Source organism: Athene noctua, chromosome 2, assembly GCF_965140245.1.
Source record: "Athene noctua chromosome 2, bAthNoc1.hap1.1, whole genome shotgun sequence".
In the NCBI taxonomy this organism is placed as follows: domain Eukaryota; kingdom Metazoa; phylum Chordata; class Aves; order Strigiformes; family Strigidae; genus Athene; species Athene noctua.
Window position 1 is genome coordinate 26,848,830 of NC_134038.1, and position 71,533 is coordinate 26,920,362.

A 71,533-nucleotide genomic window follows, 5' to 3' on the forward strand; every position below is an offset into this window, starting at 1 on the left:
TTATGCAGTTTAGAAAACGGTGCAGTCACTTGGAGGTTGACAGAGAAAAATAGGATTGTATATGTTAGAGGATTATTTAAAAAAAAAAACAAAACAACAAACAAACCAAACAGAATAATATTCCTACTTCTAAGACGATTCAAAAAAAGCATTCAGATATTTTATTCCAAAGAAACGTTTTGGCCAGCACGCAGTTAAGTGTATTTTGCAGGCAGAGAACATAAGACATTTACAGCACTTTATGCATTAATGAAACTTATGTCATCTTTCAAACATCATTAATTTCGATAACATTTGAGTGAAAAACTGAGTGAGGCAAATGGCATCTATTTTGGTTTTTTCCACTTTCCTGTTTTCATCTTGCACGAACCAAATGTGTTTATTTTACTGGCAATATTAAGACAATCATATGATTTTGAGTAAGTCTTTTGAGATTGTTTGCAAGTTTTTGCTCTTCTGCATGTCTGCTTCCTCCCAGCTGGGGGCTGGCTGTTGTATGGAAAGGCCAACCACGTCACGGAAAAGCCCTGTCTCTGATCAGATGGGCTTAATATAAACCAGGTTTGCTGAGAAAGAATTAAAGAGGCAGCCCCAAAGCAGGAGAGGATTTACTTCGGCAGAGCGGCTCCGAGTAGCGCAGCCCACTGAGAGAGAAGGCCAGCGCGAGCGGAGACCCGGCTGCCCGGAGGAGCCAGGCAGAAGTAAGGCAGCGTTGGTTCAGACACACTCTTTTACTGTCGGTGCTACACACCCAGACAGCTCAGTGCAGTGCGGGGTATCAACACCAGCTTGAACCTGGAAGGCAGTGTGTGATAGGGACCCATTTGTTAATGAAGGATGATAATTTGCTAGGGGCAAAATTGTAAAATGTTCATGTTTGTGATGGTTTAGGGAATAACTGTTTATTGCTGGTTGTGAGTTAGGCTCTGTTGTTTGAATAGGAGCTGGGTTTTCTCATCTGGTCTTTACAGCGGGGAAACTGAAAGGAGAAAAATGCATTTTAAAATTCAACTGCAGTAAATATTTCATTTGTGAAGCAGCCTTTGCTTGGTGCATGATTTCTAGTTTAGATATATTTCTTGCTGACAAAGTTACTGTGACTAGGACTTTGCAAACTATCTCATTTTGCCCCTAAGTACTGTGTGTGCGGTCATAAGTTCAGAGAAGCGTGTGATTTATCTGTATATTTCTCCTATGTCCCACTGTGCATTTATAAACAGAAGTTTTCAGAGAGTTTTGTGTGAAGAGGAATAGTGATTTGTACATGTTGCTTTGATGCTTTGCTGGATTTACTTTCATTTACCACCTACTATTTAGGTTTGAAAGTGGTTGGGTGTATTTTGCAGACAAGTATCCTATTTACTAATATGGAGAAGAGAACGGAGAAACATCAGAGATATGACAAAAAGCAAAATGTCTAAATAACTGTCACTTTTGGAACTGGAATGCATCGAAGTAACTTTCCTAAAAATGGTAGCTGTTAGCCCATGAGCATGACATCACTGTACTTTGCCTTCAAGCAAGGCAACATAGTTTGCTTTAAAGTGTAATTAAGAGCCATGCTCTAGATATGGAGAGTGAACCAGCTGATTATGCAGTAAATTAAGTAGTTGATTTAATATCTGTAAATTTATGAGTTTTTCTTTCAGCGCTACTTCCTGTAGTGGCTAGAACCTGTACCTCCTCAGAAAAGCTGTTGGACTTGACTGTGTCCTCCTTCTCACCAGGCAAAAATCCACTGTCTGAAGCAGAGTCATTCTTTGTTTACCCAGCTGTAGATGAGACCCAAATGCACCCCATCATAGCAAGACTTGCTTGCATGGCTTTTTTCTCATATCAGGGTTGTCTAAGGGTGCAGCAATTGCCTTACTGCTTTTCCAAAATGCCTTATTGCTTTTCCAAAGGTTTCAGCTCTTAACTGAGACAAGGTGAAACATACTGTACACCCAGCTGCACTGAGAGCTGGAGGCAACTGGGATTGGTGCCTCTGCGCCCAGTTAAGCACAGAGGGTGGGGAGCAGTACCTGTAGGTGCTGCCTGTGCCATTAGGCTGCCTCTCAGCAGGGAGGCAGCTCCCATGTAGGACAGCTCTGGTGAACACTGCCCCCTTCCTCCTTTTCCTGGGACACAGCAATGCCTCACTCTGTCCAGGGCTGGGCTGCACTTAGCAGAGCTGTGAGCTTGTAAAGGCTAAATAAAGATAGGATTTAACATATGAGGCCACCCTCATCCCTAGGAAAAAGCATCTGACTCACTAACTAGAAATATTTCTTTGTGTACCGGCAACTATGAAAGAGTGCAGAAAGTCTTGGGGTTTTTTTGTTGTATACTAGATCCCTATAGTAGAGCAGGATGTGCTGCCTTGAAGTTAATAAGAGAGCATTTAGTGGTTCTAAATATTTTGTGGGTAATGCTTGTGATTTCCCTATTTCTCACTAGGGGTAGAAAATGACCCTCAACAACGTTACCATGCGTCGCAGCCACAACAGCAGCCTGCAGCAGCAACAGCAGCGATGGAGCATCCCTGCTGATGGAAAGAATCTGCTGGTCCAGAAAGACTCCAACGAGTACAACCCACAGAAGCGATACACCATCAGTCCTGATGAATATTTTAGAAGGAGCTGGTCCTCGGAGTCATCCGACTCCGTCATCTCCTCTGAGTCTGGCAGCAACTGCTACCGGGTGGTGTTGATCGGGGAGCACAGCGTAGGCAAGTCCTCGCTGGCCAACATCTTTGCAGGGGTGCATGACAGCATCGACAGTGACTGTGAGGTGCTGGGAGGTAGGTTGTCATGTCCTGGGGTGTTTGTTTGCTTGCAATCAGGTCTGCCAGTAGTAATTGGCACAGAAAAACAGAGAGGCCATTTGACCAAAAATTGAGGTAACAAACATTTGGATCTGATCTTCAAAACTGATTCAACTCGTGCATTTCTCTTAAGAAAACAAGAAAGCAAAATGAGTAAGATAATCACCAACAATGATTGAAAGCCTCTGAAAGAGAACAATTCAGCTTCCCATGCTATTTCATTCTGAAATGCTTGTTGGAAGCTGCCTCATTCTTGCCTGTGATGATGCTACACAGGAGGCTGGTTCAGCTTTCATGCTGGTCCAATATTTGTGTCACCACTGTCTCCACAGGGCTACCTCCAGCTTTCTAGGGGGGAGAGAAAACAACTGAAAGTCCTCGTGGTCTATGAAAGTGAAATGCTTAGAAATAATATGTTAAGAAAAATAGAAAAGCCACTGCTGAGTCCTTCAGTCACCTCCAAAAAATTTGTCATCAGTCTTTCTGTATAAACACATTGCCTCAGCATAGGCTGTATGGAGTCTGAGTAAAATATGTCTCCTCCTTATTTCATGTTACTTGCACAGCATGTGTTCCCCCAGGGGAGAAACAGAGAAAGGTCCCTCAGCAGTGTAGGAAAATTACCATTGCCCAAACAGGGGGAAAAGGCACAAGCTGCAGGGTTTTCTTTGATGCTTCCCCCTTGCTGTCATCCTCCTCTTTGTTTAACATTGCAAAGTGTTCTTTAAGCCCAAAGATCAGATCATGCAGCAGATGAAGCTGTGGCACCAAGTCCTGTATGGCTCTATTGTATGCAAGATGTTGATTACTCCGTTGGTGCAATGGTGCCATTGCTAGTACAGAGTTTCTGGGCTTCTCTTCCAGCCTTCACTGGAGCACAGGCAGGACAGGTTTTTTGTGTCTTTAACTCTGCAGTTAGGAAAGGTTTTGCCCAGAATTTAATACAGCCCAGCATCAGGAAGGTCAGACCCACATTTTCATTGCTTGCTGTCACAGACTGGGGGCACAGATCCTTGTGGCTTTGGAGGACCTGAAGTTCCTTGTGGTACAGTCACTCTGAGTCAGTTATTCAGGTAGAGGCTTTGTCTTCAGCCTCCACCACCAATTTTTCCCATAATCCCGCCAGCTCCTCAGCATGGAGTATCGCTGATAAAATTTTTCCTAGGGATACAGAAGTGAACTAGAGTAGGATCCTTGGGCAAGCAGTCATAAAATTCAGCTGATTTGCTTTGCACACTCCTGTCAGGCAGTTTTCTTCTCCTCCATATGAAGCCGTGTGGTTTCCTCTTTCCTTCACACTCCCAGCAATATTGCCTGGAGTATAGCAGTGACAGGTTTTCAAAGCCAGCTCTGCTGAGGTATTGGAAAACTTGCTGTTGTTATACCTCTCCTTTTTTAGTGTAAGCTTTGAAATAAGCATGAGGTTAACCAATTGCTCACTTTCAGTGTGCTTTATACTCTGTGGAAGTTCCTTAGATTAGCCAAGATGCAAATCAGTGCTGAATATGACCGTTTGGGCATAATATTTTCGAGGAGTGTGATTACATATTTGTAGTCTCCCCATCTGTAACAGGGTGGAGAAGGAGTCCTCTGGTTTATACAGAGATTGTTCCTATGTAGATGCTTGGTCAATTGAAGAAACTAAACTTTAACTTGCAAACTGGAAACTTTATTGTAAGAGAGGATGGTTTCAGGGTAGCCAGCTTACAGAGGGAGTACAGCTGCTTTTATGGACAGGCTTTGCTACTGACTGTAAGACTGAGCTAACTCACAGACACAAATGTCATGTTATTGGGCCTGCAAGGGAAACAGCTCCTATTGATTAACTCTGTCTTTTTAATCTCACCATTTTAAGCTGTTGTCAAGCCTGTTTTATTTTATCTTAAATGTGTAATTGTTTTGGCTCATTCTTTTTCATAGATGTAGATTCCTGGCTTCAAGGAAAGGCTCTGATTACAGTTTAGGGGAAAGTTCACTCCATTAATGCCCAGCAGAAGTTTTATGAAGTAAGGGTTAAGACACAGAACTATCTACAAGAGTGGTTGGGACAGTCTTCTTAAACACTGCAGTGAGAGGGGTGGTATGCTCCGAGGCCCTAAGCCTAGCATTTTTCACTGACCAGCTGTGCAAGACTAGAGATGGGTCCAAATCCCTACTGCTGCTCCAAATGTTCCCAGGTTTGTTGAAAAGAAGGAAGATTAGTATTTGAGGCGGAAGCTAGACTGAGATTTCACAGCAGTGTTTGAATGATATTGAGTGGGAACAGCCACCCCAGATCTAAGCAGAACTTTGTCACATGGTGTTTATCGTCTAGGTATGAATTTTTGTGGCCTCAGTACAAAATAACAGAACTTCTGTGGTTTGTTGATTCTTTTGCTTTTTGACATCAAAGGTAATGTGGGAAACCGTGAAATGTGAGAGAACTACAGCGCACAGAAGTCTCAGTCTCTCTAAAACTCATCAACTCTTGTCTCACAAAACCCTGTCCTCATTGCTTGGTAGGCTGTTAACTGTATTGCTCTCAGCAGCAGTGACTGTTCACCCGTAAACTGTCCCTGCTAAAGTGAAAGCAAATATTTTCCATTACTCAGCCTCGCTGGACTCTGCTGCTCCCATGGGGCAAATGTTCAGCCTTTGGTTATTTCTTCCACTGGTTCTATTTTCTCTCTCCCACATAAGATAAAGAGAATATCAGCCAAAATAATGAACATTTCATTTCCTGATCTTTCAGCTTCCTTCATATATCATGGAAAGTGAGACAACCAGTAATGAACAGAGGGCAGGTTCAGTGCTGATGGAAATGAGGAAAGAACTGAATGTGAGCCAGCATAAAATTTGGCTCAATAACTTGAACTCTGAACAAATTATACATATTCAACTACTTGTTTTTTGTAATGTACACGATGCCACAAAATAATATATTACCAGCCTTTCTGCTTTCCTTTCCAGAAGACACATATGAAAGAACCCTGATGGTGGATGGAGAAAGTGCAACCATTATACTGCTCGACATGTGGGACAATAAGGTACTGTAATTTGTTCTAGTCAAATGCCAAAAAAAGGTGCATACGAATGACTTCTAATATCAAAAGTAGGTGTCTTTTGGGAATGAAAGTAGGTGTTTTCCATATGTCATCATCAGGGAAAATACAGGATTAACCCCACCCCCGCACCAAGCCAAGCATTCCTAACGGCTCTGCAGTGTGAGCCTGAGAAGCGCAAGCCTTTCTTATTTTTTTAATGATAAAACAAAACATTTGAACCATTTTCCAGACCATGCTCATTCCAGTCTAAAGCCAGCACAACAAATTATTTGGGACAAGATTTGCCCTCCTTTGTGGTGAAGTATTCATACCATCACCACATTGGAATTACTTTTAGTATAACTGTGATTCAAACTGTACCCATTACAGTTACAGCAGGAATGTATTTGGATTCTCTAATATTATACTTTTTAAAGTAAAATTTGCTCTGGACATAACAATGTCCGAACATTTCATTTGAACAGCGTGAGGGAGAATGGATTCGAGACCACTGCATGCAAGTGGGAGACGCATACTTGATTGTCTACTCCATCACAGACCGAGCAAGCTTTGAGAAGGCCTCTGAACTCAGAATACAGCTCCGCAGGGCACGCCAGAAAGAGGATATCCCTATTATTTTGGTTGGCAACAAAAGTGACCTTGTCAGGTGCCGTGAAGTTTCAGTGGCAGGTAAGGAAAATGATGAGGATAAAAATGGCATAAACATTAGGAGTCATCTAGTAGCTTTTGAACAAACTGCAGAGCTCTGGCTGAGGGTCTATACTGTCATCAGGATTGGGCAATGAAAGAGCAATAAAAAAATAGAAGATGGCAACAGAGGGCAGAGGACAGGGAGGGGTCATACCAGGCCTCCCCTGGTAACGCTGTTATGTGTCAGATAATCCCTTTCCTACATTTATTAAGCACCATTGTAAAAGCAGCTTGAATTTCTTCCCTTTCACCTCCTAGTGTAAGACCGTTGCAGTATGTGATTTCTCTGGTAGCTAGAAACCCTTTGGATTTCCAGTACATGTTACACATAACAAGTTTAGCCTCCTTTATTCTACTGCCAAAGATTATCTTTTTTTATAAAAAGTTCTCTGTCCTCCCTGATGAATTAAAATTCCCTCTCACCCTATGTTTTGGTAGTCTGTGCAGGGACTGTGCAGCCTTTCAGTAGAGGTGTCCTTGCTGCCTTGCTTTGGGATGCTAAACCAGCCCTCCTTCTGCTTCACACAGATGAATAACCGCTAAGCCCATGAATAGGAATGGAGAGACAGCTGGGAAAGCTGCTGCTGCCTCTCAAGGCCTGCAGTCATAAAATCTCTTCTTGGAGAGTCTTTTCTGAGGCTTAGGTGACACAACATAACGCACAGCAATGCATTAGATGATCTCATCTTGGCCCATCAGAAACTTATGTTCCTCTGCTCAGCATTTTCTTCTCTCTGCCTCTGTTCCACTCTTCTGGTTCCCAAGTGGGCTAAACTTTTATTTTCCTGGGGATGTGCACAGTTCCTTTGGTCCCTGTCACAGTTGTCCCAAGTGAAGAGTTTGAACTGAGGAGTTCATCAGGAGTCCAGGGATACCTATTTGCCTTCTCATTCCTCTCCGCCCCACTTGAAAAGTATTTTGAAAGATGGAAGGTGCATTCATGTCATTTTAGTCATCCTGGCGATGAGTCCACAGCAAGCCAGAAGGCAGGATAAATTGTCAGGTGCATGAAAGACAGCTGTCAGGTTCAGCTTAGGCTCACTTCAGCTTAGGCTCACATAAGTAAGGGTAATTTAGATGTACCTCTAAAGCCCTAGACATAGTTCTGCCTTTATTTTAGGGTTTTGTACATATGTCTGTTCACACCGAAGTTGCTACTGTCCCAAGACCCTGGTTTACACCATGACCCATGGAGGAGAACTAGGCCCTGCCTCCTGTGCTGTGTTGTGCTGTCACCACCCTTCAGTGCAACTGGAGGGAGTCTGCACATAAGATGATCAGGTGGTTTTGAATCATCGCTGACCTCTCAGCCTTCGGTGTCAGCACAAGTTGGTCAGCCCCAGCTCCCTTCACAGCCAACAGTCGGGGACTGGGCTTTTCCAGGAGAGGATTCACCCCCCCTCGCTCGGAAGGGATTGTGACACAGAGCAGATGAATCATGGGCTAGCAGGCAGCACTGGGTGATTAAAGACTTATCCATGCCTATATTAGGCTTGAGGAATTCCCCCGGTGGTGCTGGCTCCCCGCACATGGCAGCCTACGGCTGCTTTGCCTCCTCCCTGCCCGTGATGCCTCATGACATATCCGCCTTGCAATTTTGCAGAAGGACGAGCCTGCGCCGTTGTGTTTGACTGCAAGTTCATTGAGACCTCGGCAGCTGTGCAGCACAATGTGAAAGAGCTGTTTGAAGGCATCGTGCGGCAAGTCCGGCTCCGAAGGGACAGCAAGGAAAAGAATGAGAAGCGGTTGGCGTACCAGAAACGAAGAGAGAGCATCCCCAAGAAAGCCAGACGGTTTTGGGGCAAAATAGTTGCCAAGAACAACAAGAACATGGCCTTCAAACTCAAGTCCAAGTCTTGCCATGACCTATCAGTACTTTAAGAATGCTGGACTCTGCCGGAGCCTGTGGCATTTTGTGGACATTATCTGACTATGTCGTGGAACAATCAATCAATCTATATTAGATTGGGCTATCAAAGTGATTTAGGTTCACAGTTGTGATTGTGATGATATGTGCTGGCATAAGAACAGCACAGTGCATGGAAATCTCTCTTTTTTTGTTGGTAGTTTTAAAAGAAAAGTATAGACCAGAATGACCCAAAATTATGCTGGGAAGTGTTCTGGAATATACCTGTTGTTTCTCCTCTCACCTTTGGATAATAGTGTAAGAACCTTGAACCGTCATGGCTTGGGAAGTGAATACTACAATCTTTACTCTTTCTCCTTGTTATTTTTATTATTTCTTTTTTAAAACTGTATAAAGAATTGATGAACTGACTGGGGATTGGTCCTTTGCCAGTTGGCTGGTCAGGCTTGAGCACCACAGCTGAAAAATCTGCATTTTTGTAGAATAGCCACCAAGACACTTTTTTTTTTCTTTTATTCCAAGGATTGGTTTTAAGAGTTTACACATCTCTTACTTTGAAAATATTTAAAGGAAAAATCCTATAATCAAACAAATTTTCCTCTCATTTTCATATTATGGGACTGTTCAAAAATAGTAAAATTAAAATTAAAGTGCAAGTTGTATCAAAGTGCATCAAGTGCAGGATGCCAACCTTTGTAAATCACCTGAGCTTTTTAAGAAACCACATGGACTTCCTGTATCCAGCCTTGGCCTTTCTCTGTGCCGGAGCTGTGCTGTATTTATTATTGTGCAAAATAACAAGCATTTTAATGTTGAGGGGAATTGTATTTATTACCAACTTTCTTAAAAGAATAATGTTAATTTTATTACTGTTTTCTATCTAATATCTTTTTTTCAGATATGCAAGTTTTTACTTACATGCCTTGTAATAAAATAAATAAAATATATGACTGCTTTTGAGTCTCAGAGGGAAATCCCTAAGAACTTTTCAAGTTGAGAAAAGAGTCTGAATGCTGTGCAAGATTGCTACATGACAAGTACAGTGAGGATTCCTCGCATCTCTGAACACAGGCTACTTAGCAACCTAGAATCACAAAGCAAGAATTATCTGCAGCCCAAAGCTGAGTGCACACTATCCCTCATGTGCAAGTGTTATTTTGGTGACAAAGATAAAAGTAAATAATTTTTTTAAAAGGTATTTTGTCCTAAGCCTGAAAACAATTTAGAAATGTAGATGAGTACCGTTACCCCAATTTTGGAGAGGAAAAGAAGTGAAATACATTCAGGGGCAGAAAACAGGTAGCTGGCATGGTGTGCCCTAGTCCTCAATTACTGTTGGGCATAATTGTGTTCTTTTCATCCTGACTATGCTGGTTTTAGTGGGCACACCACAGAGTTCAAGGTAGATGTACAGTCATTACATTCTATCTGCAATTGACTCAGAAAAGCCAAATCTCCAGCCTGACAGCTCATCCTCCTTATGAAGACAACAAACATATGACACTAATAAGGTGAGAATTGGGTTCCCCATCTTAGACTGTGCAGCTTTCATGCACCAAATGCTATGGAAAGGAGTGAACTCACTGAGTGTTTCCCTAAAATTGCCTCTGCTGAGGGGGTGACTTTTAGCCATTGTCTAGGCATAAAATATGTTGCAGGATGACTCTCCACTTGTATGGTATTCAGATATCCCTGGAAGGGAATCCCTGATCTAGTATAACTGTTGGCAAGAACAGAAAACATTTTGAATAGAGCACAGACAAGATCCCTGTCACTGAATTTTGAATGAACACTTTTGAGTTGTCAGCATGCAACCCAGAGACCCAGACTAGTCTAGAGAATGATACTCTCTCCGATACCATTTTCAGAACTTTTAAACTCTCAGAACGTTTTCCCCATTCAAGAATGGAAACAAAATCACACAAATTAAACACCTTTTAAAGAATATTTTTAAGAACTAAAAGTACAGCTGAATGCAACCAGCCCATTTCCTGTCTGTTATGTATCTGTCAAGCTATGGACCCAATTCTAAGGCATGTTGATCATACAGCCTTTAGGGGTAAAAGCCATCCATGTTCACAGCATCACTGGATGCACAGACAGTATTATAAAAATTTGGAGTTGCCTAGTAAGTTTTCATGCCCTCATTTGTCTCCTACCCCTTCCCAGGATAGCAAAATTTCCTTCCAAACCCCATGATTTTTTAAAGAATAAACTCAGTGTGGTAGGCACATTGCCCAGAGCTGTCACAAGCTGCCACAAAGAGCCATGTGGTGTTCAGGCACAACATGCTGTATCACCACATTTTTCCCATGGCTGCTGGGAACAGACATCACTGCAAGTGTGTCTTCTGGAGCTGCTGCTGGACCAGCACTGGTCCCTCTGAATAGGACAGTAGTGCCTTTGGACCAAAACAATTTAAAGAGCTGCCTCCACCTTGCATGTCCCAGTCAACCTTCCACTGGCCCTCTTGGTCCACCCTGCAGGCGCCTGGCTTGTCTCAGATTTTCAGGTACACAATGGAGGAAGCTGTGCGGTGAAGAACCACCAGCAACAGCACCCCTTCCATGGAGCTGTTGCTTCAGTTTGCTCGTTGAGCCATGTTACTGCCCGGCTTCTGGATGTGGAGTGAGAGAATTGGTGCTGAACACTCACACTCTGCACATTTCAGGGCGATTCTTGCTTTGGACCCGGTCTAGCCTGGTCCTGTGGACTAGATGTCCACCTGGGACTACAATGCCTGTGTTACACTCCTGAAGGGCTCCATGAGTTTCACCTCTGAAAGGGACTCTGGTCGTCTGCTGTGATCTGCACGGCTCCAGTGAGCTGGGCACAGAGGAGGGGCTGGCGCTTTCTTCTACAGTTTATGAGATGACTCTGAGTCATGGTTTTAGCTGATTGTCTCCAGATTATCAAATACAGAAATGCTTACTATATATAACAGCTAATGTACCTGGAATGATTTATTAATACTAATTTAATCTGGAATGCTGACATTTCAAAACCTTAATATCCACAGTCCCTCTGTTCATCTCAGATGTGAGTGTCCAAAACTGTGGAACGGATCAATCAGTGATTCTAATCACTGCTCTGGCTATTTATTAAGTTAGGGCTACAATGACAGATCCTAATGCAGTAATTACAATGCCAGTCCCAAAGAGCTGGCAGTAGCTGTGGAATACGTGAGTCACAGCAGTGAGAGCACCAAGGCCAAAATGGCAGAACTCATGGGGTCCAAATAAAATAAATTAAATACAGAAAAAAAAAAAAAAAGTCTAAGAACACACAAAATGCCAATTATAGTGTAATAGCTGTTGTAAAAAACTTTTTTAAGGAAGATAGATCAGATCAGCAAGAGCAATTAGGGGGCATGTCCGGCTTTAATGAATTTAATCATGACAGATTAACTGCAAGAAGAAAGGTTTACTTATGCTTTGGGACAAAACTACACTAAGAAATTAGTCATTATAATGGCACTATGTGGATTTGTAGGATGTTATGTGCTTTTGGATTTGGGAGAATTCTTGATAAAATTTAGTTAAAAGAAAGATATTTTCAATAAAACCAATGGATCCACTGTGGATTTAACCCTTGCATGTACAAGCCTTTCAACATCAACCTCTTGGAAAGCTTTAAAGACCATGGACCAGAGTTATCTCTCTTGGACATTTTGGAGTTCAGATATAAATGGGAGAAAGGGCTCCTGACAACCCCAGTCCTAGTGATGATAATGTGATTTACAGGGGGCTGCAGCAGAGTAAGGAAACAGTTATTTCTGTGCAGTATTGCCTCTACAATCAGCTTCTCTCTTCTTTCTCTCTGGAAATGCTTTCTAGAGAAAGCTGTGACACCCAGAGAAGAGATGAGGCGCTAAGTAGTACTAATGGTGTTTTACTGGTGATATCCCTGGACTAATAAATTCTTGAATGTTCAAAAGTAAATTCTGCAACTCACTCCTTACAACATGTGTGAAGACTGTAGAGTTGAATGTATGGCATAAATCATTCCTGTGTCTGACCCACAAGCTCAGGAGGTAAAAGCCAGTGAGAGCTGTGAGGCTGGTCCTCTGACTCTTTTCTGAACTCACTGAAGAGCATTGATCAGTTAGGAGAGCAAATGCTGTGGGCTATGGTGGTGTTCAGCACACCACTAGTGTTTAACAGACGTGGCTTCCAGATGCACAAAATAATATTTAATGACAACTGTCCATCTCACCTGCAGTCCCCGTCAGTTCTGGTTCAGTGGGCTAGCGCAGGACTGACAGGGCAGGACAAAATATAGTTTGTTTGGTGCTTGTCCACTTGTAGGGCCCATGAGACGCTGAGCATGTGGCAGCACCCAAAGAACATGTGGAATCCTGTGTTTACATTATGCTAGATGTCACATTGCTGATCATACTCCACTAGGACTTTTAAACGTGTCAGACTCTGTAGGAGATTTATACAGTGACTTCTAGGTCTCTAAATGTAGTTAAAAAGAAGGAACAACACTGTCACTATGCTCCAAAAAGGCTGTGAAGAAGCCTTGCTCTTGCCGTTGCTTCCAGAAGAGACCATGTAATGTGCAAAGGTAGAGACCCAACATTGGGTAGGGACAGCTGCAGAAAATAGGGTGCATCCCAGCATCTGCCACAACCAGAGAATGTATGATGTAAGCATGCAGCCTGACAACCTCCCCACCTGTCCCTTCCTTGCGGTGCTCTCACCCCACAAATCTCCTACAGACATTGTGGCAAGCCCAACCACCTCTCTCAGTGACCAGCTCACGGAGAGGCATGCAATATTTCTGCATTTGTTCTCAGAGATACTGAAATTCAGTGTACTAATTACTTGTGATTTTAGCAGTTTTGCTGCAACAGGTTCCGTGCTGTCAGACAGCGAGGGCAAAGCACCCACGTGAGAGTCCACTAGTCCTGCATGGCTTGGTTTACAGCACCAGCATTGTCTTGTCACCTGATTAATAATTTGCTAAGAAAATGATCAATGTAAAATACTTCCTCCAAGTTTTGAAACTTATGCCCAAGTAATTTTAAAATAGAATTATTTTCTAAGTGGTGGTTGTTTCTAAGCAGATACTCTGCATGTGTGCACTCAGAAGCCTCCAGTTAGACATGGGTTACCCAGAGCAGAACTCTGATTGCTCTTTGGGCTGACAGGAGAAAGGGACGTGGGAATTCTCAATGAGAAAACTCAGACTGTCACATGGATACACTGAGCAATGTCTGACTTCAACTGCTGCTTCTGTACATACTGCATACAGGGACTAGTGTTTCTTCCCTGCTTGCATGCTCCCTTGGTGGGTATGGCCACCCCCAGGATGCCGCATCCCCCGCCGGACCTGACACTGCCCACCTGAGGGAAAGTGACCAGCGGGGGAGCCGGGGGAGCACTGGGCAGGCACTGGGCAGGCAGCACTCCCACACAGGGATTGGGTGGAGCATAGCAATTGCCCCACTGGAGGAAGGACCACCAGCTCTGTTGAGTTTTGCACCAGTTCTCCTCCGACTCAGCGTGGGTTACACTCAGTTGCTTAATGGCTTAACGTCCACTGAGCACAGAACGGACCTCAATAATTTTTACACAGCCAGGATACTATTTCTGTGTCTACCTGTGTCTTTCACTAGCAGGTGTGTATTTCTCCAATTCACAGCTTTGCTCTGAAGTTGCTCAGGATGTATTTCCTCTCTAAATATTTTTGAATCACTGAGTGATGCCTAGTAAGATGTTCTCAAGCTTTGCCCCTGTAGTATCATTTTAGTTGCTTTTTAACTATATTTTCAGTCTTCTGTGCTTTACGATTTTCCTCCTCCTCTTGTTGCAATCTTGTGGCATGAATGGCTGCATATGCTCCTCCTTGGTTTGTTCCATTCAGAATTAAGCCGCTGGGTCTCCCTTAGCAGCCATGGCAGGATTTTTGCCAGCAGTTGTGCTTGGTAGCCACCCAGCCCCACTAGGATATGTCTAAAATCCTTTGGCATGTATGCTCCCACTGGAGAAGCTCCCCTGGCATCTGTGCTGTGTCTGGGATGTTGTGCCCAGCTGATGAAACCCTGGAAATGGAGTGGCCCAGTGCAGCTGTATTGACACAGTCCATCAATAAATGCAAAAGTACCTCGGCAGGAGCATGCTGAGCTGCTCTCCATGTCCCAGGCACCTCTTAGGCTGTTGAGAGAGAAAGTGTGGAAAGGGCTTGCAGTAAATAAGCCTGCTGCTTAGACAGGTGATGGAATAAATATGCCCCTCTCGCATCCCAGATAAGTGCTCTACTCATACAGAAATCCATCGTTTGATTTTTTTCGCAAAGCAAATTGATATTCCTTGATTTACGGACTTCAGACTGCCCCTGGAGAATTATCAAAAAGGAATCTAAGGACTCGGTGAGAAGAAACGCCTTACCGCTTTGTACCAGTGGTGCTTCCAGCCCTGTGTTGTTTCTGAGAGGGAGAGGCAAAGCAGCAATAGGAGATGCTGTTTAGGGATATGGGACCTTATGAAGAGCAGTTTTTTGCTCACGTTCTCCACTAGTTTTGTAAACTGAAATTATCAGTCATTTTCCCCTCAGCCTTGTTCTGTCCACACTGAGATGTTACAAACCTTTCACTGTTTTCCCTAAGGTGGCTGCTCCAACCACTTGACTGAGTTTGTTGCCCTTTTCTGTTCCTTCTCTAACACTCTGCTATCTGAGAGGCAGAGGCACATACTAATTGAGATGTAGGTTTTAGAAAGTGATAAAACGTATTTTTTTCCCTGCTTTCAATACTATTCTTGATTATGTCCCACATTTGTTGGCATATTTGGCCGGCATTACACACTGTTTTCAGATCACAGTCAACGGTGACTGGTCACCTGCCATCTTTTTACCCACTCACTCAGTTTTATGAGATCCTTCATCACCCAAATTAGTTTTTATGTAAACTATGATCCATTTAAATGCATTGAACGTCTCTTTCATGTATTCTTTTGAAAACAACCAATTTGCAATGTACAGATCTTGCCCTAGTTAAGGATTTAAATACATATGTTTGGCTGCAGGATACAGCTCCTATATTCTGAGTGCAAAAGCTGGTCTTCATAAGGATTATTGGATCAAGGCCTTCCTGCAGAAAAAAATCTTATATGGAAGCATGAAAAGAGGTAAGAAGTTGGTAAAGGGCAGCTCTGTCACCCCTGCCAGTGTTTGGGATTGTATCGTGCAAGAAGCAAGAATATGGACACCTGCTAGTCCTTGTAGATGTTTGCTCAAGAAAGTAGTCCAGTGTACTCACATCAGTGGCATTTTGAGGACTAGACAGTGTCCTTTCTATTGAATCAAGAAAGAACCAAGTGCCAAAAAAGAATCTGCTGTGTTTTTTATGACTAAGAAGTTACATCATTCTCCCACATGAAAAGGAAATACATCACGGTTTCATCTGGTCCATCTGATACTTTCCTAGGTGTGCTCTTATCTCTGATGGGTGGGGCCTTGAAATGTCCTGTACTCTGGCACACACTGAAACAAGATATTGTGTTGAGACTAAATACAGACTTTTCTCTAAACTGCTCAGAGCTGGAGGCATGTTGGATGGAGAAAAATAAAATTTCTCTGCAAGAATAATTTCCATTTAGTTTGCACAGGCAACCTCTTCCATAACTTGCAGTCCAGATTACCAAAAGTCATTAAAAAGAGCTACAATCTATGAAATAACATGTAGATCCACTTATAGACTCACATTTGTTCTGAAACAGTAATTTCATGCATAGAATTTGCTTTAAAAGAGGCCTCTCTGAGCTTACAGCAAACTCGGGGTTAAGAATGACATCTTAATTTTATACCTGATCCTTTCCTTGACTTCAGATCACATTATAACCAGGCTACTTAACATGTATCTCAGTTTGTCCTCTGTGTACTGAGAGCAGTACTGCCTCCTTTTCTACCATATGTGGTTGGAAGATGTCATTTTGAATGCATGTGCAGGACTCAGTGCTGCCTGCTGTGTTTTGGGAGGCACGTTCCTCAGGAAGCAATAGGTTACCTGTCAGCCCCCATGTGCAGCACAGTCCATCTGCTCCCCAGGGACCTGAGTATGATAAGAAACATGGGCTCTGCCATGAGGAGGCTGAGGACTTACAGACCTGACAGCTGGGAGAGGTCCAGGCAAACTTTGCCTATGGTCCATCTCCACATCTGAAGACTACTACTTTAACAGTTCCTACTTGTAGTATTTCATCAGCATGGTGTCTAAGCACTTCTAATTATATAGAAGAGAGTAATGATCAGAGTGCTTCAGATCCACAAAAGGATTTAAATACTTGGCTCTGGAAGGCAGGATTTGCTACGAGTACCATAGGGACTGTGCAGAACATTTACATCCCTAGTGGATGGCACCAGATGCAAGGCCACTGAACTACAAGCCGCCAGTGACAGTTCTGCTTTCCCAGTGGTAACTTGGAGGGGAAAAATGCTTGCTCCTGGTCCTGCTGTGGGACTCAGAAGAGCTGTGTTACAACAGTCTAGACTGATGTATGCTACACATAGAGGAAACTTCCACAGAACTGTAGCCTCAGACACTGCACAGGCTCTGTCACTGTGCATTTACTGCAATGTTTCTGACGATCCTTGGCAACGTCTTTGACAAAGCTTGCTGAAATACAAGTAAAGCAACAAACTCTTCACTCTCTAATTAAAAGAGGAGTTTAATATGGTAGCAGGTCAGTGTATGCAAGATATATATAGTGTTAAGATTTCAACCTTCAACCACAAGATTAAAAGTTGCATGTCTTCAGAAACCACATTATCATCTGCATGCAATATGTATTTAAAGCAGTTACAGAAATATTAACCACATTTACAGAAACAGAAATCCATAGTCAGATGTTGACATGTATGTTAAAGCCTATCATAAATAACAGTCTGGCTAAAGAAAAAGAAGCTACTTTAAATCTAAATAAGAAAAAACTACAGTGTTTTTAATGTAAATGCCCACAGATCTGCAAGGATTTTAGCACTGCAGAAGCCTCCTTGCATAGCACCTCTGAAAAGCCCCTGAAAGACCATGTGCTGCTGTCCCCCTTCTCTGCCCACTGCGGTCCTGCCATCCTGGACTGTGTAAGCAGCACTAATGCTGCTCACTTCATAGGGCTTCTCTCTCCATTGTGATCTTTGCTATTTTGCAACAGGATTTGCATTAAAAAAAAAAAAAAAAAAAAAAAGCAAAACCCATGAAGCCAGAGGTGCTGCCCAGCTGCCTGGCCACCATCTAGCTGGTCTGACAACAGCCTCTTGTATCTAATGGCTCAGCTGAAGGCTGAGCCTTCCAGTCCATGGCTGACCTCTGCCAGTCCATATGTCCTCAGCAAACAAGGGAATATATAAGTAATGACTATAGACTCCTTGCCAAACTGGCAACCAAGCAACGACCTTAAGTGGCATACAAGAAGTAAGAGTTTCTGTCTGGAAAGAAAAATGAAGGAGTGAGATAGTGACCTGTTGACCGAATTCTCCTAAGCCAATATAATTAAGGCCCTTGAGAACACTGTGTTTTCTTTGTTTTTGCCTTTTTCTTGCCTTCCTCTTGTAAGTCTTCCCTTTCAAAGTGCATGTAGATGAGAGCTGGATATGGTTTGGAACCATAACAGTCAGCCAGAAAGGTTCCTTTCTGCCTGTAAGGCTACTGAGGCAATGGCAGGAGTGAGAGAAATTATTATTTGCATCAGTAGCAACACACAGGGCCAGCAGCATCCCACTTGGAAGTGGTGAGACAGCAGCAGCCCATGAAGGGGAGAGCAGGCCTGCTCTGTGCCAGATGCCCACTTAGGTCGGCTGGGGGCGACGGCTGTGCCCTGGTTGTCACCACTGGGGCTGGTCCCACACATTACTCCTGGAAGCCTTTCTGGGGGCACACAGGATCATCAGAGCTCTTCAGAACTAAATTGTTTCTTATAAAATAATATATACATCCAGAAACTTACTTCTGCCTCTTAAATAACTTCACTCTTCCAACAAAAAGTCAGCTGCATGCTTTGTAGCATTGGCCAAGATAACTTCCCTCACAACTGATTGAACTCCAGCTTTCAACAATCAATAGAAACCACCATAAAAGCAAGTCTTAATTGCAGTAGTAATCTGCATCTTGTATAGTTCCTTACACAATAATCACTGTTGTCTAAATATAGAAGCAAAAGTCACCTACAGAAATCCCCAATGGAATGAAAACATATTTCTGGGAGACCTCTGATAAAATCTTTGATTTTTTTTTTTTTTTTTAAATTGGGAGAAAATTAGTAAGAAAAATTTAGAACAGTACTACAGATATGTGGAATTGTGCTAAAGATACAAAGTGATAAGCATATAAGAGATAAAGAACTAATGATTACAAATAAACTAAGAACACATGAATTTATATGTTATATGAATAAAATCTTTCTTATTTATAATACACAATGGTATGCTATTTAAACAGAACTTATTTAACATTTATGTAACATTCCTTTCCATGTGTCCTTTGCAGCATTTCTACTATGTCAAATACTTGTACTTACTCAACAAACTGTTTTCCTTCCTGCAAGTAACCTAGAAATAAATATCTATATAAAAATATACACACATAACTTCCATAGTAGCTAGATATTAAAAGCAAAGAAAACAAACCTAAACCCATCAAGAATGACAATCATTCTTAAAGTGTAGCAGGAAGTCTGCATATGTGGCATATTTAAAACTGTATTCAATAAGCAGCCAAAAAAGAAGAACAAAAACAAAATAAGGAAAATGAATTTGCTTCTGTTGTGCTCACAAAATTTAATTTAGTAAAAATGTGCAGTGACATGAAGTGACCAATTATAACAACAATTAATACTTTGTAGGAATTAACTGTAAAAATCCCATTGTAGTCAAACTATATTTACACAATTCCAGCTTTTATTTTCACCTGAAATGCTATACCATTGTCAAAAGGTGCTACTTCTCTCACATCTGCTTTTAAAAATAAACAGAATACCAAATACAATAATAATATTCTTGTGTTCCCTTATTCCTTTTTGAGTTAAGGTATTACTGGAAGCAAAAGGGCTTTTACTGAGAGTTAATAAAATAACCTGATTTGCATTTTTTAAAGAAAACATAATTCAATTGTTAGTAAAAAAAGACCTTTAAAGTAGAACTATCCTTTAAGAGACAGTTAATAAAAATGTCAATGTCTAACAAAGGTGGCCTTTCCACCAAAGGGGGAGATGATTCCTCCTTTGCTGCCTGCTACACTGGAAATAGCTGACTTCAGAGTAGAGCAGAGGGAAGACATCCAAATGTTTTGGTCAGTGTGGTGTGAAGAGCTGCAAGGTGCTGTAAATGAAGTTGACTTAAACAGAAGATGTCAGAGTTTGCACTTAAAACAGCTGAGGCTTGACAGGAACACCCTCCCTCCAGTGCAGCTGGCTGGGGTGAGGAGGGTGTGCACCAGCACCCACCTGGGAATGACTGGGTGTGCAGGCTGGTGAAAGGCTGCCCCCCCTAAACCACTGCTGTAAGAGCAAAAAGGATGGATGCACCTCCTGACCAGCTTTTCTCAGTTTCTAAATATGAGAACTAAAACCAACCAAACAAAAGTATTAGACACTTTTGCACAAGTAATACAGCACAGTAACTTTTAAAAGATGCAAATAGATTAAATAATGCAAATAAGATAAATTCAGACAAAACCTATCAAAGGCAGAAATCTAAATGTTGAACTAAAAGTTAAAGTGTTTCCAGAATAAATAGGAATGTAGCTTAACATGTTTTGCACAACAAAGAACAAAAAAACCCCTCTCAGTTTTCTTAAAAAACCCCAACCAGCTACCACAGAGAGCAGCACTTCATCCTCATCCCATCTCTCCTCTCTGTGATCTTGTTACAGTTGACTGCATGAACGTCAAGGGTATTGGACATGTGTTGCTTCTCTTCCTACATCAGCTGCTTATTGTGCTGTTTAATGTTCCAGCAAAAGTAATTAATAAAAATTTACTACTGGCACTACTGTTTCACAAACATAACTCAAAGTCTAGACTGATAACAAACTCTTTATGCTTTAGATTAGTTAAATATAGGAGCTAAATATCTCTGTAGTTCCAAACAGCACACTAACTAATTTGAAAAATACATATAAAGTTCAGATAAAGTTGTATTTTGTTTTCTGAGCACGCTGTGTTGAAACAATCTTATTTTTTGTTGGATAGCTTTTACAATATAATGAATATGTGAGAAGTTTCCTTTTGTTCAAAAAAAGTCTAATCTTCACAACTATAAAGAAACATTATGAGTCACACAGCAAAAGGTGAGTAAAAAGACTTTAATTCATGCTATTGTTAATTCGTATTAAGACCTTTTTAAGTCTATCATGGTATTTTGGAATGCTTTTAGAATTCCTGGAATTGGCAGCAGCACTACCTTTGTGGAAAGGAGATTTATTTTTTTTTTTACAGAGATCTTGCAGAATTGGATTAATCCAAGCCTGCAAAATACTTGGCACTCCTATAATGCATTATCTAAATGTATCATTAACCGGTAATTGATGTAATTTATTCAACATCCCATGAACTGCTGGGTACACTCAGCACTTACAGAAGACCTATTAAACCCAAGAAGTTCAGGCAAATTGTTCTTCAGTGGGCTGGTTTTTATTTTATAGATGTGTTACTGAAGCATGCTGGTCTCCCTTTGGACTGGGAGGAGAATCCATTCTGCAGCAGTGAACGTGCTGGGTGCTGGGACGCTTGTTTGCTCAGCCCTGCCCTGCTGTACCTGTGCTGGGGATATGGGCTGGGAAGTAGCTACAGAAAGGAAATGCAAACCTGAAAGCGGAGTAGAGGCACTGCTCTGACCTGAGCCCAGCCGACTGCAACACCTTGCTGGAGTCTGCAGTAAAAAAGAAACTGCTTTGCACTTCTGTTTCTTAGTGAAACCTTTAACCTTGTGTTTGGGCTCCTCAGGGAGAAGTCTGTCCTGTGTTCCTGTTGTCTTTGACCATGAAACCCCCTAAATGCACAGCATTTAGTTTCAGCTTTGCTGGTCCTTGGTCCCCGTGGTCTATGACGGATGTTGGCACCAGCAGCCCAGGCCAGCACCCCTGCACCTCTGCTCACAGACACTGAGATGTTGAAAGCACTGGTTCATCCTCTGGCTGAATGCAAAATTCAGAGGTAGCGCTGAACTGATGAATTTATCCTACTGACTGCCCTTTTAACTTGAAAGGTAGTGAGACAAATGCAAGTTTGAGACTTTAAGATGGGAGATGAGGAAGGGCATTAATTCATGCAGTTTCCATTAATGTCAAGCAAACAGAGGTGTATGTTCAGGGAGGCATTTCCATATAAGTCACAAATGAGGCAGGGAAAGAGCTAAAATGGTTGCACTGCAATCTTTGGAAGTACAGAAGCGAACATGAAGTACATACACTGATAGCCCAATACCACAGCTATTTAGTCACAGAAATATTCCCTTGAGGTCCTAGCTTCTGTATGGTGTGCCAATGAAAGCTGGTTATCCACCGCTGGCGGAAGTTAAAATTATACGGTATTTCTGGCATTTTCTATTCTAAGCACAGGAATTAGTACTTTAAATAATGTTCATTGTAGGTGGCTGCAACTCAAAATATGCAGAGTCCTCTCTTGCAGACCATAGACCTTATCCTCTAATGGCTCATCTGTGTCACTAGGCCTTGATCACCAAAGTAGGTATAGAAATAAATTAATTATTTATGTTTGGCTTGGCTTCTAATGCATATAAAATTCCTTGCAATAGATTAAGGTCAGTCTCAGCACTGATTCAGGTTTATGATGTGAGCCATGTGATTTGACTCTGAAATGATAGCCAGATCCCTAGAAGGCTCGAGTCCACTTCTAGGACTTCTCTGGGAGTTCATAATACTTTCAGTGGAAGACATGGCTGCAACCAGACCTCATGGTCCTGCTGAGATAAGACGTAATAGAGCTGATTTGTGACAATTTTTCCAGCAGGAATTACATTTATGGCCATCTGGCAGTTCCTCTGAAAAGAAGGTGTGCTAAAAGGAACACCGAATTTGACATGTAGATACAAAGTACCTTTGGTGCTAATCAAAATCAATGCAAATATTCAGTACCTTGCTACATATTCCTATTGTCAAAAGCTTTAAGGAAACCAGTTCAATGTTGGAAACACATATATTATTTAGGGATACATATTCTGGGAACTCAACTATCAGTAAGAATTCCTGATGAGCTGAAGTTTGCTGCTCTTCTTACTATTACAGTTGCTGGAACAAATATTTGTGAGAGGTACTGTGCTCAAGAAAGCCACTTGGTATCTTATCAGGCTGTAAAAGTTCCACCCTATGATGTAAGGCAGTGTCAGTCAGAATACCATCTACGTGGGGAAAAGAAGCGCTAAAATCAAGAGGAAAATGAACCAGGATTGCCTGATCCCTTCTTAGGGAAAGAGTGTGGTTTAATACATCCCAGCAGAACGAGCTGGTTATAAACTATAAAGATGAAGTAGTTTTGTCTTGACTGGTTAAGCTCTCAGTTTCTTAGGTTTATATTAGCATGGCAACAATAAATTCCACCATTTAGAACACTCATCATACTAGAGATGAGGGTGCTGGACAGATGTCCTGTTGCTGCTTTAACACAGCCAGGGCAAAGGGAGAGTCAGGAAATCCTGAGTGGCAGAAACTCGTTTTGTATTGAAAGCTGGGCAGGTGGAATGGAGAGAGTAAAATGGCATCAGCTTCCAATCACTTGTGCTGGTTTTTGAAAGATGGTTTCATTCAAAGGCTGGTTTTCCAGGTTCCCAGGTGAACAGTGGAACACGGGACTGACTAGGCACTGCAGATATTTGTGACCAATGAATTTTTGCTTGGCTTTACTTTGTAAGTCAGTAACTATATACATAATGCATATATGCATGTACACCTTATGCAGATTATAGAATTATAGAATCATAGAATCATAGAATGGATTGGATTGGAAGGCACCTTAAAGACCACTTAGTTCCACCCCCCTGCCATGGGCAGGGACACCTTCCACTAGTCCGGGTTGCTCAAAGCCCCGTCCAGCCTGGCCTGGAACACTGCCAGGGAGGGGGCAGCCACAGCTTCCCTGGGCAACCTGTGCCAGTGTCTCACCACCCTCACAGTGAAGAATTTCTTCCTTATGTCTAATCTCAATCTACCCTCTTTCAATTTGAAGCCATTATCCCTCATCCTATGCCTACAGTCCCTGTTAAAAGTCCCTCCCCATCTTTCCTGTAGCCCCCTTTAAGTACTGGAAGGCCGCTATAAGGTCTCCCCAGAGTCTTCTCTTCTCCAGGCTGAACAACCCCAACTCTCTCAGCCTGTCCTCACAGGGGAAGTGCTCCAGTCCCCTGATCATCTTTGTGGCCTCCTCTGGACCCGCTTGAGCAGGTCCATGTCATTCTGATGTTGGAGGTCCCAGAGATGGACACAGTACTCCAGGTGGTGTCTCACAAGAGTGGAGTAGAGGGGAGAATCATCTCCCTTGACCTGCTGGCCACACTTCTATTGATGCAGCCCAGGATATGGTTTGCTCTCTGGGCTGTGAGTGCACATTGCTGGCTCATAGTCAGTTTTCCATCCACTAATACTCCCAAGTCCTTCTCTACAGGGCTGCTCTCAATCCACTCATTACCCAGCCTGTATTTGTGCTTGGAATACTGACTATTGTAATATTTTTTAATGAAGAGGTTGAGAATAAGATATAAAAAAAAGCTTAAACAATGCCAGGCTTTTTTCTCAAGCACTTGGAGTAAAGTCCAACCCCAGTGCTCCAAGACCTTATTCTTGACTCACCTAAAAGGGACAGTGAAACATCTCAGGAGGACAAATCCAGGAGGTGAAGAGGTGAACTAGTGAGCTGCACAGTGCTGGGGACCAGAGAAGGCTAAGCCCAGGGCTTGATGTGAGCACCTGCCCCAGCCCTGGGGCTTGGATGTCTGTAGGAAAATTTTTGTCCCTACACCTGGGACCCTGAACCCCACATTCCCACCAGGGTCCATTGGGATTGCGTGGATGTGATTTCTGATGAGCAGAGAAGAGAAATGAAGAGCACCTGAATCTTGTTTCAGTTTGAAGGGGAAATCTTGACATCTGGGCTTTGCCCCCAGGCTTATTTCTGATTTTTAGCCAGAGACTGCTATATGTAACAGTCCAGGCAGCAGAAGCTGTGATGATAGTGATAAACAAAGCCCTAGAGACTAATTCGTTTTATCATGCCTATTTCGATGTCCTACAGGTGGGCACATACATCCAGATGATTGAGTGCTCTAAGAGCATCTGTTTCATGGGTCCTAAGGCCATCTGCATTTACATATGTGTGTGAATAAAGAAAAAATAATGTCAGCCTGCCAGCTTGATGGTGGTTTCATGTCATAATACTATCATGCTTTCTAAACAGACTATAGCTGAGAAAAAAGAATTGGGTTTCCTATTTTGTTTTGACACAGTGTTATACATTGTGCAAATTGTGGACATGTCTTTATATGTATTGAGTAATGAATGAAAGAGGTAAAAAAAATTACTTCTCAGTTATGCCACCATAAAATGTCAAAAGAATTATCTAGAGAACACCAGCATGCTGAAAGAAAGTGAATTTCTCCGTGTTTCAGTACAGAGCTCAACTTTTAATCTCCTTTGGAGGTCTTGCAATAAGTAGTGTAAACACAAGTAATCTCTAGAATATGCATTGTTTATTCCAAAAGAGCCATTTGGTTCCATTATGTCATTGCTTGCAAGAAGAAAAAGGGAAACTGAAGTCTATCATCTTGACCTGGGCAATTTTAATAGCCCAGGAGTTTAACAGCATTAGCTCAGCACCTAACAGGGACCAGGACTTGACAGCAGCAAATGGGGGCACTTCCCAACAGGCCTTTTCTGTCAGTGATGAAGAAGGCAAGCCTGTATGGTCTCTTGTGGGCCTGGGGAGGTGGAGACCATGGCTGAGAGCACTACGTGTCTGGGGCAACCTCTGCAGGGATGGGGCTGACCAGGGCCTTCAAGGAGATCCTCTGGGAACAGGACTGGGGACATGCTGCTACCTCAGAGCCATGTGTGATGCTGATTCAGGTTCCTCCTCCTGCTTTGAGGGTGGCCACACATACCTACTAATGAAACCACCTTGGGATATCTCTGCACAAGTCCTGGTGGTGATTTATCTGGCAACATCAGTGTCAATGCAAGCCAGGTACCATGTGGGTGAAGGGCTGCTGGGGGAAGTGGCTAGGCTGAGACACAGTGGTGACTAGAAGAATTGCATCAATATAATGGGCATGGACTCTCTAAGGACAGACAAAGATGCTGGAGACATAGAGCAGCAACAGCAGGGAAGAAACATGCCCCTCAGTGGGGTGGAAATGCTCTGTGAGCTTCCCTGAGGAAGGACAGAGCCAATGTCTGCCAGCAGATGGGCAATGCACAATGACAGCTCCAAGGAAGACAGCAAGTAGAGAGTGTCTCTGCTTCTGAGCTGGTGTGGAGAAAACTTTTAGGTACCTCACCTGAGCTCATGGTGGTCTGTTACCTGCTTCCCCAGACAGGATAACTGATCCAACTGAGAATTAAGGTTACCAGGTCAAAACTGAGTATCAAGTTCTGGAAACAGGGGTGATTCATGTAAGATTTTCATCATTCAAGGCACAGGCATGCATGGCCCAGTCAGAAAGCCACATATCCTGGGTAGAACAGGGTTGCACAAGTGGTGTAGCTTCATTCACTCTGTCCATCAAGTACCATGAACTGTTGGATACATCTGCTTACCCTTTTTGCAGGGAACTTGCTGAACAGTCAGTGTCAGTGGTTTGTTCCTATCCCAACACATGCTTGCACAGTTCACTTTCCCTTATGCCTTTTACTATGGTGCCTCTTGTTTTGGAAGATTGTTCACAAAAATGTGTTCATCTGATCTTCCTGGTTTGTGCTTTTGTACAAGTTCCTCTCCCCAACACCACATCTTACACCATTGTATAAACATAAATTATCTCAATGTGAACAGGGGTAGAAAGGGCAAGACTATCAGAGTGAGAGATGTAAAAGGAAGGTCTGAAGAACATCTTAAATGCAAGTAATATGGGTCTCTGTAACACTTATGTTCTCAGGATTATGAGAGCTGCAGAGATTTGACTGAATAATTTGAGACTAGACTGTTTGTATCTTCAGAAAGAATTGTCAGGAAAAAAGTGAAGTGTTGATGGGGATTAATATATTTATTCTGAAGTGCAGAGCACAGGAGATAGGGGTGTTGTAAGTGACTGGTAATTATACAATGATGAGAATCCACAGTCCTTGCAAAGGGAGAGAGGGAAAAGGAAAAAAAAAATACAATGGACTTGAAAAAAGCAGATTTCTATAAAATAAGAATATCAATAAGAATTTCATAGTAAACAAACCAAAGAAAAGCATTAGCAGGAATGACCAAGTCTCTATAAATGGAATGAATGGCATAATATGTCCCAGTGCAGAAGTAGTATGGTTAGTTGTAAGGACAGTAAGAATATACTACTTTTTAAATCAGAGCTCTTCAGTGTCCTCAAACACCCAAGGAAGAACAAAGAGAGTCCTAAGTAGGTTACACCTCTAAAAGTGAGTATATAGCATAGGCAAATACAGACAAAATCAAAATTATGGCAGTTCAGCTGCCAGTGCAATGAAGATAACATGAAAATACTTCATAAGTGCATCAATAAGGGTTGCATTTTTTGAGAAATACTGTTTGTAGGAGCCTGTGTTCAGCAGCGTTTGGGAAGTCTCACTGAGAGAATCTGAGGGCACAGCTCATCAGCAAAGGTGGGGAGTGACTGAGCAGCATCAAGGGAACAACAATATGAATGAGCAGATGTCTGAAAGTACCATAGTGATTACCCATGGAGACTAGGAGTGGCTATTATTTGCATTTTTTACAATCAGGGAGGTTGCAGGTGTAGCTGATTCTGCCTCAGGAGAAATAAAGGAACTAGATGACAAGAAACTTGAGTTTCATTTAAGAATTATTTTTCTGTGCTTCTTTTTCCTCCACTGGTTCATGTGATGATGCTGTGAAATTATCATGCCCTAAGAGATCCATAAAAGTATTTTCTAAACAAACAGACAGGGAAAGAAACTGTGGTCAGGCAGGTCCCGTTAGTTTTGGAAGTGGGAGAAGTACAGGGAGAGACATCAGGTGAATCGAAACAAAGAGTAAAAGTAAAAAGACAAAAAATCCCAATGGAAAGGCAGTGAGGGAGGAAATACAAAGCTGATAAATGGGAAGAGTGAAAAGGATGTGACTAATAAGAAGAGTTGTTTCTGGAAAAACCGAGTCATTGAACAATGATTCACACCATAAACACCTGGATGTTTGCCTTTTTCCATCAGATTTACCCAGAGAAACAGCTGGCTCAAGGAACCAGTCTCACTGCTGAGTTTCTTGTGATTTTATCTGTGGCACCATGTTATGACTGTTGTAAAGCCTTAAGTGCTTCTGGACTTTGTAATGTATTTGACATAGGAGACTTTTTTTTTTTTTTTTTTTTTTTCTGTGTGGTTACAACCTGTAAGTAGTTGCTCTGCAGCTGGGAAATTATTTCAGCCAGAGAGAGATACTGGGGGTGAGCAGGCTCACCTCTTCCAGTGACTTTAAGAAGTACAGGCATTCAATCAAGCATATTATGTACCTTAAATTTGTATTTCAAGTACCTTACTGCACTGCCTAATGATTGGACTTCCAAGCAGAGACATTAGCATTTGAAAGACAAACGCCTGGCTTGTTTATGTGGCTCTGATTTCTGACATCACAGCTTGAGTTATTCTGCACTTGTCACGTAAAGAAGGGCTAAAAATGACATTAGGAATTTGTTTGTGTGCATTTGTTACTGCAGCATGAATTCTTACTGTTTTGAAATTTATACTTCATGCTGAAAGCACAGCTCATTCATATCTAACAAGTACACAATTAATCTGCATGTAAGTCATTTAAAGTCAACATATTTCCAAGAAAGTTCAATTCCCTCCCCCTTATTATATTTACTTAGAAATCATTAACAATGAGCTCTAATGCTTTAATGGAAACTGTTGGTTTTGAACTGTGTTCTAAAGATAACTCACTGCTAGCAGACAGTTTTGAGAAAGTCTGAATCATTCTGAGTGCATGAGCAAATGGAGAACAGTTGTGTTTGAAAGCGTGCTGAAAGTCTCGAGGTTTTCTCCTGGAGAAACAACCACTGATTTCGAGGGAAAAGTGTGATCTGAAACACAAAGAGAAAGCTCACCTTTCCCAGAACTGTAGCCTTCCAGCTGCAATTGATTCTAAACACTTATTTCTTTGGATGCATAATTCAGAAAATATTTAATGTGTTACACAAATAATTTAACGATGTTCAAGAGCAATTTAACATACTGAGGTAATTGAAAGCAGAATTTAGAACCTGGATGAAAAGTAACATTTAATGAGAGATTAAAATAAGCCTGTTCAAAACTTCTGAAATAAGCATGATACTAAAAAGCGAATTAGCAGAAAGCATAACATTTTAAGGATGATTTTTAAAAAACTTATGTTTTTCCCAAATATAATTAATTTATTATTTATTTCACCATAGTCCTTTACAGTCCATTTGATTTCAGTTCCCCTTACTTCAGGTGCTATAGTGCAGAGAGTAGCAGGGGCTGGTTCCCTTGAAGGGCTGAAAATCTGAACAGACATGAAAGATAACACAGGAGGGAAAGGAATGATTACATCCATTGTGAGATAAATATCTGGAAAGGGGCAAATAAAGTGATTTGCCCAAAGTTACCCAAAGTACATTTGTTGCAGATCTCAGACAGAATTTGAATGAAGTCGATGACTGAGGAATTATTCTCATAACCAGGCTGAATCCTCCCCTTGCACAGATCTGCTGTGAAATTATGTCCAAATTCTTGTCTTCTGAACATTAATTATCCCTGTGATTAAGCAAGTAGCAAACGTGATCTCCACCCGAGGCCCATGCTTTCTCCTTTCCATCTCCTCAACTACACGAAGGATAGCTTTCCCCCTGCAGCTCCAATCCATGCCCTGCACGTTCATTTCTTGCAGCCCCACTGAAAAAGCTGAATTCAGAAAGAAAATCCCAAAGGACATAAACATATTGAAGGCTGTAAATTATCTCTGAGCTACATTGCTTCCTTACATGGCTGCTGTTTCATACCACACCTAGTCATTAAGAATCAATAATTCTCCATGCTGTTAATGTTTGAGCTGCTGAACCTCTAGGGTGAGTCTTAGAAGCTATAAACTGTGTGGAGAAGCACAGACGACACTACCAACCTGTGGAAAGGTGATTCCCACAGCTGAAAGAAAGAAGCATTTTTAGAGAAAAATAAGCTTTTCATGTTACAGGTAAGGAATGATCTAATTGTCATTTCATGGAAAGATTTTAAAAGCTGAAGCAAGAGTTTTACTGAAGACTTTTCTGGCAGTGTTAGGAACTGAGCTGCCCTTGTAAAATAGATGACTGCTGTGCTAAGGCTTAGTCTGTTTTGTATTTGATTTGGATCAATTTCCTCTGTTTTCTCTTTACTGAATTTGAGCATCTGAAATCAATCATTTAAAGAAAATCAACATTATTTTTTTTTCACGGAACAAAATACTTGTGATAGTTACTGATCTTTAACCTTTGGGAATTTTCTTTGTTCTCTGAATGCTTGTTATTGAAACTTTCTGGGATATTTGTACGATGGTTATTATAGAGATTTCTGCTCAGGCAGGGGAACCATAAGGAATTATTAGGGATATAGCACTGAGATGAAACCAAGAAATGAAGGGGAAAATATGGCTCCAGGTCTCAGCCAGATCTCAGGCTAGGCTGATACTATTCTAATCCTGAAACTGTCTATTATTGAAATTTTTTTACGAGTTTATATACATTGAAACTCTGTTCTGAGTTACAGAGACGTATGTATTTTAGGACTTTGATCCTTGGCAGTGTGATGCTTCATGAGACTTGGTAGCAGCTTCCAGCCAAAAATCAATGGTCAAGGGCTGATCAATTCACTCATCCTCGCCTTGCAACTGGCACCACAAATGGCACATTATGGAATTATATTTATATTCAAAGAGAAGGGAACAGCAAAGGCTGTTATCATGCAGGCCCATAACATACAAAATGGCTGTATTTCCACTGCTGCGTTTCATAGTTGGATCTGAACAGAGAAACCTGGCCAAGACACAGCGCAGCTGGGCAGCCACATGAAGGAGTACATTTTCCAGCATTTTCTTCCTCCGTTAGTGTTAGACATGTCCCCTTCTTAAGCTTTCTCCTCTCTATAGTAGGTCTTGCTCCCTCTCTTTTCCCTGAATCCCGTGGTATCCCCAGACCACCCCACACCCTTTTTCTCATGTCTTGTTGGCCTCTGCCAGGACTTTAAGCTTCCTGGTGTCCCCCCCTGCCACTGGCTGGCTGAGGGGCATGTACAGCTGTACCTTCCCCAGAGGGGCGGATGAAACCATGCAAGCAGCTGCTGGGCACACACTTCAGCCTTACCCTAAGCGAGGGCATGCCTTTGGGTCCTCTCTCCCACCTGCCACACCAATTTAATAAGGAATTAGGTTTTTTCAAGTTCCCACTCTGCTATTAAGTGTGTCTGAGACTGGCTGATGTATTCAGAAGACACCAGGAGGAGAGGAGTGGAGAGGCTGTTGGATGGACAGAACTGAATGAATTTCTGTTGATTATCTAACTAAAATATCAGCAACAGTCTTGGTTCAAAGTGTCTTCCCAGGAGATTCAAAATGTCTTCTCCTCTGTCCTGCCTGTGCCAGGCCCCAGCACCTCTGGCTGCAGGCAGAGCAGTGAGGGACCTGGTCAGCAGGCATCACTGCCAGGCAGCTACATGGAGTTCACCTTCAGCCCTCGTTTCCCAACAAATTTAATGATTTTGCTGATTACTTCTAGTTTCAAATGAGTGTCATTTTATTGTCTTCCAGCACCCATGCAGCTAGATCCAACCCAAGGAAAGATCCCAATAATTTCAAAGATTGTAATTCTGAATGCAATAAGACCCTGTTCAGAATGGGATTTACAAGATAAGGTCCTGTGGCACATCCTAAAATGAGCGCTGGAAAGAACAGCAATGTGGGCAGCAGTTTCTATAGTTACAGGTCCCCTTTTTGGTCAGCTACTGAGGAAAGAGAAGGAGGGTGGAAAAAAGGTATGATGGAAAGCCCAAGCAGGAAGGCATCTGGAGGGAACTGTGACTCCACACTGTCTCCTTCTCCTTCGGAGCCTCCATGGGACTGAGCCGTGGTGGCTGAAGGATACCTGTAGGTGTGAGCCACGTAATATGGAGCACCACTGAAGAGGGCAGCACTGTACACCTGATTCACTTTCTCCAGAAATGGCCTCGTCCTTTTTATTAAAATATAGAAGTAGTGAGAAAGCAGGATTTCATTTTTGAGGAACCTATGTAGTTTCCAGGAGGATGTAACACAAGCCTTGGCAGCATGTTCTCACCATTTTTTTGAAATTCGAGGCAGGCAGTGTTCTTTGGAGTTGGAAATTTCATCTCCAGTAACTATGTTGTTTTAAGGGGTGCAGACACCTCAGCTTTCTCTGCCTCTGCAAGCTACACTGAACAGGGTTTTTTTTGTAGCTGGAAGACAGAGGCCTCAGGACAGTCCCTGCAAGACCTTCATCTTCTTGTGGTTCTAGTGTTTCCTGTGAACCTGTTGTTGCTTTCAGTAAAGCAGAAATGAAAATGGGGCTTGCATGACATAGAATCATTGCAACGGTGAGGTTGCATGGCTTGAAGTTTTGCTCCAGTTTCAACCTCTGACAGCTATTTGAGGCTCTCACAACATGTGGCACCTCCTGCACCACTGGGGACAGACCTGATGGGCAAGACCTTCCTGGCCAGCTCAGGAACACCAGTGATCTCGCCTCCCACGGGCAGAGCTGTGCCTGGTCCTCCAGAGCTCACTCCTTGGCTGCTCTCTTCCTACAGCTTCAGGAAAGCTTATCTGTCACCTTTATTCACAAATAGATTGGGACAATGCTATGGGGTTAAAGTGAGTATCACCTCTTCTTTGCAGCAGCTGAAGCAAAGTGTATTCCAGTATGTTTAAGCTGTGTGGACTTCAATTTCTTCTCGTCATTCACTCGGTGAGTTACAGATTTTTCCTGTGTTTATCTGGGACCAAATGGCAAAGGTTGCCAGTGAGCCTCTGACCTCAAACCCATGGGGTGTCCTGGTCTGCAGGTCGGACTGGCAGCCTGTGCCAGCAGAGTGGCTGTAATTCTGGGTGTGGGACTATGGCCCTGCCATGTGTGTGACCCCATGGCCAAAAGTCAAGAAGACATGTCAATCATTAGGAAAAAAACTTTAAAAAGCCCAAAAGACCTAAAAACCTATTTTACGTCTTGTTCTTCCTCCTCAGATATTACTTTTTCAAATAAGTGGATTTTGTGCTAGGAAAGATTTAAAAATATTGTAACAAATCACCAAACAGTGAAGACATCTGCATCGTGTTTTGTATTATAATCCATACATGTGATGAAATCTTAAATGCGTTCTAAGACATATAATGGCACATAGTTTAAACTGTGCATATTAATTATTTATCATTGTTATCCTGTCTATGTGAATCCTTTTTCAGAGGATTTTCTGGAACTGATATATATTAATTATGCTATTTATGGGCCTCATCTATTAAATTAAATAGATTTACTGACATTTATAAAGTCTATAGTGGTGGCTTTTACTTTACAATTGAAATTATCCAAATAGATTTAAAAATGAGTCAAATTCAAGTCCATTAAAAAATGCTTCAGAACATGGAGACCCTGAGGGATGAGGCTGATGTGCAGTAGTGAGCACCTCCTTTTCCCCTCCTATTTCAAAAGCTGCTGCCCGTGGCACTGCCAATCCTCAAACGTTACAGCTATCTTCAAAAGGGAATGCCAGCCGGATACAGGCCAAGGAGAAAACCCTGTTTCCCTTTCAGGCCCCTGAGCAGTGATTCATGCTGCAGACATACGTTTGGAAATATTTATGATCCACATAAAGTAATTTTAATTGACAGGAAGAGATATCTCTTACTCGCTTCCCAGACTGCACTTTGAACCCATTGGGTTTTATAGCATCAGCCTTTGTTCCTCCACGGCAAGGAACATGACCAAGCAAATCCCTTCCACAAAATGGCCCTGGGAAAAACCTCCAGGAGCCAGGTTGTGCCCACCAGTGTGACACAAGAACAGCTGTGGCAGGTCAGATCCAGGGTCCTGCTATCTTGTCCCTGGCAAAATCCATCAGTCACCATTTAAGAAAAATATTAAAGGGTAGCTATAAAGTATTTTTTCCTGGTATGCGTACCTATTACATGGCTTTTCTTTATATTTTCCAGTGTCACCAGTGTTCACTAGCACCCCTCCCTCTCTTTCCCCAGCTCTCACAATTTTCTATTTTTCCTGTTTACAAAAAGAGTCACAAACCCTTGTAGGCAAGGAAGGCAGCATCCCTGGCTATTATTAAGCAGAATCTGCCGTTACTCAGACACCACTTGTGACACACACAGAGAGCAGTGCTTTAGGGTAAATTGCGCTGAACTTAGCTATGTTTTTGTCATAGGAAGAATTAAGTTTTCCCTTGGTAATATGTAGACTGTGCTTTTCTGTGAGAGGCCAAATAGCTGTCCCAGCAGCAACAGGACCAAATCCAGGGGAAAAGTCATGCAGTAGAGAACATGCACTCCTGGAGCCTGACTCCACAAAGTGATAGACAGGGTGGCAATGGCACTCCAAATCCATAAAGCCAAATAAAGTATTTTTTATTCTGAAAGAAAGGGAGTTTTACCTGTGTAACCAAATGATGGAGCCCTAATTCTGGCAGGCAGCTCCTCAGTGTTGACAAGACCATGGTGACAAGGAGAGGAGAGTAAGCATTCAGGGGAGTTTGGTCTTGCCTTTAGAGAAACAGGTAGATTATTTTAACTGTAGGCTGAATTCTCTTGTATGAAAGGACTGCTCTTGGAAGCTGATTTTTGCTTTGTTTTTTTTCTTTGTTTGAAAGCAAGAACAGCCCCAAGCTATTAGGAAAGGAGTGTGTGCAGAAGTTTTGGGGCACTAGGGAGGGGTTAGTTATAAAACTCATGTAAAAATAATAAAAAAAATTGCCAGAAAAAACATTGTGTGAAGACATTGCCAGCCATTAGGAAGAAAACATAGGCTGAGACAGATTTACGTGGCATTTTTGCCATAACGTATAAGCTAAAGATCAGCCGGACATGCTTGCTCTGGCTGTGGTTTGCACTCACATGCAACTGATGTGAACGCACAATGCTCAAGTGGCTTGCCCAGATGGCTGTGGTGCTGAGTGTGGTGTGGTAGGGGACCTGGGGAGGTCCACCTTTTCCCCTTACAATAAAGGTTTTGATTTATTGAGGAAATTGCAAGGGGTGCAGCCTCAATTCCTCCCCATTCCCAGGTGTGGCGTTGGGGCTCCTGATGTGCTTGTGGCCACAGGACTATGAGTCTCCTGGATGGAATGTGACTGGTATTGCCGGGACGCAGAAGTGATCCAGAAATGCTTTTGTGAATTTCCTCTCGCTCTCAGTCTACATTCAGCTCTTCGGTGCTTCTGTTTGCTCTTTAAAGTAGATCAAATCTCATTTATTTATGTAGTGGTTAGAAAAGGGCAGGACCCAAATGTTTGTTTCCAAATTAACTAATAAATAACACTGCTTTTTAAAATGGATCTGCACTAAAGAACTCAGAGATATTCAGGGCAAACCAGCAAGAATCTCCTCATTATACTACAATAAGATAACTTGCAAGAGGCTCGATGATGGAGAGCTGCTGCTTGTTTGTGGTGACAGCAGACATCTCTCAGCTGCTTTCCTCCATCCCTTTCTCTATCTCTCACAGGCTATGTGCCAGAATTTGGGGGACCTGCATGTAACTGGGCCTCTGAAGGACATGAATTTCTCTATTCCAGAAGGAGGGGGAGTGCGCTTCATTTACCAGGTATCCACTTTGGTCAAAAACCCCGTAGTTAGCACACCCTGACCTCACGGGCTGCGTGGTCATTCTGTGCTATCATCTGGTCCCCTGAGAGGATCTGAAATTAACTTTGACTTCCTCTATCTGGGAATTCAAGAGTCTACATGCAAAAAGCAGAAGACAACCCCTTCTCTCAAACACATTTTAAGAGAATACCCTCAGACAGGGTTTAACAATGTCAGCACTCCTAGAGAATGGGTTTCCATGTTTGTGTCATCATTTTCCTTCAGCTCTGAGGTTTTCTTCCCAAAGCTGTAACCACAGAAGGACAGATCCAGCTCCCAGGCAAATGGAGGATGTGTGTCATTTTTTTCCATTCTCGTGCTCAGACAAAGCCCTGTCCTAAGCAGACATTTGCTTTGGAAAGAAACCACAGTTGGGATTTCCTGCAGCATTCAGGAAACAATGTGAAAACTTCTCTGTTGAGGATCAGAAAAGAGCAGTTTTGTTTGAGCAGACTCTTGGAATATCATTCCTCCAGCCAAACACACTGTTGGCAGTAGATTTTAAAAGACACAAAAGCATGAAATTATTTTGATTATGGTGAAAATACTGAAAAAGGATGATTTTCCCTCTGATTTTTTCCCCATTCTAGTTCACATCCGAGCCACCTGCTGTGAGTTTCAGAGCGACTGGCGAAAAAGATGGAATAATTGACATTGTGCCGAGGACAGGAATTCTGTTTCTCAATGGGTCTCTGGACTGGGAGACCAAAGCAGTGCACAGGCTGCAGGTAAAACTGAATGAAAAATAGAAATGGAGGATTATTCACATTCACCCTTTTGTGGTAAACCTGAAATTAATGGAAAACTGTTGAACTTTCAAATTCTTTATTTTTGTCTATCTTTACAGACAGCTTTTTCCTTTTTAATATTGAGCTTTGCTGAAAGACACATGGGTTTATAGTTCTGAAAGACTTTGCACAGGAAAATGCTCCTTAGCACAGGAAGATTATGTTGAGAAAACAAAAATTACCCTGTTGCCAACACCAGTCTCCCAATATGAGGAGGACACTTGACCAGAAGTGAAATCTGGCCCCATGAATGAGATTTGCTTGATATCCCTGAAGACTGATAGTATGAATTCCATGGTTGGAATGGGAAAATAAACTATTGTAATCTATTTAGGAAGATTATAATCTATTTAGTAATAAATGGTGTAAGTAAATGACATTTAGACACAGAGGCACAGATCTAACCTCTGTGAGGTAGCAGCAGAAAACTGTTTGGCAGATGTTGGAGGCTATTAGAGGAAAAAACATTGTATGCTTGTCCTGTTATTCTCCTCTTTTCATAGGGATTTCATCATAAACACTGTTGAGAATGGGACAGCGAGTAGGCGATCTTTTGGTCTCAGTATAGCCTTGCGCTCTTATTCTGTGTCAAAAATGGTATTGTCTTTTTCTGAGGCACTAGCAACTGAGAAGAAGATGTTACGTTCTCAGCTCTAAAGCACCCTTGGATTGAAATTAGAGAGGACAGTTTTCTAGCCCCAGAAGTTATTAACCCTAAACATGGGAATCCTTTGCAGACAAGAAGAAGTGACATAGGTGAAAAATGATACTTGGTTAGGCATAAAAAATCATGATTTGATCTATTATGTGCAAACAAAATAAAGTCTGACAGACATATAGTTGCTGCTTTAAAGGCAAAGAAGGTCAAAAAATAAGAAACCAAATTGGAAAAAAAATGTAATTAGAACAGGAATTGTTTTCTTTAAAACACTTAGATCAGCCTATTTTTCTGGTTGATATTTACAATAGCACACTTGAGTCTGCTATATCATATTGGGTTTTCTCCTTATTCTTTAGGAAAGTATCTATTTCTGTTTAAAGAAAAGCATGAAATCTAAGCTGTGCAAGAATAGATGTAGTCTGCTGAGACTAAAAGTGAGAAATTGCCCTCTGAAAAGTGTCATCAGTAGCAGGAGTAGGTTGTTTTGTTTTCTTGGCATTATATACTCTGGTGAATTACTGTCAGTGAGCTGCTGTGATAAATTTGTCTTTGATGGAGCCACCCAATGATGGCTTTCACCAGGTTTGAGTCACAGTAAGAATGACTTAGCATTTGACATCCTGATGTTCATTTATCTCTTCTATCTACATGAAAATATTTCTTTGCTTTTCCTTCTTTTCCCAAATTGAGGTGGAAAGTCTGGATGAAAAGGGAAACACAGTGAAAGGTCCATACACTGTTACAATATATGTGGAGGATATCAATGACAACCCACCAGAATTTGACCAGATAAAGTACACTGGAGTAGTGAGGCAGAACTCTCGTCCAGGTAATCATCATAATAATTAAATATCATAGTTAATAGGAAGCTAGGCATATTAGATAAACAGGAAGATAAAGTGAGTGCTATACTTCAACAAGCTGAAAAAAAGATCAGTTTTCCTTCCCACAGGACTATACAAAATAAGGATGTGAGCCTGTATAATATAATGAAAGAGCAAAGAGATGACCAATATGTGGTGTAAAGAGATGAGTGTAATCAGAAATATTTCATAGTACTTATTGCTTTACAAGTGTCATTTAACAAGCAAATATTGCTGCTCTCTCCATTGCACTGAAAAAAATCCCTATGCTAGAAGGAGGTTAAAGTTTAAATGTTCCCAAAGACTATACAGAAATACAATGCTAAGAATAGGTAATTCTTTGCACATCAGTGAAATAAAATGTCAGTGTAGATATGGAGTATGCATTTACTGTGACTGATGCTTCCTAGAACATGGACTGGACCTTAGTATTTAGGAGAGAGTCTTTGATTATGGATTACAGTGATCCAGTCCAGAAATCAGGAAAGTATTGAAGAGCAGTTCGAGACCTATATTTTGGAAATTAATCAAAGGGCTCAACTAGATATTATCACTGCGACTATGAACTCAGGGATAAACTTTCACTAAAGAACATGCCTATACAGTTCCATGAGGTCAGAAAACCATTCTGCGATATTTTACTATGTTCTTCAACTTCATCCAAGTCAAAAAGATTTTAAAAGTTGTGTTGGTGATCAAAAGGCAAAAATTCGCTTATGTTACCAGGCATTTCCATTTTTTTTTTTTCACTCTATGATTGTTCCTTTCATTATAACTGTGTCACAGCTGTAGGGCATTTTTCTCAAGGTGCTTTGCGTTGAACTGTTTTGCATAAGGACTGCAAAGTGATCTTAAAGAGAGATACCGATGAGTTACATTCTGGGTGCAGGCACTCTTGGGTGGTAGATAAATCTCTGATTTAGCTCTGTCACTTTCTTCATCAACTGGTCTTCACACCTATTGTGGTCCTACTAAGCAGGTGGAGGAGGTGCCTGTGGGGTGGTACCCAGGCAATGTAACCTCCACAGACAGGCATGGCTTACCATGAGAAATGCACTGTGAAACAATGGCAGGTCCCCATAAGGTGCTTTCCTGGCTTGAGAGCTCTGCTCAGATGGACTATGTGTTGAGGTTTCAGTCTCTTCTTACCACTGTTTCTTCTCTAATCTGAACAGGCAAGCCCTTCATGTACATCCACGCCACTGACCGCGATGATCCTACAACTCCCCATGCACAGCTGACATACAGCATTCTCCATCATTTTCCCAACCCTTATAAAGAAATGCTTTTCCAGATTGACAATGTAACTGGAGCAATCTCACCAAGTAAGATGGGTATGTAAAAAGACTCTTGTTTGCAAAAAGCAAGCATGAGTTCCTAGGTGTACATCGGAACCAAACAGCAACACAGCTTTGATGTTATATTTTGAATAAATGTAGTCAGTGGGACATACTCCACTGAGGCCCTGGTTTTGGGGAACTTTGTGTCCAGTGAATTCAAGGGAAGTTAGCAGAAATGGAGACTGAGATCTAAAAGTACATTGAGAAGAGAGGTAGATCCTCTGGCCCTTGTGAATACGCTGAGTCATATCTTCGAGTTAATTCTCTTCCTTGAAATCTAGAAACCCAAAAGCAGTAACAAGAAAAATGCAGAGAAAACTCAACTGTCCACAGGATCCCAAATAAACTCCAATGATTTAACAACCCTGTTTCTTCTGCTGGACTGAGCAAGTGTCTAACTGAAGTGAGGGCTGTTCAGTGATGCATCTGCACAGCATGAGGCCACAGCACAGAGGTCTCATATGATTATGTCCACATGATGCTGTGATATATCGTTAAGAGAAGCCAGAGGAAACAGATTGCTGAGATTTGGCACAGAGGCCCGTCTAAGGAGTGAGCCTGGAGCAGATGAAGAAGTATAGTGCATGTAGGAGGCAACGGGGAGATGAACTTTCACAGCCTCTGCTTCATTTCACTTGACTCTTTGCTCTGTCTCTAGGCTCTTATTACTTAGATCCTCAAAAGCAGGACACCTTCACGCTTGTCGTCACCGTGAGGGATATGGCAGGGATGACAGCGAATGCTTTCACCAGCAGTGCCGATGTGATCATCACTGTGAAGGAGAGCCTGTGGAAAGCTCCTCCCACCATCCGTATCCAAGAAAACTCAACCCAGGTCTACCCTGTCAACATCAGCCAGGTATGCCCTTGGCCACAAGCTCTGCACCTCTCCTTGGTGCCACAGAGTCATTTTCTCTCAGCTAACTGTGAAGGTGTCCCCGCTGCATTCAACACCAGGATCTTCAGAAGGACTTTGGCACCTCCCAGTTGTTTTTTATATGGTATCCTTTAGAAATGATCTTTAGTGCAGGTCTCATTAACTTATTGTTAGTATGAAAGTTAATGGTTTGAAAGTGATAGAGATATAACTAATACAAACATGAGAGTGGCTGGACTTTGCCCTTCTGTTCGGAGAGGCTAATTTAGCACCACCTCTGTGTGAGATTATCTCATAGAGGAAACATTTGGAGAATATTGTTACAGTGTAATGACTGGAAGAAATAAAGGTGCTTTACAAGGCTATTTCACAAAACCTAAAGAGAAAGCTCTTGAGACACCCCAAGGGAGCTCCCAGACATATATGGCCATTGGGTGCCTCTGCAGAGGTACCGCTCTTTCTGCCTCTATGGGTTCCTTTTAGCACTTCCAGCCTTATTTAACCCCGCGTGCCCTCCAGGCTTTGAGCAAACCAAGAGCTAACGTGTTGAAGCTTATTTTGAGGTTGGCTTCTTCCATCTGCAGAAAAGCCTGGCAGGAGACCAGCTCCACTGCAGCCCTGGTGGGGACAGTCCCCCCACACTCAGGGGCATCTGCAGTTTTGTGTAACGCAGCACACCTGCTATATCAAAAGTACTAGGAAGGACTGAAACGCTCTCCTTCAGCATCCTGGATTCCCACAGTATTCCTCTTTTCACAGTTCAAACACAAAATATTTTGCCAATAGCTGCAGACTGATAGCAATATATATATATCAGTAAATATTAACTAACAGGCCAGCAGCCTTTCAGAAATGTTTGACTTTGAAAAATGCCTTGGCACTCACCCCCCCAATGCTGTCATCCCTTCAGCATGGCAGGATTCCTTAGATCCTGTTTGCAAGAGTAACTGGCTCAGTGCTATTCCCACTGGCTTCAGTGAAAGCTGGAGGAAGTCCAGAGTGAAAACAGGTGGAAGAAAAACTAACACGCAGTGGTGGTCCTGTTCCGGGGTCACGTGGAAATAAATATCACGTGGCAGCCAATGACATGTGGATTCTTCTTAGGGGAAAATGAAATGCAGTTGCTGCTATATATTGTCAAACATGAACAATAATACTGACTTCATTAATTTGGCAGTCTGTTTGCTGCATTTCTTTTTAAATCTGAAGCACCTCACTAAAGAGCCTTCATCACAGACTTTGATGCATGTAAAGAGCATACACACACATCCATGTAGATATGTACTGAATATTTGTTTTGTCATTCCACATCGCTGAATTAGATAAACCAAAACAATAAGCAGGAATAGACAATGTAAGGAGATGGAATAAATTAGTGTCAAGACATTCAAATACATATAAAACTTTCTTATGTATCACCGTTTAGCTCCATATCCCAAAAGTCTCTCATAAAAAGGTGTTTTAGCACATCTGAACAGCTGGAGAAACTGAAGTGGAATGACTTCACCACAACAATTCAGAGAGCAGAGGTGGATTATCAGTCTGATTTTCTGCAGTTCATTTCAAGAGCCTGCCAAACTGTTAATTTTCTGGTTTATGAAGCTAAAAAGAATGCAATCTTTTGTTTGTGCTCCAGTAACAATCCCTGTTAAATCTCAGTCTACCCTTCTGACTTCCTATCCTGACCTATTTTTGTGTTTTTAGGTGCACTCAAATGAGCCAGATGTAATTTATGACATTTTTGAAAAAGAAAAGCAGTCCAGGCTCCCATTTTCTATTGACCAGAGTGGGGTTATTTATGTGACCGAACCATTGGACAGGGAAAAAAAAGATACTGTAAGTAAACACATAAAACATCACTGATGGGAGAGACCACAGCAGGAAGCTGATTATTGGTGTGGGAGTAAATACAAGAAACTTCACTAAAAAGGACAGAGGGGAAAAAAAAGATTTGTTTCTTGCCATTTCAGTTTGGAAATGGTAGATATGAAAGCACATTCATCTACTACACTGTAAACAGCCTTCAGTTTGGTACCTTACAACCTTTCTCCACAGGTCTGGCAGTAGCAGTCACTGCCCACAGCATATGTACTATGTGCAACATGGACCAGCCATGGCTGGATTGTAGGTGCATGAGCAAGATGTGGACAATGGCATTTGTGGAGGATAGGAGATATGGATGTTTCAGATCTACTCCAGATCCCAGGGGCCTCAAGCATCTCTCCACAGCAAAAGCGGAATTTAACTTGCAGTTGCAACCATAAAGTTACCCTGAAGTTCCCCATGTGGGAGTCTTTTAGACAGAAAACCCTCTGGCCACTCTTGTTCTTGGAGGAAATTCGGGCACAGAATAAGCCAGAGATCAGATATGCTGGAGGAAGCCTAACTCTGTATGTGGCAGATGAATTTGCAAAGGGACAAAAATTAGACATTCCTGGTTTTTCTTGAATTTGTGCAAGAGCAATTTCATGGAGCAGTGAAGTATTAAGGACTTTTAAATTCTGTTGAGAACTCAGACCTTAGACACTAAGGGGTGATGGAAGAGTTCTGAATTAAACAGCGTGAAAATACTGAATAAACATATGAGAGGTTATTTCATTTGTCTGGAACACTCACATAATTACATATTTAAATGCAAAATATTTTCACAGTGGTCATTCAACACAACTAATCTCAATATTCTTATTGCAGTATGCTTTCTTCGTGGTCACAAAAGATAACACAGGAGAACTGGTGGACAAGCCTTTGCACATTCATGTTATCGTGGAAGACATTAATGACAATCCGCCTGTGTGCCAGCAAGCCCTCACTGTAATTGAAGTACAAGAAAATGAAGGTGCAGGTAAGAATACAGCTTCTACCAATGTATACACATCATTCTAATCCTGTTACTGTTTACAGCTGGATGCAAATAAAGCTATAAATTCTAATCACAAAGAGTAAAATGTAGCTCTTCTAGAGAAATGTTTTCCTGTGCAAATAGCCCTGTTGTTTTCAATAATTCATGTGGAAAGGATTTCAGTAACCTGAGAAGGAGAGCCCCAAGACCCCTACTTAAAAAAACACTGCTCCATTTAAAATATAAAATTGCATTTTTCCCACAACCACAGTTTTGGACAACTGCTTAAAATGTAGAGAGACCCCTTTTATTACTGATACAAGAAATACTGCTCTAAAAGTGGCATGAGACATTTTTGCTCATAACATAATGGCTTTGACTTCAATGGCCCATTGCTGAAATCTGTCCCTAAGTCTTCACATCAGTTATTTGGTTTCAAGGCTGAAGTGTATGCTGTTACAGTCACTTCTTCTGATCAAAACATGTAGCCCAGTCCTCGCAGACGACCTAAAGCCCAAAATAGCTAAAGAAAAATCTCTCAGAAGTCAAATGATAGTGTCCACTGCAGTGTTTTCCATGCAGTTGTATTTTTATTACCCCTCTACTCTTTGCATTGGTATCACTGTTGTTAGTGTGTACCTCTGTGGAGGAATAGGATCGCTGCATTACCTGACTGACTCTGCTCTCTCCTCTGCCACAGGTAGTAATATTGGCACCCTGATTGCTACAGACATGGATGAGGAGAACACCCTCAACTCTCGTCTGCGGTTCAAAATCGAAAGTCAGGTTCCACCTGTTCCTGCAAGTAATCTGTTCTTTATTCAGCAAGACACTGGGATTTTGCAGTTAACTAGCCGTTCATTAAACAAGCGTATTGCATCCAACTATTCCCTGAAGGTGCTGGTGTCAGATGGAGGTATGTAAATGCCTGCTGCTATAAATCAGTGTAATTTTGTTCACGGTGGCATCCCCTGTGTTCAGTATCCAAGGAATAAGAGGAGACCTGAACAGGCAGCAGCACCGAGAGCTAGCTTGCTCTGGTGTGGTACTGCCTTGTTTTTGAGCTGCAGGGAGGTTATTCATGATTCATAATGCAAGTATGGAAGGAAACCAGCTCTAGGGCAAAGTGTGGATAAGTTGGTAAGCTTGTTAACAAGTACTCCAGTAAGAGATTTCCTTCCATAGGAGAAAAAAAATGAAGATCTCATGATTGTGGCTTTCCTCCGAAATCTTTCAAAGGGACTCCCTGAAAAAACCCAAGAAATTAAACACAGCTGCTTAGAGAGTCCAGATAATGTATTTTAAAAGATTAAGAGCTGAAATTAATCTTCAGAAAGAATCTTGTCCATTATGTAACTTCCCAGGAGTCCTTTGTGGTTCATTGAATGGAAGGGAAATCAGATTCCATACTAAAGCTTAAAGCTTTGTGCTGGAGCCCTTATAGTCAGGCAAAACTTTTGAATGGAGAAAGTAGCATCTAGAGAAAGAAGTGTGACATGTCTGTAAATGAAATAGCATCACTTAGCAGATTATATGAAAACCTTACAGAGGCAGAAGCTGGTGATTTGTTTTGGATGCTTATTTGAATTCCATCTAAATAGTTCTGTTTAGAATATTCCTTAAATTTCATCTCATGAAGCATGTCCATAAAACACTAAAATCCAGCTGAATACCACATGACCAGACACAGTAGGCTTTTAAAATCACAAACTCCCAATGTTACGGGTGCCCCTGCTCAGGTAGCATTTAGATTTACACAGATCTGAGGTTTAAGAAGTCTGATTGTAACAAAAATGATGGCCCACCAAGAGGACAAGGTAGCATAACAACCTGGGACTTACTTTTTGACATTCTGAAACAGGATGGGACAATGCTGAAGAAAGTAGGAAGGTGATTAGTAGGATAGAGAGTGAGGTTGACAGTGGCTAAGAGATATTGGAGATCAAGTGTTTCTTACAACAGCAAGATTTTGCTTGGATTAGGCAATTTGGCAGTGCTCAGTTTTACTCACGGTGAACCCTTTTGGAGGAAAGTTATTTTTGACAGAAAGGTTGCTGTGACGTTTGTTCTCTTTCAATGCAGTATTCCAAACAATCTGTGATGTGCAAGTACATGTCATCGACATCAATGATCAGATTCCCATCTTTGAAAAATCAGATGTGAGTATTTTTAACACCGTTTTTGATGTCCCAATAACTTTTGACAAATATGTTCAATGTCTATAGAATGTCAGTGGGAAACTAACCATTTCCAGAACAAGTAACAGAGCAATCCATTAGTGAAAATAAAGGCAAGGTATTCTGCAAAGCCTGCATATAAGCTCTATCTAGACAGTGAACAGTGGGACTGACTCATAGTTAATTCTGGAATATAAGGTAATTTCCTCAGTGGAAGACTTTGTGTACAGAAAGAAACTATTCTATTAAAGCAGTTTATTACAGAAATGTAAGTTCTGGAGGGAAAGGGGCTTAAAAATTAATTAAAATAGCTAAATGGAAAAAAGTTAACATCTCCCAAGTTCCCTTCCAAACACAATATTAATGTATTCAGAAAAGCCAGAAGGTAAATGGAAACCGAAAGCCCTATTTGCTTTACCCAGAAATAGTGGTCCAGTAATCCATGCCCAAACACATACCTGCTGGCCCTTGGTTCCAGAAAGGGTGTCAGGCTCTTGCCTCTTCCTCTGGTGGAGGTTCTGACATCTGGCAGAGACCTGTAGAGCTTCTGTGACTTCTGCCTGCCGGCCCAAGCCTCCCTGCAGACACTGCAGTGGGTGGAATGTCTACATTTAGGTGTCTAAGCTTCCACTATACTTGTAGGCAATGTGGGCTGTGGGCTCAGGAAATCTGTGTGGCCCATCAAGTGTAGGTGTCCTCTTGGGGAAGCTATGTTGGGTTCTGGGCTTTGCTGACTGCATTGCCCAGCTCTTGGTTGATGATAACGGGAGCTTAGACACATGCAGACTAGATGCTTACATTGCAGACTGTTGACATTCTCACCTCAGGGTCTTGGTCCAAGACCTGATCTTGAGATGAGTCTGCTGGGTCAGGGCACACATCAAAGAGTAAATGGAGCTGGGCTGTTAATGTGGCAATGGCCTGTGGTGCATGAAGCAATGAAATATTTAACAGTCAGTGGCTAGGGTGCTCACTGGGTGCAAAGGAGCTGTATTGTCCCTATTGCTGTGAGCATTGCATGAGCATGGAGTTGTTTCAACAGAGGAGGTAAAGGTTTGGGACTGTTGCTATACTCACAGCTTACTTGCTGACAGAGATCTCATCACCTTTGATAAATGTATAGCTTAAAATAGGGATATAGCAACTCTGCAGAGGCTCTAGTGCCCATCTTGCAGCTCTGGATTCCCCTGGGCAGTGAGGTAGCTCACCTGTACTGCTGCAAGGCACTTCACTAATGCTTTTGTAGATCTCTCTAACCTGGTTATATCTCTGCTGTGAAGTACACCCACTACTTCCCTTCCTCACACAGATGCTGTGGGTTAAAATACATCTGTGCTTGTGGATCACAAGGTTATTGTAGCCCTCAAGTTTTTATCTGCAGATGGTGCTTGGTGTGTCATGTTTCAATGGTCTCTCTCCCCAGTACCACAATGTGACTGTTGCAGAAAGTCTGCCGGTAGGAACAGTGATATTAGAAATTCAAGCTACTGATGGAGATGAACCTGGCACAGGGAGCTCCTACATCACTTACCAAATGAAGGAAGGAGATCCGAACAACACATTCATCATAGTCACAGATTCTGAAACAAACCGAGGGTTCGTCAAGATTAACAAGGTGAACAGATGGGTTTATTCTTCTCCTTTATATATATATATATATGTCGTAAACAGTAACTGCCCTGGTGATTTGCAGAAGGGGGGGTTGGCTGGTGGTGGGGTGAGGACACCCTCAACATGATGCAGTCTGCAGGAAGCCCCGCTATCGGGCTGAGGGGCTGTGCCTGTGCAGTGCTCAGGCACACCTATCCTCCTGCCTTTGCTGTCCCCTACACACCCACCACCACCAGCAGCTCACTCTGCTGGCTCTGTTGCTGGACCCTTCTCCAGTAGAGCAGGCTCTGGCTGATGAAGTAGGTCTTTATGCCTCATAAAGAAAAAAAACCCTGTATTATTTTAGTGATTTTGCAACAGTGTTTCTGGAAAAAGAGAAAGCCAACTAAATGCTTCCACGGTCTGTGGTCATGGTGGTGGGCCATGGGACAGGTCCTCCTCCCTGCTGGTGCTCTGGGCTGTTGGTGGATTTTGCAATGGGAGGTGACAAGTGACACCAACATGTCTCAGTGTCAGGATGGAGAGGCAGTTCCTGCTGAGGTAAATATTAACTGTGACAAATCTAAGGCCAGTGCACGCTGCAGTGAGTGATACATCCCATATGTTGAATGCTGCAGATAGGAATATAAAGAACAGTTTCCACTCCATCTATGAATTTCAATAGCAAACGTGATCTCCCTTTGAAATTAGCCTTCTCGAAGGCACTTGAACTAGAGGTCCAGAAAGCCTATCAGTCATTTTCCAAGGGGTGACATGTTGCTTGCATCCAGTTCACCTGTCACCAGCTGGTCCAAGGGCCGGCAGATGCAGCATTTGGTGGACCATCTTCAGGCTCAACCTCAGCGTAATTTTTTCCCAAGGAGGCAATTGTGAGAAACTACATGGTGTAACAGCCCTCATGTGACTTTTGTCACCCAGAGGTCACCCAAGACCTTCTTGTATAGAGCTATAAATATTATTTCTGTAAACAGGATATAGTTATTAAACTTAGTCAAGCAGGTGGCAACATTATTAGGAATTGCAGTTACTGAGGAAGCCTCCAAACAGACATATGGTTTCATTTAAATTGACTGTTCCCAGTGTCATTTTGCTCCTGACAGCTCTTCCTTATTTCTTCTGTTTCTGGGATGCAATCTCCTCCTTGAGAAGAGGGGGACTTTGTGGTTTTCCTTGGGAACTCCTCACGGCAGTGGGGCCATTGCTTAAAGGACCTTTTTCTTCTAATTTATCCAGGCTCTTGATTTTGAAGCAACTCCAGTGTACAACCTGGTGATCAACGCCACAAACCCCGAACCATTGGTGCTAGGTGTGCAGTACAACTCAAGCTCCCTTACCTTGTTTAAAGTTTTCGTAACAGATGTGGACGAGCCACCTGTTTTCCACAAGACGGTTTACAAAGGAGAAGTGTCTGAAGACATTCCTGTCAATACCCTGGTCATGACAGTGGAGGCCTATGATCCTGAGGGGGATACTGTACGGTAAAAAAGAGTGACCATGATTTATTTATTGAATTTAGAAGTTAGAAAATTGTTCTAAAAGAGATACAAGGAAAACACACCCAATATTTGCCATGCAGGAAGAGACATTTTTTAAAAAGTCTTATCTCCTAGTACAAGGTGGAGGTGTGGTGATGTGGTGGCCGCTGATTCACCTGCAGCAGACTGCTGAGCCGCGCTTTTCTAACCAGTTTTCTCTCTGTGTTGTGACAAGCATCAGCCAGTGGGGCCCTTGAACGAGGAAACTAAAAGGGAAGGGCAACACATGTCTCCAGGAAAAATGCAGAGATGGTCTGACAATAACAGGGTTTCCATATCTATAATGCCTTAAACAAATGAAAGGGACATATATGGCATACCCCTAGGCGCCAGTAGAACAGTAGTTGCTTTTCATGTCACACAGGAAACCACACAGGGCTTTTTCTCCACCAAAATACACAACTTGTAGTGAAGCTCAAGTCTATAACTGACAATTTGTTTTCTTTTCCAACTGCAAAGACAGTATGTCTGCTTCCACCGCAGGTGCAAAGCTCTGTGCAAGACAACTCCTATGCTTGTGAGTGGGATGCAAAACCTCAAACTGGCTCATTTGGTGGCCCAATGTCATGTTCTATGATCAAGCCACTTTGAGTCTCTGTCAGCTCACGGATCTATGCACAGCGCTGTGTTGCATGGTGTAAATGTACCTTACACAGTAGTCTCAGAAAAATTATTTGTGTCTCTTTCTGTACAATTCCCAGATGGGATGTTGAACAGATCAACCCAGAACCAACAGTCCTTGAAATTTAACTAAAAATCAGAAAAACATCAAGTAGTTAATGGAATTGAAGAATATTATTGTTAGGCCTCCCATGGATTTTTATTCCCAGAGGTTTCTCATCTGGCTTTCTACTTTGCCCTAATTTTGGGGAATTTAGCATGTTTGGCCTTCTGTCAAACTGGTTTGAACACGAGCCACATAGTCCAGAAGCTCTGGGGAATGATGACAGAGGCAGATGGCAGGAATTAATATATACATAAACCACATTTCTGCTAAAAAATAGGTTAAAGGACATAAAATAAAAAGTATAAAAAGTAAAAGATGTACAAGCATGTCAGCATGCTGCTTTTAATGCAAAGGGTACTTAAAGAGCCATAGCATTGAATGAGGTTGGGTCTCATCTAGTCAAGCAAATGCTTGTGCTTTAACTGGGTCATATATTCGTGGTTAAATTTGTATAAGTAAATACCCAAAGACCTTGGGTTTTTTAAACAATAATGTAATGGCAATTATGTGGTGATATTTAAAACACTCTCTCTTCCAAGGCTGTTGCAATGGTAATTACAGGTTGCTCCAGACTGGCAGCAGATAACTGCTGTAGTCTGCCTTGGGATGCCAGCCTCTTGTTGATCCAAAAAAGGGTTCCTGGCTGCACTGCTCCCTCTGCCCCCCAGCCTTTGTCTCGTGCCCCCATCAAAACCGAGGTGTGGGAGATGTGATGGGAAGATTGGGGCATGAGGATTGGCACAGAGCACATTTTTGGACAAAAAGCTCATGAATACTCCAGGTTTCCCAGTTAGGAGGAAGGCAGACTTGCAGTACACAGGCTGGAGGAATAGTGGTGTTCCCACAGTTATGCTCTCACTCTTGTTCTCAAAGATTTTGGCCTCCCTTCCTCTGTCTCTCCTGGTTGGCTGTCGTATTGGGACTCTTCCAAGAACCCTCTGAGTACAATTGTAATCAAGCCACCTGCCTAAAAATCAATAAAGGAGCATTTGCTTTGTCAGCATTTTTCCCTGATTTGGAATAGTATATGTGATTTTTTTTTTCCTATTTCTTTCCAAAGATACTCCTTAAAAGGTGACGTGAGGAAATGGCTGAGGATTGATTCAACCACTGGACAGATATACACTGCTTCAACTTTGGATCGAGAACAAGAAGAAATGTACACAGTTGAGGTTGTTGCATCAGAGCTGAGTAAGTGATGAAACAACTGCATACACACACAGGGGAATTCCCTGCCTTTACCGCTTTATGAGGAACTATCATACTTCCCATGACTAAACCCATGACAACTACAGAAACCTGTATATATACTTCCTTAGAAGTATATATTTCTTAAGAATTTAACTTTCTTAAAATAAATCTTGATGTTGTAGATAATGAGGATTAAAATAGCTTTCATGAAGTTAGCTATCATATGCTGTTACATTTGCTTGAGCCACATGGCATATAGAGGTTAGAATTTCTGCAGTGTTTTCAGCATCAACATTTTCTGCCACTTTTTTCCTCTATAGCTATAAAGATTTTAGTCTGTCTTGTAGGTATGTTTAGGCTTCCTGAAAACAAACCTGCAGAGTAATTTGCAACCTTGTGCAGAATTTCATTTTATTCTGAATAAAACTAATATGCTAGTTAGTCTGAAATATATCAGGGCTCCTAGTTCCAGCCATTAGAATCTTTCAAATAGTCCACCTGAGATTTCATTACATGATTTACATTTAGTAGGGGTTCAAAACTCTGGACTATACCTGATTGATTGAATAAGGTATAAATGTAGATTTCCCTTATTAAACACAGATAAACCATAATGCTGGCCACTGTTTTGGGGGCTATGGGTAAAGATGCAGTTCCTGTATGTCAGAAAAAAAGGAGTGCTTCCTCGAGCACTGAGATGGAGTGGGGCTGTTCCTGCAGGAACTGGCTGGAGAAATGACAGAGCTCTTAAAGATCCTTTTGGGGCCCTTGTCATGACCCCAAGGCAGAATACTGACTTGTATTTCCTGTATATAGAAGAGAGATGTGAAACCTAACGAGTTTCATGCTTAAAAGGGTGCTCCAATGAGCACTGGTCACCTTGGATGCGACCACTTACCAGATATGATGGATGTGACCGCTTACTAGATATATGGTCTATCTGCCTGCTTTCACTTGCTAGTGTTCTGTAGTTAGCAAGAGTTGGAGGTAAATAAACGACATTTTTAAAAAGTGGTGGCAATTACCACAAGTCCCTCAGGATCTCCTGAGACCTTGCCTCTGCAACCTGCAGACAGAATACCACCTCCTACTGCCTGCCTGATGGCGTACCTATACAATAGCTGCAAATGCCACAGCCCAGCATGTAAGACCAAGATATGCATGTAACTTTGCTTTCTTTTAAACTCTACAGATAATGCAGCTCAGAAATCCAAAACAACCTTCATACTACACTTAAGTGATGTGAATGACAACCCTCCCCTGTTAGCTATGGATTATCCTCCTTTCTTCTGTCATCCACTCAGTGGAGGAGAAGGAGCTTTCATTCAAGCTGATGATGCTGATGAACAGTGGTGGTATTCAACATTTACTTTTTCTCTCGCGGATGATGTGAATACAAGAAGTAATTGGGAAATCTCAAAAGTCAATGGTAAGTTAATAAAGCTATTCTTATAATTATATTTGACTCTCTAAGTACTCTAGGAAATACAAGGAAATATTGAATTCCTTTTCAATCCTACTGTTGAATATCCAGTATTCCATGTAGAAAAGAATTAGGTTCTTGAGAAATTCCATGCATTTTGTCATGTATTTATTTGAACACCTAAGCCATTATTTTTTTTTTTTTTTTGAGATGGCATCTAGTATGCTGTAAGCTAAAATAGGACTTATGAGAGAAGAAACATATAAGAATAAAATGTACCGTGTGTTTAATGAATAAAATCACTTCTGCTAAAGAAATAGAGCAGTTTGTAAATTGTCTATTTCTGACATTACATGTGCAAGGGGAAATTGTGCCTCACAAACCAACTGGAGGTCTTTGAAGGGGGTCAGTAAGCTCATCAATAAGTGCTTGACCGACAGAGCTTTGTCTGAATTCCTAAAAGACTTTTGATGAAATGTCCCACTAGAGAAAGCTGGGTGGCCACAATCTGAAAGGGACAAGTCTTGAAAGGATAAGTAATAAGTAAAAATTCAGGAGCTGGAGTAAATGGTCAGCTCTTTCAGTGAAGGGAGTTAATGTGTGGTTTTCCAAAGGGTTTTTTGCTAGAACCTGTGTAGTTCAATAAATATGGGTGTGCAATGAGGAAGCAAATGTTTTATTATACAGTATACAGTGTTATTTGAGTAGGAACCAAGTGTGAAGAATTCCAGAACAACCTTGCAAGGCTGAGTCGGTTGAGCAATAAAATGGCACATTCAGATGAACCCTGGACTCTGTGATTAACATTTAAAATCATGGGTGCTGAGCTGTCCCTTATGAGCCAGGAGTGAGACCTGTAAGCAGTTCCATGAAAACGTGAGATCAAATTATCAGTAGTGTTCAGAAAAGCAGATCAAATATTGGAAATTACTAGGAAAAGACCAGAGAAGAAATCAGAGAACATCATTGTGCCCCTGTATAAATCCATGATTTGTTCAAATATTGAACTCCAGTCTTCCCATCTCCAGAAAGATGTAGTAGAACTGGGAACTGGCTCAGGGTGACAAGGATAATTAGAGTTACGGAGTAGCCTGATATAAGAAAGTTTATGAAAGCAGCAAAGTAAGCTACTACTTTTTAGCTTGGAAGAGAGTAGAGAAAAAAATACAATAGAGGTCTATAAAATCATGTATGCTATGGTCAGGGTGGCCAGAGGTTCACTGTTTGCCCTCTCTTCCAAGTACACAAAGCTGGAACCCTCCAATGAAGCTTATGGGAGTTATTTCCTGTGCAGATAGGAGGAGGAGATAGTTGACTGTGGAATTTGTTGTCACAGTATTTTTTATGTAGAAAGTTTCTACTAGTTCAAAGCAAGAAATTACATCTTGCTCCAGAAGTCCCTGAGCTGAAAATGGTTGAAGGCTGGGAGAGCATTAAGAGAAATTAAGATATATGCTTGCTTGCTCATTGTAATCTCCACTTATTCTAGAGACGAGATACTAACATCGATAGACATTTGGTCTAATCTCAACTGCTGTTATAGTCTTACTTTTCCAAGTTTTAAAGAGTCTTAGATGAGACGGTGTAAGTGTGCTAGAAGGATGGTCTGTCCTACTAAGTTATCTTGGGAACAATTTAAGTTGGTTATGGCTTCTATGAGTATGGGGGGTTACTCTTGGTTTAGATGTGATGCTGCCAGTGTAGCACTACCCAAGATCAGATTTGGCCTGCTGTAGAAAATAGGAAGGAAATTATCTGACCATATTATGCTGTGGGCCAGAACTAGGCATTTAGATGCATGCAAATGAATGAGACCTGGGAAGACAGGAACTGCCATCATCTGCAAAGGAGGCTTTAAAAAGAGTATTTTCAGTTGGTATGAATGTTGAACTAAATTTATTTCTTGTGCTGACATGAATGTTCCATTTCCTACTTACAGCTACTCATGCTTACCTCTCTCCGAAACATGTTAACTTTGAAGAGAAGGTATATAATGTTCCAGTAATAATTAATGATAATGGAAAACCACCTTTGGAAAGAAAAGTGAATCTTGAAGGTATACTGTGCCCATAACAATCCATTTCAAGACAACAGTTACATTTATGAATAATCAAACTGGACTACTAAACTCATTAACCTCATGGCATTTCTTTTTGCAGTAAACATCTGCAAGTGTTCAAGTGAAAAGTCGTGTTTTATCGAAGTACAGCGTGAGCACTCCTGGCCAAGCACTGGCCAGGCAATTGGGATTCTGTTAGGGGTCCTGCTCATCATTGGTAAGTCACTTTTTCTTGGTTGATATGAAGCCAGGTCTATGAGAAATGATGGTGCTACTGCATTTCTGACACTGATTCACTTGTTGGGTGAAGAGATGTCATGAATGTTGCAGAAGAAGCAAAAGACGGAAGATCTCATGGTTGTGTATCATGATTACATATCATGATTGCTGCAAAGTTATAAGTTTTTGGTCGTAGGAGTAGCTTTCTTTGGCCTATGCTTCTGCATCAATGTGCAATGGCACAGCAAGCAGCTATGACAGAAGAAAACGCTGCAGTTGTAGCATTTCATTATTACCTACTGCCTTTTACCTGTCAGAGAAGGCATTGGAGCCTTGTCTTGGGCTTCCAGATTATAGATAAAATAATGAAGTATCCAGGGATGTCACGCTTACAATGTTTGTACCCATAGTTTACAACTATGATTTTATTCACCTATTTCAGCTTTGTAGATTTCCATTTTTCATATGGAGAATTGCTTTGAGCTGTGGGAAACTGGCATTTATATGAACAAAGTACAGTTATACTGTTAAGCGGTAGTGTACAATATTATGTTCACATAGGCATGAGCAGATGCAACTTCAATAAGTAGCTTAAAACTTTTTCCAAAACAAGAAAAAAAATTTTTTTGAATAGAATAGAATAGAATAGAATATTTCAGATGGAAGGAACCTATAATGACCATCTAGTCCAACTGCCTGACAAATTCAGGGCTGACCAAAAGCTAAAGCGTGTTGTTAAGGGCATTGTCCAAATGCCTCTTAAACACTGCCAGGCGTGGGGCATCAACCACCTCTCTAGGAAGTCTGTTTGAATGTTTGACCACCCTTAAAGAAATGCTTCCTTCTGTCCAGTCTAAACCTCCCCTGGTGCAGCTTTGAACCATTCCCATGTGTTCTGTCACTGGATACCAGGGAGAAGAGATCAGCACCTCCCTCTCTGCTTACTCTCCTCAGGAAGTTTGAGAGAGCAATGAGGTTGCCCCTAAGATTCCTTTTCTCCAAACTAAACAAGTCCAAAGTCCTCAGCTGCTTCTCATAGGACACGGCTTCCAGCCTATTCACCAGCTTTGTTGCCCTCCTCTGGATGAATTCAAGGACCTTCACATCTTTCTTAAATTGTGGGGCCCAGAGCTGCACACAGTGCTCAAGGTGAGGTCATACCAGTGCTTGAATACAGAGGGATAATCACTTCTTTTGACCGGCTGGTTATGCTGTGTTTGATGCACCCCAGGATGCAGTTTGCCCTCTTGGCTGCCAGAGCACACTGCTGACTCTTATTGAACCTGCTGTCAACCAGCACCCCAGATCCCTTTCTGCAGGGCTGCTCTCCGGCCACTCCTCTCCCAATTTATACTTGTGGCCTGTGTTACTTCATCCTAGGTGCAGAACCCAGCATTTTGACTTGCTAAATTTCATCCCATTTAGAACCCTCTGCAAGGCTCTCAAGAGAGTCAACAGCACCTCCCAGTTTGGTATCATCAGCAAACTTGCTAATGCTGCATTCAACAACTCCTGCATCCGTATCATTGATAAATATATTGAACAGAAATACCCCTAGAATTGAGCCCTGAGGAACACAGCTGGTGGCAGGTCACCGGTCAGATGTAGCCCCATTCACTACAACCCTCTGAGCCCTGCCCTTCAGCCAATTCTTCACCCAGTGCACTGTGAACACACTCATCCCACAGTTGGATAACTTGTCCAGAAGGATGCTGTAAGTGACAGTATCAAAAGCCTTACTAAAATCCAGAAAAACTACATTCACCACCTTCCCTTCATCCATGAGGTGAGTGACCTTATCATAGAAAAGTATCAAAGTAGTTAAACAGGACTTTTCCTTCGTGAACCCATATTGACAGAGCCTGATGATTGCATTATTCTTTAAATGCCTTTCAGTAGTACCCAGTATAATCTTGTCCATAATTTTTCCAGGAACTGATGTTAGATTAACATGTCTGAGGCTCCCTGGGTCTCCCCTCATGCCCTTTTTGTAGATTGGAATAACACTGGCTAGCTTCCAGTCAGCAGGAACCTCCCCAGACTTCCACGACCTTTGATAGATGGTCCTGCCATAACATCCTTTAGCTCCTTCAGTATTCTCTTTATCAGTGTAAGTGCAGAAGTAGTCAGGATGACTGTTGATGGGATCCAGTCCCCTAGGAAGCAAAGAGCAAGAATAATTCAGTGCTCAGTTCTGTGTGATTTTTTGAATATGATGGTCACAAGAGAAAGACTGGGAAACTGTGACTCAGCTGTAGAGAGGGGAGGGAGTGTGAAAGACCCATGGAGAAAATCAAAGGAATTAAATACGTTACAGACCTCATATTCAAAAGAGTTGGATTAAATTAGAGGATAAAAGGGAAAAAAATCCAAGAACTTGTGTAAGTGAGCATTACTTCAATTCTAAAAGAGAAAATGAGCCCCCAAAAACAAGTTCAGTAACTAAAAAGACAAAACCAAAGCTCTCTGTTGATTTTCTTTTGTAATGCACAAACCCCTAAAGCAGAAAGTACCGATGCATATGTGATGCATATGTATTTGTCTTTTGAAGATAAAAAAAAAATAATTCGAAGAACTTAAAATGGAAGAAACCATACTTAGACCATACAATTGACAGAGAAACCCCTCAAACTGCATCTTTATAATCTCTGTTCATGCTGTCACATCACTTATTTCAGACAATGCCTTAGTCTGATCCCTCAGTATAGTGCTGCATTTAAGTGAAAATTACACTGGATAACTGACTAGAGATGTTTTCTTTACAAGAGAGCTGGTCAGCTTCAGAGAGCACAGTAAGAGTTGCTACTGCTTTATCACTTAAAAAAAACCCCAAAACAAAAAACAACGTATTTAACTCATACAGGATTTTTAAAAGACTTCCTGAATTCTTTTAAATATGTAGCTTTTTTTCAATAGCAAGGTTTTTTCACTGTAGAGGCAAAATCAGATGATAGCCTCTCAGGTGGATTTAACAAGGATCAGAGATGGGCAGGGAAAAAACAATGAGAAGTATCTAAAGACTTTATGAAACCTGGATCACAAAAATTGAGTTTAGCCTTGAAAGTCAGAAGATATAACCATAAAAACAGCCATCTCTTGGGCATCTGTCTGGCACCAGAATGAATTCCCACATGAGCTAAGGACTGTCACAGACCTGAGCACCTTTCGTTCCAAGAGCAAGGATCCTCTTAGTCTTACTTCCTTTGAAAGAAACACAGAGCATAGACACTGGAAAAAAAAAATGCAACAAAACAAAAAATACACCCCAACCCCTCAACCAATCCGTTCTGATGGGAGAAACTCTTTCACTAAGACAAACTGTCTCTTGGAAGGTATTTATCCCACTGAGAAGAGAGTGGGAGAATAAATACCATGTGGCAGATACTAGGCATGTTCCTTGATTAACTATTCAGATAACACAAATATGAATATAAATTGAGAACAACTACAGAACAGATATTCTGAGCAATGAATGGGGCAAGGGAGTAGGTGAGCACTCCCATATATTCAATAAAGAAAAAGAGATGTTGTAAATGATAGATAATCTAGTGCTGATAAAGAGGAAATAAATTTACAAACAGTGTAACAAGCTCATAATAATTTTAAAAGACCAAACATATATATATATACACATATAATATGCATATTTGATATGTATATATATGTATATATGTTTATGAAGACATCTAGACACCTTGGATTAGATATGACAAGTGATGATAAAGGTATAAGCACTTCTAATCCAGGCCAGAAGAAAATCTCAGTCATTCTCAGCCATAGGTGCACAAATCTCTGGGGTCCATCAGCTGTTTCCAACAGATACCAAGGAGTTCCCAAAGAAAAATTTTGCTATCAGGAGTTCTACCTTTGCTGTGACAGAATTGCCATTCCATTGGGAAAAAAAACAAACGGGGACTACAATTCAAGACAAACATGGCAAATCACTGCTTAAAGGGAGAGGAGCTAAAAAATACACTTTTGCTACCTGGTCAGATCCTAGAGGAGAAGTTCTCCTTTGAGGGAAATCTGAGCCCTGAGGCATCTGATCCTGCCCACCAGTGCCTCAAATCCCTGAATATGCTGTTGGCCCAGTGTTGCATGGTCATTCCCCAAAGCTGTTTGCTTCTGCCTCAAGAGGTAAAGCAATATGGATATTATGGTGTGGACATCAGATCCTTTGCTGAAATACCTTTTCAGAAAATTTTCCCTTTACTGATGAGTGCTCTCTGTTTTTCAGGTTTCATTATAGGAGGTGTGTTTTTTCACATGAAATACAAACAGAAAAATGAAAAGAAGAGCCATCAGAGAGATGTAAAGGATAAGTCTGAACTCAATAGACTGGCTTAATGACTGTTTCATTAAGAGACAAAAATGCCCTTTGGGTTGGGAAGGAGTGAGCTTTGCAGCTCCCAAAGCTCAGAAGTGGGCCTCACAAACTGAGGATACAAACATGCAAAATCAGGCTTCCAGGGCTTTGTCTTCACTTTTGCAGGTAATATTATTCAGTTACAAAATGAAAAACATACCTGCACTTCAGCAGCAGCCATTAATAAGAATGTCAACTTTGACTGAAATGTTAACTCATGACGACACCAAATGCTGAGCTCCTGCAAGGATCAATACATGGGACCAGCCTTCTTTGGCAGCTGAAGAAAATATGGACTTTCCAGAGGACCATATTTTATCTACTTGCACATCTTTGGCTCTTTTCATCTCAGTAAGTTACCGAATAGCAGAATAGGGATTAAAGTCCTGTGCTACATTTGAAGATGTCCCATGAAGTTGCAGGAATCCCCCTGACTCTTAGCAAAGGAACTCCCAAACTTATTGCAATCTATAATCTGTCCTGGGTCATGCCTGTTTACATTATGCTGGTGAATTTGTGCTAGCAATATTCACTAGCAATGTGATATTACAGTTTTTCATTTTCTATAACCACAGAGTATAACCAGTTTGTGAAGCACCATGGCCTTTCATTACAGTTTCTAAGTTAAAAAATACATTCTGAATTATGTGGAATTGTGTAATGTCCTGTCTTATCATACCGCTGCAAATATTGTTCTTACTCCCTACACATTAGATAAGAATAAAAATATTCTTTAAAGGTTTTAGTGTCGGCTTATTTTATGAAACAAAAAAAAGAGAATACATGAGACCAAATCATTACTACTTGGTTATCTATTGTATTTAACCCTCACTTTTGCATAATACAGATTTAAAAAGGCTCTCGGGACAGAGTGTTTCATGTCTGGCTGATTCAAGATGCAATGATTGCTGGATGCACTTGTATCTTGTTTTCAGTAAAATGTATTTGAGCCCAGGATGACACTCACAGAAGGAAAGCCTTTCTCCTGACAGCATGCCTATAGAAGGGCATATTTTAGTGACACTTTGGGGGAGGCTTTTCTTTCAAGCTATAAATAAAAGCTGACCAATATTGCATTAAACTGAAAAGACAATATACTTTTGAAAACACTGAAGAAAAGGTCATATGGAAAAGTGTATGCTTGTTTATGCAGGACTTTTTAAATAGCTTTTGCATGCAGCACAGAACTAGAAAGAAAAGAACACTTTTTTGGTAGCATTGCATTATAATAGGTTTTCCTAGAATGCTGCCAGCAGAAACTGCTTTTGGGCTTCTGCGACACAACCCAATTGTTGTACCTCTTACCCGAGCTTCCCCAGCTGTTGAAGTTTTGTTATTTGCTGTGGGGCTCACTGCTGGAATGTATTTATTTTATTATGGGAATGCAATCCATTATATCTGGAAAGTATGACATTCAGTTACGTCAGTGTGTCCAGGGATTGGGATTAGTATATTGTTTTATAAATAAAGGAGCCAAAGTTCAGGAGTCACTCTATTTGTGTATGCCAATATGTCTTTATCTGAAGATGGGGAAAATGTGCAGAAGTTCCACTTTGCTCTGTCACCCTGACCTGCCTTTCTGTTTGCTAATTTTACCCAAACACATCTCCTCTTTTCAATATTTTCTCTTTGGGAGGAGGGTCCAAAAAATTCTTGTCTTATTTATCTACATTCATGGCTGGTTTGATAGCAGGACCTTATCCCTTTCCTCTGCCTACAGAGGCACTACCATGATTTCTTGTGTCTCATGGGGTAATTCACTGTGCCCTCTGCCCAGCTGCCCTTAGACTGGTGGACAGCAGAGCTTCTAGGACAAACAAAAAAGTCCCCCCTTCTTAGGGTCTTGCCCACATCTTCAGTCTTGAAGACTTGTAGTCTCAGTGTATTGGAGGTCAACCCTCCTGCAGGTATTACTAGACCAAATGTGCTTCATGTGTGACAGGAAAGGTCTGAAAGAAACCACCTCGGGGTGCCCCCTCTCCAGTAGCTGCCCTGGGTGAGCATCTCTAGAGGCTGAGCACATTTTCCCTTGCTGCTGCAATGACCCCTGACAGCCTGCACCTCTGCCTGCAGCAGAGCATATCCAGGGCCCACAGCACCCTGACTGCCTCATTCCACCCGCACCCCTTTCCCCACCCCACTTGAACAAAGTCCCCTGCACTCAATGGATGTGTTATGTTCATGGTTGCATGGGTATTACCTAAGTAATGCAGCTGCAGATGGAGCACCACGCGCTTCTTAGGGCTTCTTACACTATGCATTAGTCCTACCCTAAAAAAAAAAAAAAAAAAAGAAAAGAAAAAATATTATTATTTTCTTGACCCTCCTTCTGCCTGCCTGCCTGCCAGGACTTCACCCCCAGCCTTCTGGGTGTTTATTTAGTCCAGTCTTGCTCTGGTTCCTCCATCAGTTCAAGCTCTTTTGGGAGTCAGACAAAAGTTCTCACCCAGCCTTTACCCTCGCCCTGCAGCAGACTGCTGCCCCCAGCCTCCTTTCCAGAGGACAAATATGGTTTTCTTTGGGTCTCTGGAGAGGAAGAGAAGCAATACTTATTATTGTTCCTTCCCACCAGGCCCAGCTGGTTCCCAGGTCCTCGCAGGAGCAGCAGATACTAGGACATTTTGCCCTTGTACATTACATTTTGCTCTGAATTCAAGTTTTAAAGGATGAGCACTTCTTTCTGAGCTGCTCAAATTCCTGTCAATGTCTGTTAGTGTCTGCATCCTCCAAAGCAGTTTCACTGACACATCTTGGTAATAACTAACAACACATAAACTGCACTTTATACATAAAAGTGTAAAGATACAGGAAGCACTGAAAACAGAATGTGGTACAACCCTTCAAAAAATAGTTCTCTGAAGTTATTATTACATTTTTTTTTTAACCAATTTTGAAATATTATCTTATATTAATTTTTTATGCTTGAAAAATAAGTATGACATTTGTCCTGCCAGCATGATTTGTACACATACACAATTCACTACGAAGAAACTAGTAATGTCTGCAAGCATTAAAACTGAGTTAGTTCTTTAAATGCATGATACTTAAAATTGTAGAGAAGCTAAAGCTCTCCTACTTTATATCCACAAATTATTAGAACAACTTTATACATTGATAGCAGAAGGACAAATTTTGAAAACAGCATTGATGGCTTTAGACTCCACTTACAACCTTTCTGCCAAGAACAATATCACACAAGAAGTCCAGTGATGAAATCTGCTGAGAATATGTCCTCTGGCACTGTTGCTTTCCACAGCTCCTCCTCCAAGCATGCAACATCTCATTACAAGTTTCACAGATGGCAAAAGATGTTTCAGTGCTTTCTAATTCTTTTTTACAAGATTAGAGACTTATCAGGGTTTTGATTTTCTCTAGAATTCATGGCATACATTAATTAAACTGTCATTATGCCTATTTTTCAACCCTTTTGTAAATATAAACTTGAAAATTACAAACAAGATTTTTATCTGGGTTTATAGAACAAATGCCATAGAGCAACAGCTCTTGGGAAAAAAGTGTTCTTAATCCACAATTTGAACTATAGTTCATCAGCTCTGCTCACACGATCAAACACACAAGGCTGTATCCACCACGCATAGCTACTACTGTGGCTATTAATGGTCATGAAGATAAGGCAGCCCCCAGTGGCATGCTGATGGGTGGGGAAGGCTCTGTGCCAGCAACATGGCTGGAGCCACGACAGACTTCCTCTAGACCTGGGAAATGCAGGGAGAAATGTGTCTTCACCCCTAAAATTACTCTGTCATGAGCTGTGCTCTTGGGGTAAGCAAGCACTGTGTGGAGGAGCACAGAGGGCATTTAGGTGGGATTAGGAATGACTGGCTGGTAAAGGGGAAATTGTTTTGGCTCAGAGACAATGGATGGTCTCCCAGTCCGTCTATCAGCTAATCCTAGATACATCTCACTAGAAGTTTGAGAAGACTTAAAAAAAAAACCAAAACAAAACAAACCCCATATTTATTCCTGGTGTTATTTCCAGCAGATTTGCCAGAACTGGGAGGTAAAACTAGCTAATTGCTTGTGCAAACTAGAGCAAGGAACCACATAATCCACAGTTACTACTCCTTCTAGACACCAGAGATCTTGTGTTCCATCTCTAAATGTCATTCCAATGGCATTCACCCCCTCAGAGAAGTCCTCCTTCCCTGTTGGCTGACTCTGGGCCCTGAACAGAAGACCCAGAAGTTTGCAGTTTAAATTACAAGACAAAGTCCTGGAGCTATGGTCTCTGCCACAGCAGGGTAACATCCTCTATGGACAGAGCTCAGAAAAGGGAGTCACCACAGCCTGTGACCAAAGGGTTACAATGAAGTACGTGAGCATCCATTAATGCAGTAAAATAGCATGGAAATGTTCAGAAAGATGGACCACATCATCATGTCAGGGATCCTAAGCCAGGAAAAACACGTCCAGTTTTTAAATTGAGTATTCCAAAAGGAAAACAGAAGATTAAAGGCAAACCAGCAGCAGATCTTTGAACTCATTGCTGAACACCATGTTCCTCTACTGATAGCAGAAGAATTGTACAGCACAGGGAGACAAACTACTAGAGTCTGTTCTGTTTAAAGCTCGGGGGCCAGATGTAGGTGCTGAGTACAGTTGCAAAAGGATATTATGCGACATATGATCTCAAGGGGAATAAGTCTCCTCTGTTTGCAGCTGAGAAGATGACAACTATTATTGCCATGAGCTGCATGCACAATTACATCCAGTTCATCCGGTTATGATAGCAGTATCATAAGTAGACTCATCTCATTCCTGAACCATTCTGTAAGACATACGTTAATGCTTAATATGGTCAAGAAATGTGTTTCCACAGCCTCCTCTTCCAGTGCACTGCTCCTTGGTACTAATATTTAATTTGCAAATCATCTAGGGAAGAGGGTCTAGCACATCATTCCTGGTTCTGAGAACTGAGCAGGTAGAAGCTGGAAGCTAGAAACCAGGGGTGCTCTCTGGTGCAATAATCCCATTGCCAGGTGAACAGCTGGAGTTGGCGTCCAGTTGCTAACAGTCAACACAGACACACCTTCTGCCATTTCTCCACCTGCCAGAAACAGCCTCTGTGAAGACTTCACACCCTGAGGTCTTAATTGCAGAACGACATTCCTACATTCAAATTATTTCCTTTGCTTGACAAAGCTTGAGTGACACAACAGCTGAGCCCACGAGAAATTTTCTCAGGTGACACTCATGGAGGGTTTATTGCATCTCTCTGTGCAGTGCAGTGAGCTCACCCACCCTGCTTGTCTCTTCCCAGCAAAGCGACTTGTCTGTCCTCACTCAGCACTGAAGGGTCATTGTGTGAAGGCAGGGGAGGACTAGCAGTACTAGAGTGGAGCCTGTAAAGATTTCCTGACTTGATTTACTTGAGTTACAACTCAAGAAAACTTTCAAAATCAACTGGCTGGGCAAACTAACAAGAGGTAGGTACTGGCATAACTGGTGCTGTGTTGCTGTCACACATTCAATCTAGACAGTGAAGAGATACCTGAAAGGTAATAGTGGGAGAGCATCAGAGGGCAGAAGAAACAGGAGGCAGCACCAAGCAAGACATGCCAAAAGATGAGAGCAGAAGCCTACTCCAAGCCCCAGCTGAAGACCTGCATGAGTGGCCATGCCTGGAGGCTGTGCAGCTCCTCTGCACCACCACTGGTCTTTCCTACATGGAAGAAGGTCGGTGAACTTCAGGATGCGCATACATCCTTTTGGGTCTGCTGGCCACAGAAGGGTTAGAGGAAGCAAGTGCCAGTGGCTTCAGAAGCCAGGGGATTTCCAGCTGCCACCCCTCTTGAGCTCCTTTTGCTGGTGGTTGTTGCTGCCAGACCTGACTGAGAAGGCGCCTGTTTTTCTTTCATTTTTGGCCAACATCTGAAAGGCTACAGATTTTTTTCTTGCCCTTTGGATAACTCTGTTGATGTTAAAATCTACTCTTATGAAACTTTTTCCATTTCCCCAGGAAATATTTTGTGTTAATATACTCTTATCCTTTCCTTATTGATTTTATCTGCAATGCCTTTTGCCAAGTCTAATTTTTAGAGCCTTACGTTTATTGTCTTAGGTCCCAGTCTTTACTGGGCTCCTTTTTTTTTTTTTTTTCCATAATGCACAGTACGCTTCTTTCAAGTGAGGCACAGCTAAGAGGGGTTTGTTATTTTTGTGTAACTCAGGCTGTCAGTGTAGGCTAGCAGACAGGGTGAATGAATAAGAGATAGGGCATCTTCCTACATGCTTACATCAGGGGAGCTGAGGCCAAAAGAAAGCTGAATGATGCCTATTTAGTTAAGATAAGAAGGAAATTAGAAGGGGACACATGGGAAGCCCTAGGCAATGACTGCTTTTGATCATGTTTCTGGCCATATGTGTTCAAGCATTAGTAAACCATTTTGTACTAACAAGGAATTTAGTTACAAATATCTTGTGTTTTAGGAGCATCCTGGATGTTGGGCTTGCAGGTTTGTCACCTACTAATGTCTCTTACCTTTCCAGAGCTCTGTGATGGTTCAGGAGAGGGAGACCCTGGGGACAGCAGGACTCTAAATGATCCCGAATTAGGGAATGTTATAATACAAGGTCCCTTCCCTGTGTCTCTTCTGTGTTGGTCACCTGTTTGCTTTGCAGACACCAGCCCATGTGCTTGTCTCATTTTTTATAAAGCCTAGCTCCTGAAAGCTGTAAGCTGTAGTTACAAAAGCAGATGTCCTCTCTGCCAGGTGCATGCCTCATCTGCAAAAGTCAGACCTGCTGAGAAATGCCTTTTAAGTCAACTCATGGAATTTCATCACCTGCGCAGGGCTGTGGGCATCCCCTGGAGAGCTGTCTCTGGGCTGCCAGCTTGCTGGTGCTGCCGCGACGCTGCCAGCTCAGGCAGACCCTGCCTCCCGCTCACTTGAAGGGCTGAAGCCACCAGCATCTCCTTTCACGCTGTTCGCTTGGATGACGTACCCAGCTCTGACAACAAAGACAACTCTGTACGCATTAAGAGAATGCCTGACATAAGTAGCAACAAGCAAAAGTGGCAGTGCGGTGGACCAGGGTGGGGTGGCCACCCCAGCAGAGCACCCTAGAGCAGCAAGGAGCCCTGCCTGGGAAAACATTGATGCTGGAGAGGGAGGGACCGTGGCCAGAGCCTCCAAGACACTGAGCAACTTGTTGGATGACACGTAAAATGTGTTCTACTTACAGGGATGTGGAAAGAGCTGTTTTCCCAGGGCCTCAGGAAGGCGTTATCACAGCAGAGCTGTGACGATAGCCACTTTCCCAGAATATTTGGAGTGAAAGATATCCTGGACATTTAAATATTATTGATACTAGCAGTCTTCTTGCAAAGGCCTATCACCCAGCCTCCGTCTGCCTTTGATGTGCATTCCTGCATACGCACAAAGCACATTCATTTCCTTTTGCAGTGTTTTCATTTGCTGCTAGAAAGCCTCTTGGCCTCTCAGACAAGTCTGTGGCTATTCAGACAGTGTCAGTAGTTTTCATATCACTGAGAGTCTTAAACAAACTAGTTTTCTGCTGCACTGCATACCAGCATTTTACCACGGTCCAGAGAGTTTTAAATTCCCACAGTAAGATCTATGTTTTCTCTTCAGAAGTTACCGACTATCACCACTGCAACTGCCCAAAATGTTTGCCTGAAAATTGAGTTCTTGCCAACATCCCCTGTAGAGTCCACTTTCTAACACTTGTATAAAACAGGGCTTCCCCCTACAAAAGATGTATTGAAAGGTGTCACCAGAGCACATGACAGGAGGAATAAAATAAGGTACAACTCAAATATATTCTGAAGATGCTCTTTAACTGTGCAGATTTGCATGTGGTGGTGTTAGCTGTAGGTAGTCTTAAAAAAGAAGTGTTTCCATAAAACTCTTCCACAAGAAACATCCCCATAAAACCTAACATGTATGAGAGACAAAGCAGTTCTCCATCATCATACTGTTCCCCATGCTGCTTCTACTTCTGCGATTTTTTGCTGTTATATGGTGCTCACAGCAGAATGACTATAATCAACCTGCCATGACATTATTTTTTCTCAGGATGCACCACTATGCCTTCAGAAGGTGGTGACATGAAAAGGCAGGCAAACATATTACAGCTAATGTATGTTACCAAGGATGTAGGGTGGAGCAGCTGAAACTGGAGGAAAGCAGAAGTAATGAAAGTAGACAGTAGGGTTTTAACCAAAACAGGCTGGGACCAACGTCAGTGTGGAAGTGTGGACAAGGCAGGACCATGGTTGAGGGCCAGGTCGTGATTCAAAACATCAATGAGCCTTCAGCATGGTGCATCCAGTGGGAATGCAGGGGTGCAGTCTGAAGTCACAAAAATGTCAGGAAACCTATAAAACAAGGAGGGTGAGGAAGACAGTGACTGGACCAGGGTGTTTAGGAGATCAGACTGGACCAGACTGATGAGGAGCAGCCACCAATAAGCCCTAAGCCTATGGTCATGTCTGCTTCTGAGGAGCACTTGGGTACCCTGCCTGGCCTACAGATGCTGGACTAGGAGGCTGCAGGTGTCCCACGGATCCTGAGTCATATCTGCAAGGTCCAGGCAGACGGCAATGACATAACCCTTCCTAGACTCTGAATATGGGAGCTTCTGGCATTGAAGAATGGGGTTCAAGATGGGTTTGATTACAAAGCTGTCATGACTGTGCATAATGGCTAATGGAGGTGGAAAATGAGGATGATGTGAACAAACACAGAAGGGCTGAGCAGTGAAACATGACAGTCTTTCCTGGAGTCTTGCAGCATTGTCCAAGAAAACACAGCATATGCACCAGCGCTTCATCTGAAAATAGGTTCGGATAACAGTGACAAGTCATTGTTATCTGAGCCTGTGGTTTGTGGTGTGAGGACTTCTAATACTTATCTGTCAGCTGAAAAGTTAAGGGTTTTTAAGGAGAAGCAATGCAGATATTCTTTCCAAACTTTCTTGGTACCGTGGTTGATCAGCTTTGCTGCACTGGAGATTCAAGCGGGCCCAGTAAGTGCAAAGTGGAAGCAGGGAGGTAACCCCCAGCTGTCAAAGAAGCACGCTGGAAAGTGAAGGTATGGAGGGCATCATCCTGAGCAAGCGTGGGCAAGGGCCAACGGTCAAGGTGTACACCACATCACTTCAGTGAAGTCTGAGAAAGCAACAGTTAACTAACACTGATTTCCATTGCAGGGGACTAATTGACAGTGTGATGTAGAGGTATTTGAAAATGATGTTTAGAAGAGGATCATTGACATCTGAAAGGAATGAAGTACTCTGTGCATTGGTGTGATCTTAGGTACTACATGAGTTAATAGTTATTCAGATCTTGGGTTCATAAGTCTGGCCACCAGAACTTGTTCATTTTACAGTATTTCCAACCCAATTTGTACCTCCAGGATGAAACCTAACCTTTTTATGATAAAGCAGCCTTCAAATCTTAACTTCAATCCAAAGTAGATGTTTTTGTCTGTCAAGGTAGGGCAGATCTGTATTAGGATTTTTACTGGAACTATCTTACTAGGATAATTCCAGACAGAACAACCTCTATAAATAGCACGTTTTTTCACTATTGTTAACTGGGAGGTCTCAGAACAGTATAACTGGCATTTGCCCTTTCCTGGGTGTCTGCCTTACTGTTTTGATTACTTGGCTGATAAATAAGTTACAGAAATCTAAACAGTGAGGACAACAAGGACCATGCTGCCCGTGGCTTCGATAGCACAGCCCTAACTGCAGACTTAGAGGCATCTGTTTCCACAAAGCGGAGCTCTGCTGGGTTTCAGTGTGTACATGTAGGGATGAGGTGATCATCTGTTTCAGCTGCTCCAAAGCAAAATGGACTTCACTTGAACACTTAATATCTATTTTGGAGAGTACAACTAGAGGGGCCACTCACTTAAAAAGCCTTTGATGAACCTGTAATATACAGCAACAAGGGAGCATGCATTTTTTATTTAGTTGGAGCAGCCAAGCTCCCAGTATTAGAACAATGATCCAGAATGGGATGCCTATGGTCTCTTGGAAGATGTTATGCAGAAATACCATGACTGTCACTTTGTTCTAGTTAGACGGATTATCTTGACAAAGATGTCCCAGGACAAAGGAAATATAAGGTTTCATATTTCCTTTGTCCTGGGTGATTACTGAAAAAAGGTGATTATTGTATTGTGTCGCTATACATCAATCCAGTGCTAAAACATTATGGATAAAATTCTGGAACATCATGGGAACATTTAAAGACATTTGGGTATTTCAAGATCCCAAAGCATCCTTAGCTGTAGAATATGGGCTTTCATTCATTGCTCTGATAGATGCAGGTGTGTTCCCTGTAAGCAGACTTAAATTTAAGATCAGTTCTTCCTGTTAACCTTGAAATTCTTAATTTCTGAAGAGTGGGGGATATAAATCTCCAGATTTGACTTGATTCAGAGTCCTGTTGTCTACATTAATGCCAAAAGGCTGGACTTGCACTTAGCATGAACTTCACCTTTCACTGGCAAGTTCCAGAGCATCACCGGATACACCAGCAAAGAGTTTTATGGGCTTGTTCATAGACAGAGGGGAAAAAAATTATGCCTTTAGTGTTGTTAACTCAGTAGAACCACATGATGCTGTGTATGGCAATGCATCAACTAGTAAAAGATTTGGCAGAATATGCTTCCCCACCCCTAAAAGAATGTTTTGGTTTGTGTTTCTAGCTTTCTAAACCCAGGGCCAGGAGCATCCTAGCTCAGTTACTGTATCAGGTGTCTTGGCTATGACAGTGGTATGACAGTAAAAAATAACAGCAGCAACTGTCTAAGGAGAGGCTGCAAGGATGAAACTCTTCACATTTCAGGATCCGTTGCTACCTGTAGGATATTTGAGGACACTGAGGGCAGTTCTAGGATCACACCACTTAACTGCAGTACACAAGGGGTGGAAAGGATTTTTCCTTGACTGACTAACTAGGCATAGCAGACACAAGAGGAAACCAATGAATAAAAGGCTATAAAAAGGGAGCTTAGAGTTCCCTGCAACAATTGTGAAGAAAAATGTCAAGGATGATGAAATTCAATGATGGCAATTTAAATTCATTCTTTAGGCAGAAATGGAAATATCTCCAGGAACGGATGTGATGACAAAGATGACAGAAGTTGCAAGGGGGGTTACCTGACAGCAGCTATTTATGCATGAAGCCTCACCTGATGTGGTTGATAGAGCAGAGTGTCCATGGACAAGCAGTAACACTGAAGATGGACACAAAAAAAAAGGCAGATGCTAGTGTGAGAAGGGGAGCAGGAAAAGTGTCTTATCAAGAGAAGAAAACAAACAGTGAGAAAAAATGTAAAAAAGTTTATACAGGAGTTCAAAGAAGAAGAAAAAAAAGCCATAAAGAGGATGTGGTTGCACTGAAGAATAGAAGAGCACTATCTCCACCAAAAAAAGAGTAGGATGGAAAAGATATGATCTCAAGAAATTGATCTGAGAACTGGTGGCAGACCATTAGTGTATGTCCTAGTCATCAAAGTGAAGCAGAAACTAAATATTTAGCATGTAGAGACCCAAACGGATGCAATCATGTGAAGATACTCTAACCTTCCAAGTTCAGTTTGAAGTAAAAACTCTAGTGGAGCTTAGATGTTTCTAGATGTACTAGCCAGAAGATGCTTTCAAAAAGTTATTGAACAAGAAAAAGCTGGTTTATATTTGACTTCAGTAAGTGGGAGGGAATTACAGAACAATTGATTATAAAATATAACTTCAGCAATAATATTAAAAACTTATATTTTCTGGAAAGACTGCCAAAGATAGGTCTATAAACAAAAATTACAAGTCCTAAAACATGAGCTTAAGTAAAATAAAGAAAAATGGTGAAGCTCTCTGAACTGAAAAATGCAGGGAACTGAATGCAGAGTAATCTTGGTACTTCTTTAAGTCAAAGATACAAAAACTACTTGTAGGGAGAGGCAAACTTATAGAGAACCACTCCAGACTTAATTGGCTGAGTATCCTCTCAAATATGTTAGGAATAGCCCTTAAAGAATACAAACAAACCTTAGGAGAATATAAAGCTATGATCCTTAAAAAATACAGATTCTCATGAGCAAATAAAACTATGTTTTGTTCATCAGGATATGCAGAGATAAAGTAAGAATAAGCCAAAAATCAGAATAGTTTTATATTCTGTGATGGAAATGAAAAATAAACATTTTTTCATCAGTATAATAAAGAAAAAGAACAACAGGAAAAGAAGTGGAGCCACAACAGAGCAAGGAATAAATAGCTGCGATGTTCAGTTCATACTTTGTCTTAGTTTACATAAGAAAAATGAAACAAAACATGGAAACAAACAAAGCAGCTAAAGGAAATTATTGCATTTGAGGCAGAAATAAAACTTCAGGCACTCTAATAATGAGCTTATATCTCCTAAATTCTAGAAGAATGAGTTACATGCAACCACAAGCTGGGTAACCACAGTTTTGGTAGCAAGTTAAAAACGGTACAATTCTGAGTAGACAATAGCAAATATGATGCCTCTGTTTCAGGAAGCAAAGAATAGTGTTCTGGCTATGACTTCAGGAGTAGGCATAGCTTTAAAGAACAAGCATGACTAAGAAGAAGTAATGATTAAAGGCATTAAATAATTGCTGAATGGGATCAAAGGCACAAGGGTTTACAAAGTTTAATTATCCCAGACTGACAGGAGAATGAATTTCCCCTGAAAAAGAAATACAACAGATCTAATCCCACTGAGTGTCAGATGATATTTTGATACGCTGTCAAATGGGAAATGGTTAATATAACTGGGGAAGGTATAGGATAGAAGTGGCATCAAAAATCATACCAGGGTTTCACAAAGAAAAGGCAAAACCAGACTGTGTTGAAAAGGAAACTACTGGACTCAAGTATGTTGTTAGAGTTTGTCAAAGATCAGTCTTGATTTCATCTAATTAAATATTTTCCTTTGGGACATCAGCAAAAAAAGTAATTTTTCCAATGACATTTGCTAGAGACACAAGTAGTCTGCAATAGTCAACACAATGCAGAACCAGAGTACCACAAAGGAATAAAAGGTGACCTTGAGAAATAAGTAATAGTAATGGGTTGAAAGTTAATAGTATGAAGGGCACCATCACTTGGGGATCAAAAATAATTTCTGATGTATCTGAAACAACAGATGGGAATGGCTGGGGGAGAAACCTACTATACTAGTGTGATGTTGGACAAGCATGAACCACTGCTGTGACACAGCTGTGAGAAAAGCAAATATGTGCCTAGTGTGTATCAAAGGAAATAACTTCCACTGCAGACAGCAAGTTATGAATATTGGTTTCCAAGAAACTGTGAGATCTCATCTGAAATGCTGTGGACATTCGGGGTCATCCCTGTCAAGAAGGATTAATTGAAATGGGAGCAGATGCAGACAATGATCAAACTGATGAACACTAT

The 71,533-nt window shown here is 41.7% G+C and overlaps 2 protein-coding genes across 2 annotated transcripts; both read left to right on the forward strand.

Annotated features, from left to right (window-relative positions):
* Positions 1-589: 589 nt before the first annotated feature.
* Positions 590-9,354, forward strand: GEM (GTP binding protein overexpressed in skeletal muscle). Its single transcript, XM_074897637.1, has 5 exons — positions 590-701; positions 2,440-2,782; positions 5,756-5,832; positions 6,315-6,519; positions 8,144-9,354. Exons 2-5 carry the CDS (start codon positions 2,449-2,451, stop codon positions 8,419-8,421), a joined length of 894 nt encoding a protein of 297 aa, XP_074753738.1. The 5' UTR covers positions 590-701; positions 2,440-2,448; the 3' UTR covers positions 8,422-9,354.
* A 23,122-nt stretch (positions 9,355-32,476) lies between these two features.
* CDH17 (cadherin 17) lies at positions 32,477-58,077 on the forward strand. Its single transcript, XM_074897638.1, has 17 exons — positions 32,477-32,521; positions 35,282-35,380; positions 36,012-36,149; positions 37,561-37,699; positions 38,909-39,067; positions 39,732-39,931; positions 41,654-41,785; positions 42,641-42,791; positions 43,489-43,704; positions 44,871-44,947; positions 46,389-46,580; positions 47,810-48,054; positions 49,899-50,029; positions 51,222-51,458; positions 53,392-53,508; positions 53,612-53,728; positions 57,968-58,077. Exons 1-17 carry the CDS (start codon positions 32,477-32,479, stop codon positions 58,075-58,077), a joined length of 2,505 nt encoding a protein of 834 aa, XP_074753739.1.
* The last annotated feature ends 13,456 nt before the right edge of the window (positions 58,078-71,533 follow it).

Coding starts and splice junctions, on each gene's coding strand:
- GEM (XM_074897637.1), top strand. CDS start 2,449: ATGACCCTCAACAACGTTACCATGCGTCGCAGCCACAACAGCAGCCTG. Junction 2,783..5,755: donor TGACTGTGAGGTGCTGGGAG/GTAGGTTGTCAT, acceptor TTTCCTTTCCAG/AAGACACATATGAAAGAACC. Junction 6,520..8,143: donor CCGTGAAGTTTCAGTGGCAG/GTAAGGAAAATG, acceptor GCAATTTTGCAG/AAGGACGAGCCTGCGCCGTT.
- CDH17 (XM_074897638.1), top strand. CDS start 32,477: ATGTTTAAGCTGTGTGGACTTCAATTTCTTCTCGTCATTCACTCG. Junction 37,700..38,908: donor GAGGCAGAACTCTCGTCCAG/GTAATCATCATA, acceptor TAATCTGAACAG/GCAAGCCCTTCATGTACATC. Junction 39,068..39,731: donor AATCTCACCAAGTAAGATGG/GTATGTAAAAAG, acceptor CTCTGTCTCTAG/GCTCTTATTACTTAGATCCT.